The sequence below is a fragment of the Melampsora larici-populina genome, assembly GCF_000204055.1.
Source record: "Melampsora larici-populina 98AG31 unplaced genomic scaffold MELLAscaffold_1, whole genome shotgun sequence".
In the NCBI taxonomy this organism is placed as follows: domain Eukaryota; kingdom Fungi; phylum Basidiomycota; class Pucciniomycetes; order Pucciniales; family Melampsoraceae; genus Melampsora; species Melampsora laricis-populina.
Genome location: NW_006768765.1, coordinates 3,275,050 through 3,338,259, shown reverse-complemented (window position 1 = coordinate 3,338,259; position 63,210 = coordinate 3,275,050). Strand labels below are relative to the sequence as shown.

The window sequence follows — 63,210 nt, the reverse complement described above, 5'->3', positions numbered from 1 at the left end:
ATATTTGGCAAACATATAAGTGCTCGTTTTTAATCATATATCTTGTTTTTCTCAAATATGTACTCGGAACTGAATTTCACTCGGATTTGCTTTGTATGCAAAGTTATCGTGTTCACTTATGAGTAGCAAGGGCAATCATTGGCTCATTTCCATTTTTGAAGCTACATAAGCCGTATCTAAATACAATCATTTGTACCAATGTGACCAGGACAAGATACAACAAACAAATCATTTTTGGCAGATGGGATAGGGAGTGTGGTGAATTTAATTGTTAAAATTTATTGATTGCTAGATCTTGGTTGATTGTTAACATTTGTTCAATTGTTGGATTTCAGTCGATTGGTGAATTTCAATTGATTGTTTCATTGCAATTGATCGTTCTATTTCAATCAATTGTTTGCCTTTGTTCAATTGTTTGATCTAAATTCTGATTCAAAATGATTGTTTTTCTCAAGGTGATTGATCAAATAGAAGGTGAGATGAATTGACAACAAAAGCATTTCTCAAGTCAGAATCAAGTCAACCATGGATGAGATGAATAAGACAATGACTGACACAAACAGTTGGACAGATTGCTGGTCCAGGAGATTGGTGTGAAAACCAAGTTGATTCCTTGAAGTGTTGTATGGCAATGGCAGTCAAAGTTGTCATGTGTAGAGTGAAGAGCAAGAGAAGAGTCACCTGTTAAGAGGTGTTTGTGGCAAGACAGAGGTGAGGTGATGGGGATGGGGGAATGATGGGGGTCTCAAATCGATCAAGAAGGGTCCAGAAGTGACATCCAGAAACATCTTGGAGGTGTCCGAGAAGTTTCTAGATGTCACTTCTTGACACTTCTCGGACCCGTTTCTTGAGTTTTGAATACCATTAATTTTCTGTGAAAGCTTGGCAAAAGAGTTTCACTCAAGAAAGTAGAGAATACGCTTCTCTGCGTATAGAAAGTCTGATTTGTGATCTCGTAGAAACTGTGCCGCTGATGCCATGGTTTGTTGTGTTCTTCCATTCTCTACTGTGTGATATCTATTTAGATATGATGTAGTAATTAGGTATAATTATTTCAAGTGTTATAGATTTCCAATCTATTGCTAAACTAGTAGTCCTAGTCAAACCAAAACTACCCGTACGAGGGAGGTTAAGGCTTCTTGGGGGGTCCCCTCCGCTCAAAAGGGAGCTGAGGGGGGTAGGACCACCAGCACTGTAGATGGGGAAGCTCTGAACGGCGGGCTAGGCAACCCATCTACAACACCAGTAAAACATACAATTTAAACACACAAAAACATACTAAAGAGAAAAAGGGGAGGGGAAAAAACCTGTCCAAATACGTTCATACTGTAAAACACTCTCTTTCTACCCCTTAGCCTTACTCTTGCTTTCTAAAATCCATACCGGGGGAAAAAATACGTCATCTGCAGTCCATGTCTTTGCCGGGTGGCGGGTGGGTTCAAAAAAGTATGAGACTGAGAGAGAATGAGATGAGATGAGGTTTTCCAACTAGTAGCGTGAGATATCCAGAGGAAAGGGAAAAGTGGGTGCGTGGGAAAAAAAATGAAAATTTTCTGGGGTGAAATTTTCAGTCTTTGCGTTCACAATGTTGCGCACAGGAAAATGTTAGCTTTGATAGAAGCATATTTTCCTTGAAACGTCCCGACGCAATATCTCATGCGTATCATGAAAAACGGCGGTACCGTCGTGCCTTTGGGTACCACCAACCATCCATTCTCTACTGTGTGATATCTATTTAGATATGATGTAGTAATTAGGTATAATTATTTCAAGTGTTATAGATTTCCAATCTATTGTTAAACTAGTAGTCCTAGTCAAACCAAAACTACCCGTACGAGGGAGGTTAAGGCTTCTTGGGGGGTCCCCTCCGCTCAAAAGGGAGCTGAGGGGGGTAGGACCACCAGCACTGTAGATGGGGAAGCTCTTCCCCTTGACTCGGGGCATCGTCCTGAGCCTGAGAAAAACCCATCTACGGTGACCAGTGGCAAGCAAAGTAAAAACCAGAGAGTACCATTCAAACAGAAACCCCCAAGCAGACTAGATTGCACAAATTAAACTGAATCTTATATCATAACTTCCAAAGATCAGATATACAGTTCTTTTAAAAGCTTAACCGTCTTCGTGAGTTCTTCGTCATCAAATTCTCGGATGTATAGTTTATAAGCTTTTGACTTCCATCTACCTACGGCAACTATCTCTTCCAATGGCGTGTTCAAATTCCACCTCAAGGAAGCACCTCCAACTCTAAACGAGTGACCTGTAAGCTTAACGCCAACTTTCTCTTTCCAAACGTCGTCAAAGATTCTCTGACACCTCGATTTTGTTAATACGATTTGCTGTCCCTTTGCCGGATAAGAGAATAAAGGTTTGTCTTCCGTCGCTTTGGTGCTACTGATGAGCCTCCTCACTGCACCAACCGGATCTAAAATTGAGGATTGATGCTGACAATGAATTTCTTGAATTTCTCCAACTACAGCCGTTTTAGCTTCTCTAATCCGTATCTTTAGGAACTTGCTATTAGGGTACCAAATTACGTCTTTGACTTTCACTTGATCGACCTTAATTGAAGATTTCAATAACTCGCCCATTCGGGCCATACCCCAGAATGTGATCAAAGCTACAGCGTAAGCTACCTGACACTCTAGATCACCTCCAGCTAAATTTTCTAACAGTATAAACAAATGTTCAATTGTCACTGGATTTTTCGGAACTCAAGGCGCTTTTTTAAGTTCGAGTTTGGCTGCCGTCCTCAGAATACATTCTACTCTCGGCGTTGCTTGGTGTGGGTATTCGTGGTTATGAAATAAATGCCACACTTTGATACCGGATAGGTAAGTCCTAACCGTGGTCGACTTTATCGGAGGAGTGCCTTGCTCGAAATCGCCTTCACACAGCGGCGGGCTCGCCCATGTAACGAATTCGTACAAAATCAGAGGGTCGATTGGTAGTAAAAAATTTTGAGGTATGTGTTTTTCTAGTGCGAAAACCATTAATTTCGAGACCGCTGCATTATAGTGCCTCAAAGTCGTCGCTGACCAACTACCGCTTATTATGTAGGCTTTCACCCGGTCGCTCGACAATGAATCAATTCCATCTTGTCCTCTTAAAAACTCCATCTAAACAGATCGACTGATACAAAGGCTTTCGGGGGTATCGATTTCCGAGTGATGAGGAAGTCAAGACTTGTGAGTTGACAAAGCTTTAGAAATTCACTATAACTTTGAACGTGGTTACAAATAATCTCTCCGGAAACTCAAAACCGATCAGCCTCCATCTGATGCGTAGCATCGGAAACAAAAGGCTATGGCAACTCAAGGCTTGGTGACGTTCCGGTACGCCACGAGACTCAACAACAGAATAAACAAACCAAACCTGAAACTGGCATGAAACGACTGCAAATCTGTGTATCAGATTCATATTTCAAATTATCATTTGTTTTACCGCCAAAACTAGGTCAACAGGAATCTCGATCACAACTTGGTCCACCGCGTCTCTTGCATCCAAACCTCTGGACAATAGATCGGCCATATTATCCCCGGACTTTACTTGTAGCGCGACCAGATCTGCATGTAAGTCCATCAAGAGCTTTTGAATAATTTTCCACTCTCCATTTACTGCTTGGTCTCCTGATCTTCGTTTCTCAACCACGGATTGGGAGGTGGTATTGTCGGTAAGCACAATAAACCTTTTTCCACCGACCTCCCTAAACTGATTCATCATAATCATCCCTAGACGTATTGCGACCGTTTTGGCCCAAGCAATATTCTGTGTAACTTTCCCTTCAACAGACAAGTTCCAACCTTTCTCCAAACTGAATTGAGCCCACTTTTTCCCAATCAGCACGCCTATTCCTGTCAAGAAAGCGTCGCCAACCCACTCCAAATCTATGGGAGTCATATCCGGTATGATTCTTCTACATTCAAATTCCGACAGCGTATTCCTCCATTCGACGAGGTCTTCACAAACATCATCCGGAATATGGCGCTTAGCTGATGGTACCTTCCATTCTTTCTTCCATCTCCACAAACTTGGCATGTAGCACTGCAAATGTGGTACTATATACGTCGTGTGTACCAATCTTCCGGTAAGTTTTTCCACATCTTTCAAATACCATGAAGACCTAGGAACTAAGAAATCTACGACTTGTTGCAGTCTTTCTTGTAACTTCTCATCTGAAAGACAAACCGTTCAATATTTAGCATTCCAAATAAAACCTATATATCTTTGTTCGTCGTCGAAATCGTGGACTTTCTCCGGGTTTGATGCCACACCCATTTCATTGCTCAAGCGCACGATATCCCCTATGGAAGTCGGGTTAGTCCTTTCCTTTACTAGCAAATTATCATCTACCCAACAAAAACCGCATTCTAACTTGAACACCTTCACCACGATCTTCCTCCAAAGGTCAGCGGGCGTTCCAAAAACCCCACATCCAGCTACACCTCCAAATTGCACCCTCGTATCCATCCATAATCTGTTATAAAGGTCGAGGATAAAAAGGTAACGCCATTGTGACGGGTGTGTAGCAATCTGTCTATACGCCTTTTCCCAGTCAAAAAGCGCTAACATCAAGTCTCCTTTGTTATTCTTAAAAAACATTATGACCACCTTGAAGTCGTCCCAATTGGTCTCGAATTCCTTCTTATCGACAAAGCTGTTCACCGATGGGGTCTCTTCATTATCTTGAGGAAAAGATAAATCATTGATAATACGAAATGAACCGTCGTCGTTTATGACGCTACCCATCGGGCTCGAGCGAAAAAATCCTAATTTATCATATACTTCTTTGTGCGTAAAAGGTCCAAAGATCCTTGACGCTTGTCTTTCTTTCTCCAATGTATTCCTGATTTTTTCTTCAGCTAACTCCGCTGACTCGTGGTTCTTGGGAGTAAACCATTTCCTTGAACCCATGGTATGCTGAGGGATTCCTTGGTGGAAACCGTTCTTGCAACCTATCAATACTTCCTGCGCGTCATCCTCAATTTTGAACAAACCAATCAACGACTCCCACTTAGGTATGTTCAGAGCAGACTTCGCCACCTCATCTGGCCACTTTGGGCAATAGTTTCGTCCTGAATTTCGATAGGGAATAACTTTCACCTCTTCACCTCTCTTGCAGAGAGGATCTTCCTCCCAAAAACTCTGTGAGCTGTCTAAGTCACTAAGTACCCCAACCCAAGGAAAAAAGGCACAGTTGAGTCAGAATTCATAAGAGGAACCCACATAGGCACATAAGCTGCATTTCAGAGGACAAGTTATATCTAGAACCTTCAGATCGAAGAAGTTCAAACAAATTCGGTACGGAGTCACAACATAGCAAGAGTGCTCCCAAATGAAAGAGGCAACAAACAAATCAAGAAATTTCGCGACTAGGAAAGGTTTTCCATCATTTTATGAACTAGCATTGACCATATGTTTGCTGACGTTCAGACTGACTCTGAAACACGGGAAAAATAAAAAAACTTTCCAAACTAAAACTTTGAATCGGTATATGGCTTACTTTGCCTTCCCATTACCAGCATAGGGTTTATGACCCTTAGCATAATCACAATCGTCGTTTCTACGGTCATCACGACGTTCGTCTCGGCGCCACGAGCCGCTTCCCTCGCCACGACGGCTGTTATCACTATAACGAGGAGGGGAATTGAGATCTCTACCACCACCTCCACCATTGAACCAAGCGCCCCCTCTTCCTCTACCACGAGTATTGCGACCACTGTTACGTCGGTCTTCAGAAGAACTTTGGTAAGCAACACCTCCTGACCCATTGTATATCATCCCATTAGCATGAGACCACGATCTAGCATTCGGTTTTCCACCGTGTTGGTTGTTCTGATGATGGATCTGATTGCTACCGCCAGTGTTCGAGTAATGCGTCATGGAGGGGGCAGCAAAGGGGTTTCCATTATAGGATATGGGAGCGTTGGTAAGTTCCGTTCCTGTGATGGGGTTGATATGCTCTTTTGGTCCACCGGTTGCATAAGGATTTATGTCAGCATAGGCAGGTAGGAAGTCGCTGTATCTTTCAGTATCTCTGAAGCATTGTCTCTCAATAGTTTTGTTGCGGACAGCTGGGTTTGCAAGATTCCCGTTTGCATTGCAAATCATCATTACCGTCGTCCGGATGGCGATATCATAACGGAAAGCAATAGGCCAATTCATGTTCTCCTTCATAATTTCCAAGACGTTCTGCTTATGCACCACGAACTTATTGGCTAAATCTTCATGAGTGTAATGGCGACAATAAGCAACAAACAAATCGAAAGCGACAACCCATTCTCCGAAAGACATTCTCCATTGTAGCGGTACATTCAATCCCACATAAGAGTCGCTTAACTTCTCTTTGGTCGTAAGTTGGCGGAAGGATTGTTGCAAGAGATCTTGATGAAGGCAGTGTGGATTAAATATGGAAAGAGGGATATAGCCTTTCACTTGTGTCATTTTCGTATTGAAATGCTTGAACAACACTACCAGACCATTTGTATCAATTCCTTCGTCATCACAGATCACTTTAGCATTCTCCGTAGAGGTTTCAGAGGTCTTGGCCGTATTTCCAGCAGGTACGTCAGTGGCATTGTCGATAATACCAACCCACTTTACTGAGGATTTCTTTAGTTCCGCGTTTTTTGAAGTATCTTGATTAGTCGACTTAATAATTCCTGGAATGGCGTTTGGGACTGCTGACGATGTAGTTTGAGATCGAGTGATTGTATAACCATTTGCTGCCAACCAAGAATGAAAACCTTGGGGGGGGCTTATTCCCGTTCCGGTGACCGTATTACGATGAGCAGGCGATCCGTTGGCTAATCAAGCCCACACAAACCAAAAAACATAAACAAAACGCGAATCAGACTTCGATTGTTCAACATTCATCTCTCCGCAAGGCAACATCACAGATGGGGTGGGTCAATCAGTCATTTTCCGCTTACGTGTAACATTAACAGTTATCGAGTCTCTTTCAATCAAACTCTCAGGTTGGTTGACACTTCCAGTTTGCGTTCCAGTGACTTCGGTAGTATCATTCTTGGTGCCATTAGTCGGATTTGTTCCGTTGGTACTTGGGTTGGTAGCACTGCTAGTTGTGGCCGCCGCGAGGTTACGTGCGGCTGCACTAGATCTCGTATTAACTGTTGACTTCTTTCCACGTCCTCTACCCCTTCCTCTGGTAGTTGCTGCACCTCTAGAACTGGTATTACCAAGGTTGGCAGGCGGTAGATCCGGCATCCCAATAGTCAACCTATCTTCCGGGGGAACTGACCCTGCCCGGCCAGCTAGTCTCTCACTAGTTCTTCTCACAGATTCATTGAATCTCTCTAAGTTAGCTTCAATCCTGTTGGTGTCGATGGTGTGTATCCCGATGGATTCTGCCATGTCCAGAGAGATTTACTTGATGTAACAGGATATTGTGAAATAACACTGTTTGATATTTTTGATAGACAACCAGGTTATTGTGGAATAACACTGCGTTTATAAGCTTTTCGAAAAAGTATGAGACTGAGAGAGAATGAGATGAGATGAGGTTTTCCAACTAGTAGCGTGAGATATCCAGAGGAAAGGGAAAAGTGGGTGCGTGGGAAAAAGACTGAAAATTTTCTGGGGTGAAATTTTCAGTCTTTGCGTTCACAATGTTGCGCACAGGAAAATGTTAGCTTTGATAGAAGCATATTTTCCTTGAAACGTCCCGACGCAATATCTCATGCGTATCATGGAAAACGGCGGTACCGTCGTGCCTTTGGGTACCACCAACCATTTACTTAAGTTTAGGCCCAAATTGAGGCTAATTTGATTGGAGTACACACAATCAAATTGAGAACAACAACAACATAGCCAGAAAGACATTAAGGGGTTTCAAGCTAAACCCTTTTGTGTCTTTTTACTCTTCATCAACTCTTCTGAGCTCTTCTGTTGTTGCACTGCCATTTCCAACACCTTGGGTTGAAAAAACCAAGGTACGATCAGAGGCAAATCCTTGAACAGACCTTGTCCAATGGTTTCATACAAGGTATTATTCCCCCGCATTGAGGTTTACCTTGGATTAAAACCTTGGAAGTCTTCTGTCAAAGTTTTAGAATCCAAGAAGACCTTGGAATCTGAGGTACAGATGTTGGTTGTGTTGTAAGAGTATCCACAGTGGTGGGCTCCAAATTGGGGCTATTGCCAAATTTGGTGACTGAGAGCATCTCCAGCTGTGTGCCGTAAACCGTGCCGTAGGTAGATTTGGGGTATTTTTATCCACAGCCGTAACCCCCAAACACATACTTAGCTTGGGCAACTCTCTATGTGCAAGTCGGAATAGGCCAAATATGGTCTTTTTCCGCTCGCACCCCAAATCCCTCTGTACCTCACTTGTCCCATAAAATCCAACTCCTACAATCCGACTCTCCGCAAATCACACACCTTGATGATCAACTAATCCATAATACATCTCTCCTATTACGCTACAAACCGTACTGTAGGGAACCACGGCTGTACATCATTCAAAATTCATACCTCAAACCCTGCCCTAAACAATCTGTGCAGCCCTCCGTATGTTACAGATTTACGGCACGGCTGGGGATGCTCTGAGCCCCAGTTTTTTGTTGCAATGGCAGTCCCCATCACCAATTTTTTTTTGTAGCCAGCTTCAAATCTTGAGCTTTGGGCTACAAATTTGGCAACAAAAAGCCGGGCTCCAAGTTCCCGCACTTGCTCAATCCCATACCTCACACATGTAAGCCCACGCACACCAATCTCAAAGTGTGTGTGAACTAGGGCTGTGACCCGGCCCCAGCCCCGCCTGGCCTACTCTGCCCAACAACTTTCACAAAGCTGACGGTACGCGCCCCGGGGCATTCATATGCAGCTCAATAACGGTTAAATACGGCCCCGTGGGCGCCTCGGGCAGCTTGGGCACCCGACCAGGCCGGGTTACCAGCCCTTTTTTTGCCCAAAAAATGCCTTTACGCTACTCTCCAACCGGCCCTGGTTGGCCCTGAGCAGTTCTCAGAGGCCATTGAGCTCGCTCAGGGCTCCATTTGCCCCCGGGGCCGGCCCTGAACTCACAGGGTTGGGTCACAGCCCTAGTGTGAACACATAGAATGTACACTTTTGAAGCCCAAATGACTGCATCCGGATTGATTTGGGGCCCCACCAAATTTGAATTTGCTCAATTTGGATCCCCAATTTGGAGCCCACTACTGTGGATGCTCTAAATGTATGTAAAAAGAACCTACAAAAGTATAAATTAAGGGGTGGCTGTATGATAAGCTGTAGTAAGTTCAATCCACTTCTTTTCTTCTGAATACTTTGAGCTTGAGAAGGCTCGAAGTTAAGAACATATACATGGGGGCCCAGAATGTGTCACAGATTGTGTTTCTGCCTCTGCACCCTCAAAGGAAGTTGTTTTGTCCAGGTTTGATCTCAATCTCATCTTGACGTTGTCTGGTAAATGATACAAAGCAAAAAAATCAAAGAGTCATCTTCCTCTTATATGTGAATCAATTGCTAGTGATGTGATCTCCATCAGAAGTTCCTCTTTCCATCAAGATAATATATTATTTCAAAGCTAACCTGTTAGATTAGTGCTAATGTGAGCACTCTTCTCTCCACATCCAAGGTTATATGCAGACCTTCAACTGACCTAGATAATGAAATGAAAGAAAAATAGGTAGTAGAGATAAGTTTAGAGAGAATGATAATGAGACAGAATGGATTGGATCTTGTACCTAAAAGTGTGGGAGGTAATAATACTGATGAGAAACAAAAATGAATAAAAGTCTTGAGAAGCTAGTGATGTGATCTCTATTGGAAGTCTTAATATGATGTATGCTGACATCAGTAATGATATATAGTACAGGGATTTCAAGAAACAACTTATTCTCTTTCCATAAAGATGGGAAAGAGAGTGGGAACATGAGCGGGTCTCGCAACATACAATAACTTGAGACTTGCAAACAAAAACACAATGGGGATGATGTGCCATAAGGACATTGGGAAACAAGAAAAACTACGTACTCACAAAGTGATTGATCAAAAAGAAAGAAACAAATCTATCACACACGTGACACTACATCCAACAATACTTGGAATAAAACTATATCAACATGTCAGCTATGTGTGACAGTCAACACCTATTACAAATATCCAGAACTTCGTCCAAAATTGGCCACAAAATTCGAGCGATCTGGTGCCCAAGTTTTGGCAAGCTTTGTGGAGCTGGTTTGAAAATGAGTGTTTCTGGTGTTATTTTCAATATTTTTATCTTCTGTATCCGTGGTTGTCAATCTGGTAGCGTGTCTGGTAGGAAAAGCGAGAAAAGGGCTGATGACGCGGCGCGAGGTTGAATTGTGTCGCTCGCCTCAAGCTAGATTCAGCCCTTGATGCCAACGCTTGAGCGGGCTTGAGCCTGCATGACCTCGATTTCTGATCCCAATCGGGACGAATAACCCAGTGGGCAAAATATCAATTCACCGCGAATATGAAAATCAACCAAAAACAACCCCGGAGGGACATTTACCTATGTTCGAAAGAGCTGTAACATGGTTTGAGGTCTCATCTGTTACTCAGGCACCATAGTCGGTCGGTCGGAGGGATTGATAAGCGGGTCTGGTCAATGGAAATGCTGTGACTGTGAGACCATTAAAGGAAGGTAAACCGAGGAATTGATCGTTTGCAGTTGACCCTTTACCATTCAAAGTCTTGAGTTTGCTTCGATCAACTTCAGCTTGATAACTTGATACTGTCTTCATCCTACTATGAGCAATCTCCACCTTCAATTCGATCGTTATCTCAATCCAGTAGGATCATTCGATGGACTCTGGTAAATCAATTCTTTTCACCGACTTCATTCAAGTAGCTCGAATTATCAACTTACGTTTTCTTTTCTTCCTGACTCTACAGGTTGTTGACTGCCTTTGTCATCCTTGGTATAGCTTACAAGCTTTTCCTTAGACCTCTTCTTTCTCCCCTGTCTAGACTTCCTGGTCCCAAGAACCCTAGTGTTCTATTTGGAAACCTAGCTGTCACAGTGAGTACAGATCTAACAAGCTCTGATAACACTCGTTTTGATATATATGAGGGCTGTTTTCTTTTTGGCAGTTTGGTCTTGAAGGTGGTTTACGCCAATGGCATAAAGACATCGGTCCCACATTGCGATTGCGAGGGTTTTTCGGTGTTAGTGATTTCTCGGGTGGCTTATGTTCCACCAGTAACCAAATCTCACTGAAAACATACTGCACTGGCCGGTGTGCTCACTTCTTCAATCGTATTATTTTGAAAATTTCACAAAAAAAAGAATGTGCGACTAAGCACTATTGATCCTAAAGCTCTCAATCATATCTTGGTATCGCGTGCATATGCTTACCCTAAATCGGAGGCAACTCGTCGAAGTCTTGGTAACTTGCTTGGTCGTGGTTTGTTATTTGCTGAAGGTCTGTCATGATTTAAAAATGGTGTATCATGCTTTCTGTAGCTTCGTCTGAGCAGCAAACTGACATCTTTGGCCTTTAAAAAGGTGAGACTCACAGACGTCAGAAGCGTTTGTTAGGACCAGTGTTTTCTCCAGTACAAATCAGAGAGCTAGCGCCTGTAGTGTACGAGTATGCCTTTTTAGTGAGTACCATACCTGCTGTTCATAGCATCGCTTCACCCTAACTGATTGATCTGTTTCCTTTCACGAACGCTAGCTAAGAGACAAATGGGCTGATTTGATACGTAATTCTCAAAAGCCCTACCTCGTCATCAACGTCCTTCCCTGGTTAAGTCGTGCTACTTTGGACATTGTGAGTCTCTCTCTTCTGATTTTGAACGTCTGCAACATGTGCCGACTGGCCCGCGGTTGTTCATCTCTTTTTGCCTTGTATACAGATCGGTTCAGCTGGATTTGGATATCAGTTCAAGGCTTTAGAGGACAATGAAAATAGTAGTGCAATGGGCAAAGCTTTCCAAGATTTAACGTCAGTCAAAGAAATTGGCACATCGCAAACTTCTTCCCCACGTTAAATTAAAATTAACGTATCCCATGCCATAGATCATTGAGTGGAAAAGGACGTACACCTCTCAAAATTTTGATCGCCAGCATAATTCGGAGTATTCCGCCTTCATTACGACTCTATCAACCGAAATCGATGAAAATCGTTGATATATCTTTACAGACCATGGAAAATGAAAGCAGAGCTCTTCTATCTCACAAGAAGAAGGAGGCTGAGGCTGGAGGTCTTCTTGGTGGGAAGGATCTTATCAGTGTCCTTGTTCGGGCCAATACAATGTCTGAGGAAGGATCGTTAAGCGATGAGGAAGTGATTTCACAGGTATGCAGGCCTATTAGAGCGCATCCCTGAGCGGATTGCTGTCACAAAAATGTGCATTGCTCACCATTTGACTCCCTCACTATGCGAAATCAGATGACCACTTTTCTATTTGCTGGGCATGAGAGTCAGTCATCTGCCTGTGTTTTATACGCTGTTCTTCTCGCTGAACTTTCAAGTGCGGTTCCTTCTTTATCAAGCCACCGCTACTTCGCTCACTTGGATGCTATGGATCCTAGCAAAACATCCTGACGTCCAGGATAAGTTAAGGAAAGAACTTCAAGAGGCAAGTGCTGCAGCAAGTCAAGGTGAAGAACAAATTCCAATAGAACAACTCACGTCCTTAACATACTTGGACGCGGTCTGCGTAAGATTCTCGTCATGTTTTCCCGATGTCTTTGTTTGGCTTGAATTGATTTTTCTTCTCTCAGCGCGAGACACTTCGGTTTTTGCCACCTGTCGCTCAGACCGCTAGGGAAGCATCAATGGCCGATACAATTCCAGTAAGCGGGGATGGAGATCCAATTCATATTGCAGCTGGAGAAGAGATCATTATTTCAATCAGCGCCTTCAATCTATCCAAAGATGTCTTTGGACCAGATGCTGAAGTGTTTCGCCCAGATAGATGGATTGAAAAGGATCCAGTGGGTTCTTTACCTGGCATTTGGTCAGGTTTGTTGACTTTCTTAGGTGGTCCTAGAGCATGCATCGGGTATCGATTTACTCTTATGGAATTGAAAGTGTTGGTCGCTGTGATCATATGTCATTTTCGGTTTGAGGAACGTGATGGATTAGGTTGTGGGCCAGAAATTGAACGTCGAGTCAATATTGTAAGTCAATTCCCTTCTCAGATATCCTTCTGGTGATACTTCTCTTAAAATTGCGGGTTTCTTTAGGTCATGCGACCACAGGTGAAGAATGAAGATATAGGGGTCGCAATGCCTTTGCGTGTTAGTTTAGTTGAAGGACCATGATTGACTATCAGATCATCTGGTGAAATAATTAATTTTAGAGAATATTGTTTGTCCTGAACAGCACGACACTTATGTAGTGGTCATCAGTACTCAGACCTAACATGCTCAGCATCACTCTCATGACCTTTCTTCCTGAGTTTACATTTCTCTCCCATGAATACAATTTGCTTTCTTACTCATCCAAAGTTTAGTTCAAACTAGTTTGTATATAATGCTAATATTGTTGTTTCTATACCATGTTTCTTTCTGCTCTGTGTGCAATATTCATTACATTCTATTACTCATCTGCTCTCAGAAGGTACCATATGTGTTCCTGAGATAGACAAATATTAATAACATGGAATTAGGGTTTCAAAAATCTCGAAATCACGATCAAACCTGTGCACTTCTATCTAACTTGACGAAGTTCCTCCTCCAAGACAAGCAGAAGAGGAACCTTAAGAAAGTCTACTGTTGTTCCGAGTGTCCTGAAGTTGGACTAATGGCTACAGTTTGAATTTTGCTACAAGCTCCGCCGGGTGTTTAAAACTCCTTCCGTTGATGCTCATTTCGAGGGCTCCACACGTTATCGAATTGATGTATGGGTACAAATCCCACTTTTCTATGACCAATGTGGATCTCGTCCCCCTTGAACAATCCACGATCCAATGGAAGAAGCAAAACATCCCCCCTGGGGTAATCGTGGACTCAATCACTCACAGATTTCGAGGAACATTTTGTCCATACAGAAGGAAATGTTTGGCATTGGAGTAGTTGGATCAGGATAATTGAGATTATATCAGGTTGGTTCGAAAGGTGAGGAGTCGACGAGTCTCTTCCGCGGGGGTGCTTGTGTCAAGCCGAGCTGGTCTTCCGAAAGTCGTCATCGATCTGATCATTTTGGATTGATAAACAGTTTGAGACAGAAACGCCGAGCTTGAAAGGTAAACCGAGGAGTTGATGGTGTACTCATGAACTTCAGTCAACTCCAGTTCTATAACTTCATCTTGATTACCCCGACAAAACACTTTCATCATCACACACTATGAGCAACCTGGAGATTCAATTGGATCATCTCGCGAATCGATTCGGACCATTCAATGGAGCTTGGTAAATTGATTCATAGCCTTTGTATCACTCTCTTCGATCAGCTTCGGATTTCTGACTTTTGTTTTTCTATTCATCCTTACCTTCCAGCTTATTTGCCGCTTTGCTCATTCCTGGTATTGTCTACCTGCTCTTCATTAGACCTCTCCTCTCGCCTCTTTCTCGACTGCCGGGGCCTAAGAACGATAGTATTCTATTTGGAAACCTAGGTGTGACAGTGAGTATATAACAAGTCTCCACATATCACTGCTTCAGATCCAAATGAGCACTCTTTTCCTTTGTGTAGTTTGGTCCTGAAGGTGGTGTACGCCAATGGCATAAAGATTTCGGTAACACATTGCGCATGCGAGGGTTTTTTGGTGTCAGTGATTCCTCGGGAATGTTCCTATAACTCATTGTATGTATCTTTAACGATAAACATCCTGCACCGGTGAAATTACGTGCTTTCTTGCATTTTATAATTCTCAAACTTTCGAAACAAAAGCAAGTTCACTTGAGCACTATTGATCCAAAGGCTCTTAATCACATCTTGGTCTCACGCGCATACGCTTACCCTAAATCGGAGCAAACCCGTCGCAGCCTTGGTAGTCTAGTCGGTCATGGCTTGTTATTTGCGGAAGGTGAGTCAATTTTGGTCTTTGTGTACCTTCTTCCGAGAAGAAAATCGCTTGTTATGATTTAGTATTTACTGATGGACTTCGATAGGTGAAACGCATACACGTCAGAAGCGTATCCTAGGACCTGTGTTTTCCCCCGTCCAAATCAAAGAGCTGGCGCCTGTGGTATACGAGTATGCCTATTTGGCGAGTAAAATAACTAATTTTAATATCATATCTTCACTGTAGCTGATTGGCTTGTTTTCTCCTGATGGGGAAATTGGGACGGGGACGCCAATGACTCCAGCTGAGAGACAAATGGACCGATTTGATACGTAGCTCCCAGAAGCCCTACGTCGTCATCAACGTCCTTCCCTGGTTGAGTCGTACCACTTTGGACATTGTGAGTACATCTCCTCTCAATCAGACTCTCTATACATCATGAGTCAACCTTCACTTGCTGGCTGATCTCCTCGTACCTGTCATACAGATTGGTTCAGCTGGTTTTGGATATCAGTTCAAGGCTTTGGAGAACGACGAGAACAGTAGTTCAATGGGCAAAGCTTTCCACAAACTAACGTCAGTGAAAGAAAGTCACGCATCACAATCCTCAGTACAATGAGTATGAACGTATCTATCTCATACCACAGATTATTGAGTTCCGAAGGGCGTACTCCTCTTAAGCTTTGGATTGCCAATATGATTCGGGCCATTCCGCCTTCATTACGACTGTATGAACCGACCCCAATGAAAATGGCTGGTACATGTTTAAAAAACATGGAGCATGAAAGCAGGACTCTTTTCTCTCATAAGAAAAAGGAAGTTGAGGCCGGAGGTATCGTTGGTGGGAAGGATCTCATCAGTGTCCTTGTTCGTGCAAATACAATGTCTGAGGGGAAAGAACGTCTAACCGATGACGAAGTAATCGCACAGGTTTGTAAGATTCATCGGAGCACAAGTCCTAAGCAGAGTACAATCAAAAAAGTGTGCCTGGCTCACCATTTGGCTTCTTCACTTCACCAAATCAGATGACCACCTTTTTATTGGCTGGACACGAGAGTCAGTCCCTTGACTACGTTTTTATGCGCCGTTCTTCCCGCTGATTCTTTGCCTGTTCTTTATCAAGCCACCGCTAATTCTCTCACCTGGATGCTATGGATCCTAGCCAAGCATCCTAACGTCCAGGACAAGCTAAGGAAGGAACTTCAAGAGTCAAGTGTCGCATCAAGTGAAAGCGAGGAAGAAATTCCAATAGAACAACTCAATTCCTTGACATACCTGGACGCGGTCTGCGTAAGACGATCATTTTCATCACATGTACCCACTAGTTTTATTCATATTGATTCGTCTCATTGTTCTAGCGAGAGACGCTTCGTTTTCTTCCACCTGTCAGCCAAACGGCCAGGGAAGCGTCGATGGCCGATACGATTCCAGTGAGCGGGGATGGAGAACCGATTCATATTGAAGCTGGACAATGGATTTTGATTCCTATCATCGCATTCAATTTATCTAAAGCTGCTTTTGGAGCGGATGCTGAAGTCTTTCGTCCAGATAGATGGATTGAAAAGGGTCCAGTGAGCGCTTTACCTGGCATTTGGTCAGGCTTGTTAACCTTTTTAGGTGGACCTAGAGCTTGTATTGGGTATCGGTTTGCTCTTATGGAATTGAAAGTCTTGGTTGCTGTCATCATAAGTCATTTTCGGTTTGACGAACGTGATGGGTTGGGTTGTGGGCCAGAAATCGAACGTCACGTCAGCATTGTAAGTCATTCCCCTTTTGAACCACTTTCGGTATTGTCTCTTACAAATTTAATCCTGGGTATATATAGGTGATGCGACCAAATGTCCAAGGCAAGAATTCGGGCATCTCAATGCCTTTACGTGTTAGTTTAGTTGAATCACCCTGATTATCTGTCATGTTACATCGTGAACTAAGTATTTTGAGAAGAGTTGGTGCATCCCTGATCCAAATGTACTATGTGAAAGGGTTGGAGTCATAAAACATGATGGCTTGAACTCAAAGTACTATTTTTTATCTATCTGAGTTTCTATTTTATGTTGTTATAACTTATCCTTTTCCTCGAAATCCCAAGAGCAAGATTATTCTTATTCTCTCTATGCATACTAGACTTTGAACTTATCTTCTGATCATGTTAGATTTTTCCTTCCAATATAAATGTTTTCATTCACACCTGCAACTGACTGAATGAGGATGTATCCACAAATTTTTGAACCTCATGAGTTTTACAATTATGTTTCTGGTAAATATTTTATGTATTACCACAAAGTGTCAGACTTCTTCTCTTGGCTGATTAGCATATCACAATAGGACAGTATTTGATACAATGCAATTCTTGTTCACTCTATCTATTTCACCAATTTCTATAAGAGTATGGAGATGATTATTTTACAAGGAACTGTGACACTCATGTTAAGGTATGATTGTAAGGGACTATGGCGTTTTATACAACGAGCACATATCACAACAGGTGATCGGATTCCCAATAAACTCCACTCCTTTCAAGTATTTTGTACCTCTACAACCATCTTAGATATTCTTTGCCTGAAAGACCTATGTATGTAGATGACAATGATCCAATGAGAACGTTGGATCAGCTGGGGCCGATATTCTTGAGACTAGAATATGCTTACAGGTTTGATGAGCAGATACATCAATCCATCATCTGAATTAAAACCATTGAATAAAGCTAAACCATCAAGTATCAAAGAAAAGCCTTGACTCTCATCATTACTACAAACTTCTCTAACACCCTTAGATTTCAGACGTCCTCCAGAAATTATATTTTTGTCAAGCTTTGGGACTAGAAGACATTCCTTTAATTCGAAATGTGAACCATCACCGGCCTTCAATCTGACTGTTCCAATTGATTCTATAACCAGGGATGTATTATTACCTGGTAGATTTACTCTAGTGTTTGTGTTGTTGAGAGGTTTAAGACTATCTTGATCAAAGATTTCTTTTGAATTAAACATATGATGTGTTGCACTTGTAACATGAAAAGCCCACATTGAAGGTCTATCTACACCTCTATCGGTGTTTTGAACTCTTGAATGGTTGAAAGATCCATCAATGATAAAGTTATGTCGAGAAGCACGATCACGTAGGTAAGTTATAACACCGTTAAGAGTCAGGGGAACTACAGTTATGTGAATAAATTCTACTATCTCCTTGGATAAGGTAGGAATAGAATTTAAAAGTCTTAAAGCCGCTTCTTTGTCATCCCATCTTCCTCCATATCTAATGTTTTTATAAAATAGGTTTTCAAACTTGTCTAGGTGATTTGTTAATGATTGGTTGGGTTGAAGTTTGATTGTATTAAGAGATTTTAAAACTAATGGTAATAGATTATAATTAATTTGACCATGAAGTTCTTTTAAATAAGACCAAAGACAAAAAGGATCATAAATAATTTGATTACGATTCTTTGGATCTCTTAAATGATCAATAGCCAAAGTATGGTTATTCTTATCAAGAAACCCAAGTAAATAATTTAGTATAAATCTTTTGGTTGTGTATCTTTGGGTTTCTTTGATTTCAAAATCTGTATAATCTTTGGATAACAAATAATGATGTAGTTCTAGAATTTCTAAATTGTTGTAGATTAAGAAACTCCAATTTGGATAAGTGCCGTTTGACAAATTATCTGGAGCTTTTAAATTATTTAAAGTCTCGGTTAGAGATTGTATGTACATAATCTTGATCTTCGGTATTGAAGACTTCATCAGCAATGAGATCGCTGGTAGACATTTTTTTCGAGACCTTGAAACCAAATGATGGATGGGAAGTAGTGGACTCAGTCGAAGATTTGATATCCGACAGAGCGATTGGTGGATCTTCACTTGAAAGATGGATTGATCACTGGATGATACGATTCGATCGATCAATTTCGAATAGAAAGCCTCGATCGTTTTACACTTTTGCCACGATAACAATCATTCATGAAGAAACTTGGTTTGAAAGTGAACAAGAACCTTCAGTAAAACTACAAACCGGCCGAAGCGATAAAAGTAATAAAACTAGCTGAGCTCATAAGAAAGATATGTATACAGAGTCAGAGTCAGCCCAGTAAAAATCCGAAAGAACGAAAGAACCCCTCGTTCCACTAGTCTACATACCAGTACTGGCAGTCGGACAGTCTTTGCCAAAAGCAGAACAGCTTGAAGTTCGCTTAGTACACAATCAAAATTTCTTCTTTCACCTTCTTTGCTGATTTTTTTGACCCTATATTTAACTCTACTCAACGTATTTATTTATCACTTCTTCAACAAACAAGATAGAAGTAAACTCATACAGAAATCAACACCTGGGTATGTAGCACATAGAGTCTTAGACAGGAAGGTAACACTAGGGCAGTTGAGAATAATTAATCACAAAAAGAAGACTGTTCAGCTCAAGGTATCCCTGTTGGCACATTTGAACTAGTCAAACAAACTAGTTTCCCCATGGAGGCTGGAGGAGGTAAGCCAAAGTGACAATGTAATCCTTACTTTAGAAAGGATGGTAAGGAAAGTAGGAAGAGTGAAATTCCTACAAGCTCTTACAAGCTTCACTGATAAATATGAAAGTCATCAGTGAGGCTAGTGGAGCACCTATATCCAACATCCATAAAGAACACGTAGAGGCCCTCTGTTGGAACTCGCAACAGCCATTCCAAAATTTAAAGATTATTGCATCTTTCGAGTTTCTGAACACTAAAAGAACATCATATTTTACATGGAACAAAGACCCAGATAGCTCTGATGATGTTACAATGATTAACACAAACATTGGACCCCAAACAATACATATGATACCAAGTTAACCCAAAAAACATACAAAGAAAAGACGAAACTGTTTTAAGACTGAATCCATCTAATATCTCTCTCCTACTTCAAGACCCTTCTTTACAATCATTACTTTTTAATGATTTTCGCTTGTTCTGATGTGTAGAAGAGTCTTTTAATGAACTCTCTTGATTTTTTTGCCTTCTTCTAACTTTGTTTTCTGATCCAGTCACAACATCTTTTTCTGATTTGATACATTGAGATGGATTTGTCCATTGGATTGGTTCTTGAATTGGTAAGGAACATCGTTTAGAGATAAGATCTTGTTCTTGTTTTTTCATTTGTTGAATTAATTGAGATCTTGCTGAAACACCTAAAAGATAAAGAAAACCAATTGATTAGATTTCTTTAATAAAAAAATAAAGGATAAACAGAGAATTTATCGAACCCATGCTTATAGTGTTAGATTTCTTACGACGGTTATTGATTTTTGGTAGAGGTGCGAATTTGATTGAAGGTAGATTAGGTTGTTTTAAATAAGTTTCTGATTTTCTTTCACCAAGTTTTTTATCTTCACCTAAACTTCTTTTTTGATTTGTTTTAAATTTAGATTTCGAATAACTAGTTTGTCCTAAGATTTAATATTAGAATGTTATTCTGATGATCATCAATTCTTTGAATAAACCTACCATCATTCGGTTTAGGATACAATAAACCAGTTCCATTTAGACGATGCTCACATGGTCTAAAGCTCACCAAAACCTTTTTGAAAGCGCAAGTGAGTTGATCAAATTTACATTGGGTCTTCTTTTCTCTAGAGTTGTCAGAGCAGTTGAAAGTAGAATGAGACTTCAAAAGGATCGAAGGACGAGTGATAGGTTCCATGCTTCTCAAAAAGATTGGTGCAGAAGAAGAGAAGGACATTGGTTGAGTCTGAGAGTCGTTGTGGTTTGATTGATGGTTGTTAAACTCATTAACCATTTCGATTTGATAGGTGTTCGAAAAGTATGTGTAAGGAGGTAGGATTATCAGAAATAGAATAACCGAAAGTGATCAGAAGAAAAAGAAGAAGAAGACTATGTATGTTACTGTAGAAGTTTGGACATGGAATTGTAAAAGATCGAAGAAAAGAGAGAAATTGATCAAGCCTTCACAGTTAACTGGTAAGCTTCATTTAAATAGACCAGCTGACTTCTTTCTCTTGAGCTCTTGACTCTTTGGTAAACTGATTTTCTGTTTTGATCATGTAACAAGTTTAATGAAATTCAAATCATCAATTTATGTAAGTCTTGACATCGGTGGTTTGGTGTCGTTGAAGTCATGAGTTCGATGAGTTCAAGGAGAGTCATGAGACTTGAGACGTCAGAGCGGATTTTAACAGATAGTTAATTGAAATGATGGCTAATTTGGTTAATTCGATCGAACCATTCACATTTCTTTTACATTCAAAATCATCATGATCATGAGCATTATTAAAAAGAAGGGGTTTGACTAACTTTGATTATCTTGGATGAGACGTTTAGACTCTAGAACCGATTTCTAAAAGCTCAAAGTTTCTTTCATGGTGTACTTTACAAAATCTGTTTGGTTCCCTTTAGGCTATGAAGCTTGAGATTACGGGAGAACCAGGCTATGCACAGGTACACAGTCATTTAAGAAAAAGCTTGCGACAAATTCCCCGCCGATTCGCTCGAGTTTTGCGGGTAAGATCCAGCAAGGTTTCCTTAAATCACTGTATATAGTTTTAATTCTTTCAGAGATCGAAAACAGAAAGTTGTGATTAAAAAGAAGGCCAGACCCTTCGAATCTCATGATAGATGCGCACATAATCCTTCCGGATACAGCTGAGCACATATGATATCGACGCACTGGAGAGCCAGTTATGCAGCATTAATGGAAGCTCAAAGCTCTCGGGCTCTTGGCGAGGCTTGCGCGCCGGGAAGATTTCAACGGGATGTGATGTGACGGTAAAATGAGAAACAGAGCGAAATGTCAATGTCGTCGATTCTTACAAATCTTCCATTCACGGTCACCTTCTGAAGTCCAGAGGGAGTTTTGTTCTATTTTGTTAAGTTTGGCGAAATATTGTAAAAATTTGGTAAAAATGACAGAGACCAACAGCTTTTGCTTATCGGCTATTTGCATATAAACAGATTAAACGATTACAAACACACACGGACACTTTTATCTTTGATTGGCTTTCGATTGCTCGAGGGTGCTTAACTCTGACTCTACATACAAGATCAACTCACAGATTGAGTTTGAAATTGAGGCTGTATATCTACATACTTCGGATTGCGGAGGACTCTGAGATTCAGCTTCTAGACGATCAAGACATATGCTCAACTGAGAACCAAAACAACACTTTTCAACGTCAAACTCGAACAGGGAAGACATGCAACAGTCTATGAAAGTCCTTCCCGATCACGCACAAAGCAACGACCGATCCGCTTGCCTTACATCGCCTGTGATACACCGAAACGCATCATGTAAAGGTCGACTCATCGGTCCTGAGGAATTCGGTTGCACAACTCTTTGGGATGCCTTCATCAGGGGATATCTATTAGCAGGGTGTGAGTGCAGACATGCATTTCATCATTCGACAAAATTCCTGACACTCCTCACTAATATATACTTGTCTTGAGGAACGTTTTTAGCATCCGCCAATTGCCTTGGGAGTCGTTTACCCCTCGAGCCTACCGCGCGTTCTTTACCACAAGCCAGCTTTAATTGGCAATCATACGGTAAAGTTTATTCGAAGATCGTGAGTTTATCGAACGGATTCTCCAATCTAGGGATCTGTGGTCAAGCTCCAGGTAGTACGAAAGTGGACGAACCTCGGAACGGATTGAATCAAAATCGAGTAGCGATATGGTGCTCAAACAGACCATTATGGGTACACCTCATCATCATTATTCATGAACTTGATTTTGAAAATTCGTTGCTCACATCAACAATTTGCTGATCGATGTTGGATTGGTTTACTTGAAATGAATAAATAGACTATTTCGGAATACGCATGTTATCGCAGCTCATTGGTCGTGGTTTCAATAGATGACCTAGTTTCCTCAAGATCAGCATCTCAAATTTTGAACCAAACGAAACCAAAGGCCATCATCTTACCTACCGAAAAACTAAACAAATTGATCAAAGTTAGAGCTGCTGAATTTGCTAAACAGAAGAAGAAGCTTATTCGACCTTTGCGATTGTCATCTTTTCCAGCTGGAGAGACCAGTATGAATTCGGAACTCGAAAAAGAGATGGGATTGAATCATGCTATTGACCCATTAGATATAGGAACGATAGGTATTGAGAATGTATACGCAGTAGATGAACATTCTCATGAATTGAGTATGTTGAGTGATACTACTGGATCACATAGCAGATTTCGACAATCTAGTATTCGTTCTTTGAGTGAAACTTCTACTCAAGCTGCTCTCAGGAATCAAGATATACTTCAAGAAGATTTGATTTATATTGTGATTGATGGAGAGAAACTTTCTAAGAAGGTGAAGATGAATTGTATTTCACTTGGTGTAAGGATTTATACATTTGAAGATGTTGAAAAGCAAGGTCGGATTCGATCACAAGAACTCGGTCAATTATGTGCTGGTGAATCTTCGAATCTGAATCTTGAATTAACTGAATTGAAGAATACATTTAAGCCAACACAAGAAACTTGGGCTGCAATCTTATATTCTAGTGGTACCACAGGTTAGCACTCTCCTTTGATATAGAAGCAAGCCGCTTCGTGTGATATTCCATATACTGACTGATGTTCCTCCACATTCAAATTTCATAGGCCCTCCGAAGCCAGCAGTGATCACTCATGGAAATTTCGCTTCGAACTTGGCTGCGCTCCATTACCTAGTAAAAGCTCGAAAGCTTCCGGAAATGACGTGCGCTGATCTTGTCCAGTTTTCTTACCTGCCTTGTCAGTCGACAATGTCTACTCTTTCCCATCTGATGAGGTAATCTTTGAAACTATACGGGTCGGTAAAGTTGACTCATTTAACTGAATCATACGATGATCTTACATTCAGTGACCCATATTTATGAAAAACAATCTCAAGCCTATGTTTTCTATAACGGAGGATCGATTGGATTTTCTTCAATTTTAATTTTAAGATTTCTTGAAGATATTACAATCTTAAAACCTACATTATTAACTACTACACCTAATTTTCTTATTAATCAAATCCTTTCTAATCGATTAAATTCATTAAAAAACTTTGAATCTTATAAAAACTCAGTTGAAAGTTATTTACTTAATAAAGCTATTGAAGAAAAAATTAAAGTTTTGAAAGAAGGTCATGGTGAAAAAGTTTGGCTTTGGGATCGATTCGTACTTGGATATTTGAGGGATAGATTAGGTGGTCGATTGAAATGGTAAGTTTTTCTTTTGGTATACTTATACATCCTTTAAATTTGTATTCATTTTGTGATCTCTTTTACGCTCCCCTTCTCTCATAACTTTCTTTTTCCTCATAAATTCGTTTTATGTTTGTTACAAACTTAGGATAGTCAGTGGGACCTCGGCTTTATCAGCACATGCAACTGAACTTCTTACTGCCAGTCTGAGCGTCAGGATCACCGAGGGGTACGGCTTGACCGAAACCTGTTCATCAGCATGTGTATCACTTTTGGACGATTCCAACATTTTCTCAGTGGGGCACGTTGGGCCTCCCTTGCCTTGTTGTGAAATCAAAGTACGCATGAACCAGATATGAATTAGCTTTCAGAAGCACGCTGACCTCTTCTTTATTTCGATTGAATAGATTGTAGATGTTCCTCCTATCTATAGCAATCAGGATCAACCATTTGCTCGGGGTGAAATTTATATCCGTGGTCATAACGTATTTGCTGGTTACTTTTGTCCAGCAACATATGATGTTAATGAAAGTCTTGATTGTAAAGTAGATCATGAAGGATGGTTTGCAACAGGAGATATTGGATTTTTTGATCAACTTGATAACTTACATATTATTGATCGACTCACTCCTATACAATCTATGGTCAAACAACAAATCCATCATCATTTTCATATACTTAATTTTCAAAAAATCGAATTAAGTCTTTTGAATTCTGTAAAAGAGATTGAACAAATCTTTATTGCTTCTTCTTCTTCATCATCTGGTTTTCAAAAAGATCATCATGAAGATCAAAGTTATGAAAGTCAAGAATCGGTTGGACAGATTGGAGCTTTAACTGGATTTGTTGTAGTAGACGTGCTGGATTTCTTAAGGTGGGCTGAGACACAATCTTTTTTAGGATATCGATTAGAAGGAAGTAAGGAATGTGAATCAGTTACAGATGAAGAAGATGATGATGATGATGATGATATTGAGGCAGGTTGGGAAACAAGAATGGGCTTAGAAGAAGAGGAAGAAGAAGAAGAAGAAGAACTAGAGTTAGATAGATTTGGATTTAAATTACCTATTAATGAAACTGATAGAGAAAGTGTTGCACAACAACTTTGTAAGGATTCAAAGGTTTTGAAGGCTTTTTTGACACGGATCCGTCAAAAAGGAAAAGATGCTGGATTAAAAAGGTGAGTAGTAGATTGATATCAGAAATCTGAAATCCTCCGTTTAGCTGACCAGATTCCATCATTGTTAACTTATCCAATCCGACTGTCATCATTTCGTAGTCATGAATTACCAGTTACGATCCATCTGACAACAGTACGATTTTCAATAACTTCTTCTCAAACATCTAGCTTACCTTTATCAGAAGATTTAGATAAATTATCGAAAAAGAATCCAGAAGAATCAGTGATGACCCTTAAACTGAAATCTCAAGCTTTAATTCATCACTTTTTAAATCATTCATGATCTTACTTTAATATAAGCTTGAAATTTGTATTAGATTCACTTTTGAAAGTTGAGGTTTGTATGACAAGATGCTAGTAATGTAATTTCTTGTATATTTATATGTTGAGGTCTGTTCTTTCTTGAAGGACAGTCTTGTAGGTTGTGTTTTGCTGATTTGTAGATTATCATTGATGAGTTTATGATGCCATTGTAGTACTGGTATCGGGCAAGATTGTTTTTTTGGCTATTTATTGACCATAGGTCGTGCGGATTTGATCCAAACAAAGAAACTTGAGGTTTGCAAAGTTTCAACTTTACATGTGCACTACAACAATGTCTGTGAAACACTTGTTCCTGGAACAGTTTGACTCCTTTACCAAGTTGCATGTGCTGCAGCTTGGGACTCAAGACTTTTGTAAAGTTATAGTTTGACTAAGTCCACGGCTGATCAGGAATTGCAATTTTGCCATAGTTGTTGATGTTTGATGTTTGGCAAACACTTGACAAATCAATGTGCCATGTATCAAGAAGAGTAAAGGAAAGAACAGTTTCAAATATTGATTTTGAAATATCTTCCATTATCATGATTTGTGTGATTTGGAGGACCAAGACTCAGGGAATTTCGTGTCTGAAGGATCAATGAATGATTATGTGTTGAGTTTTGGGGCTTCTCCTTATTTTCAAAATTCTATCATCCCATGATCAGACTTCAGTCACTTAAGAAGGACTGATGGATGATTGAGTGAAAACCACAATTCAAAGAAAGAAAGAATGTAGGAAACAAAAACTATTCTTGAGTTCAATGAAGAGATGAGACAACAAGTTAGGAAGCAGCTGTCTATAAATGCATCATTGAAAACAATTTGTTGCATCATGTTGTTAGAAAGAGAGATCATCTATGATGTGTATAGTTGAACCGCACATGGTGTAAAATCAATCAAAAGGGGGTGTATTTTTTTTAGGCAATTGATAAACCACGCCGACTTCAAAGCTGGTTTGACGCCGGGTTTTTCAAACCGGATTCCTTCAGAAGATGTACAGCTGCTATACTGAGGTACAGACTGGTACAGAGCTGTACCACTTCTACTGCCTTCAGAGTTTTTCTAGGTTTTTCTGCAGCCGGGGTTTTGTTTTGCTTCTGACGCCGGCTTTTGATTCGGATAAAGATGTTTGAAGTTTGGACAAAAATAACTGAAGCCGCTGCCTACCTTTAAGAATTAGGAGCCGCGAGTAGATAGAAACAATCATGAGGTTTGCAATTGGTTTGCTTCTTCACAATGGAAACCTCAAAACAGAGCATGCTATCACAATAATCGGTGATTTCTAGTAGTGTCAAAGAAGTCGATGAACGATGAGTCAAAGACAGAGATATGCCGCATTTTGATGTATATCATGTTTCTTGTGATTGGTCCAAGCTTTGTTCAATCGTCCAACATTGCAAATGGAAACATTTTCAATAGCCCTTCATCTCAGACAAGTAGAAACTCTCAATGTTTACTACAACTACCGAAATTGAGTATGTAGAACATGAATTTCTCTAGTCACCTTCTCAGAAACAAGAATTAGGATTGATCAATCGGTGAACACAATCCAAAAACTTTCAAAAGGAATAACGCCGAGTCTGTCAAAACCCGGCGTCAGAAATAGGTTGAAGAGGTTTGAAGGCTGTAGAAGTGGTACAGCTCTGTACCTCAGTATAGCAGCTGTACATCTTCTAAAGGAATCCGGTTTGAAAAAACCGGCGTCAAACCAGCTTTGAAGTCGGCGTGGTTTATCAATCGCCTTTTTTTATCTTACACCAAGTTGTTTTTTTACTGAGTGTAAAGAAAGTTGGTGTAAAATCGGTGGTGTAAAGATCTTGAAGCCCAACTTTGAGTAAAATTAAAAAATGCACCCCCTTTTATTTAATTTTGCATCATGTGTGGTTTACACCGGATTTGTTGGTGTAAAGTGGGTCAGGCAGTGTAAAATTCTAGCTTCCCATACATAACTCAATTATGATGCTTGAGAAATTGCTTTGAGATAATGGAAGGCTGCTTAGGCTTTGGGGATGGCCGTTTTTTAAAAGGTGCCTATGGCTATGTTCCACAAGACACATTGGGTTCTACTGCTCACAAAATTGAGTTTGAAAACAAATATTGGCGAGAACAGAGCCTATGTACTCAAGTATTATCCAATCATGAGGCTCCAAACTCCAGAGGCACCAACAGCATGTTCCAATGCAGCGGTAGACACCACCTGGCTTTACCCGGAAAAGACCTAAACCTATACTGACCTTGCAAAGATCAGTGTCTGACTGTGGGACTTAGTTAAGTTGATAAATCTATGGTTTCAAGTGTGCCAGGTTCTAATGAAGTTACTCCCTGCTATTGTCAATTGTCCACTTGGACCGTGTCAACACTAACGCCAATTTATCAGTAGACCCATGAACCCTGGTGTGGGCATGAAGACCTGATGCTGTATAAGTATCACTGGTTTAAAGGTTTGTCGCACAAAATCTTTGAGGTCCAGAGGGCCCAGGGGCTAGCATAATCAAGTAGAAGGAAACACAACATTGCACACATTATGTGTGATATATATTACATGTACGCTGATATCAGAGAGATATGTCAGATGGCGTGTACCAGAATGAAGACAAAACAACTGCTGCAAAACAAAACACAAAAATGATGTGTTGGAAATAGACTTGATCGCCTTTAAGGACCCCATGTAGCTTTCTAATGGTCTTCAATCTCAGGAGTTGGAGAAAGATGAATACGCTCAAAGATAGAGCTCAATTCTGAGTTCCCACCTAGCTTCTCTAATTCTTGCTTTGCGGTTTTCTCCAATTTACAAAGAACATCAAAAGTATGATCCAATGATTTGGTTTGATCTTTCATATATCTTAAGGCCTTCATTTTCGTGGCCTCATCTTTTGGACGTAACCGTAAGATGTCTAATTGAGAGAATGATTGTTAGCTTTTGATAAAGTTGAGAAAAGGAATGAATTTGAGAAGATATGAGCCTCTTACCCATCAATAGACTGTTTGAGCTATCAGCCTTTACTGAATGAATGATTGGAAAGCTAAATTTTCCCTCGGAAAAGTCTTCGCAAAAACCTTTATCTTTTGTAAACTATCACAGCAGGTTCAAAGTCAACGATGATTGATAATCAATGCAAAGGGCGATAAATGCAATGTTGAAACTGACATCGGCAGATAAGCTCAAGAGATCATTCCGAATTTGAACGAGGATTCCAACGATATTCACCAGCGGAAAGCAGTCACTGTTTCCATATTAAAGATGTCAGAATCCTTCGCATTGTCCGATAATCATTTCACTAACGGTACCGAGTCGACTGGAGATAGGGCTTGCAACAACCTCATTGGCAATCGAAATATGGCTCCCGTCTCTGGACAGAAGACGAGCACCAATCAGCATCGATAGGAAAGGAAAACGAAAGAAGTAATAGACTCAACTATTGTGTATCATGCGGAGATACTCTTCCTCTGTGGGGCATATCAAGGAGTCCCGCCAGTACAAATCTATCCATTGACCGCGATGAAGTGCCGCAATCTCATCTGAACTCCAGCACCAAAATCAGTACGTCGGATTTTCAACTTTGGAAAAGGCTCAGGTTATTGCTTACCGTTGATAATGCTCCACAAATCAATGGTCTCGGGCGATTTTAAAAATGGTCTCAATTCTGATATCTTGTGGTACGCATCAAAGCACACGTAACTGAGAAGTAGAGTAGTCACACTGTCAGAAAGGCTTCACGGGCCATTGCAAGGTAGAAAAGCCGCTTGTCACACGTACGTGGCTGTGTTTATGGTCTGCGCCACGCCGTATACTTTATGAGCCACTGAAGCAGAGACAATTCTCATCAGCGAGATCAACAAGGATTAGGACTCGCAACATACCTGGGTTCCCTCCTCTCAAATCGGAATCATCTTGGATGTCGTCGATTCTATAGAGGTAGATATTGATCAAGGTCAGATCACTCATCTAAAAAAATGTAACCAAATCACAAGTCACGAACAATAGACATGCAGCATGTATCGGTCCGACGATCTGCAAGACGATATCGAGCGCAGGCTGTGGTACTTGATACCAATGATTGAGAGCTTTGGTGACCATCGATGGAAGCTCCTTAGCAGTGTTGATGCCAAGGTACGTGTAGGGCTCGAGCATGATCTCAAAGAAACAAAAGATAAGTCTTAAGCTGAAAGCTTACATGAAACAAAGATGTGAACCAGTATACCTTTTGGTCAGAATCACTCCACTCGTCAATCGTAGGGAATTGTTTCAAAATGTCATCATAGATACTCATGCTGAAAGTTAGTAAGATGGAAAGGATTCGATGATACTGATGAGCTCAAGACTTTCTGCAATGATATTTGGGAGTATGCTCGAGACTCAGCCCGTCTATATATAGTAAAGCCTCGTCACCCCGGTCTCGGAGGGGGTTTGCCAAGTCATCGTACACTGCCACGGATTCAAAGCAATGGCGGATGGCCTGCCGTATGGGTCCTGTGAAACCTGTTCAAATATTTATCAATTTCGACATTCGAACCCGCCACTGTACAGTCCCACTCCCCTCCATGTGATTTATGTACTTACGTAGTCATGCACAATGCACATCCTCAGACATACTCCTATCGATCACGGCTATGTAGAAAAGGGCTGAACACTGCCGTTAGCGATAGGAACCCCTTGTCAGCCCTTGTCTTTCTTTTTATCCCTATCAGGCGAGGTTTTCCCGCGAAGTTTTTTTTTTTAGAAAAAGTGCATTTCATATTTGCATACAACACTATCAAACAATTAAAAACAAAAGACTACTTTGCCTGGACGGCCCTTTAGTCGGAGCGGTGTGTCTATTGACTGGAGAATGCATATCTTTACTCCATTTTTTTAGAAAAAGTTTTGTTTTCCTTGTTGGATAAGCAACATCTGTTCAAAAGTATCATCAGAGGGAAGGGACAGCCAACCTCGGCTTGAGGTACATGTCTCGTTAATTCATGCCCGAGGTAATCGCATATCACCACTGCCAAACAGATCGGTACTTTTGCCATGCCGAATGAACCGGCATACGTACGAATGAACCGGCATATATATCATACGTACGAATGAACCGGCATATATATACGTACCACTTGTCATCATGCTCGTCCGACGTCTCCACATCCAACTTCACACGTCAACCCACCCTTCAACCACCCGTGAACACTTGATTGTGCTACTCAAAGAACCTATACAGTTATACGATGGTGCCACTGTCACTGCAAGGAGAATTGTGTCACTCGAGTGTGAGTATGTAGTGTATTACTCACACTCTCAGGGTACATATGTAAGGGCTCGAGTCTAGGGTCTGGTCAAGCATAGCTCAACTTTAAGGCACGTATAGACTTTTTAGAGTGACAAAAACTACGTTAATAATTCGATAAAGAGAAAGTAAAAACCATATACACATAACACATATTATATACACATATTAACATCTATTCCTTCTATAAACATCTATCCTAACAACTATCTTCTACTATCCTGTAACCTAACAAGTTTTATCTTTTATTTGTTATGTATCCTAGTCAACATTTGTTATTTCTTTCTTTGATATTACAAATCATTACAATAATAATCACCATCTACCTCATAATTCCCCCAACGCTGCCTGATAACCCATTGAAAACCTAGAATCTAATAAAGAATTTGGAACTGGAAACTGAGGAAATTTTGCGTGAAAATTTAAGATGAAAAGATCCAAGTCTGAAGATATATCTGAAAGCGCTACCCAAGTATCATCTGATACTGATCTTCCTAACCACCTTATCAAGTATTCGGGTTGTGCTTTGCCTCTTTTTCTATAATCTAAAATTGCTGAGATATGTCTCCAATCATGAATTTTTGGTGTTTCAGAGATCTCTTGAGCATTCTTTTGCATTGTCGAGTTTCTTCCCCCTACTGATGGATGAACAAACGGAGAAATGAGGGAAATATTAAACACAGGATGCAATCTGGAATATGTACGTCCCAGATTTAATCGAACCGCGTTGGCTCCGACCATTTCTACCACTGGAAACGGGCCAATCCTTCGATAATCCAATTTTGAAGAAGGTCTCGTAGTCGATATGTTTTGACGAGACAACCACACAAGATCCCCTGGAGAGTAAACGGGACCTATACGTCGATGTTTGTTATGAGCTGTTGCTTGAGCTTGTTTTGCGTGTTTTAATGAAATTAAGAGATTCAACTGTGTGGCTTCCAAATGTTCTATGAATTTGTCAGCATGCGGTACTCGAGAGAATTCAGTAAAACTGTTTGCTCTCGGATGAAATCCTTGCCATGCAAAAAATGGAGTCAATTTTGTGGAAGAGGAAACAGAATTATTAAAACAAAACTCTGCCATTGGCAAGAGATCAACCCAGTCATCCTGGCGGTAACTGATAAAATGCCGAAGATATGCTTCCAGAGTCTGATTTGTCCTCTCCGTCTGGCCATTCGTTTGTGGATGAAATGCCGTTGACGGAGCAGGTGAAATACGGAGTTGCTTCTGAACCGAGGTCCAAAATGCTGACACAAAAGTAGAACCCCGATCTGAAATGATTTTATCGGGATACCCATGATAACGAAAGAAATGAGAAATGAAAAGAGAGGCCAATTCAGGTGCATTCATTGATTCCTTACAAGGAATAAAATGAGCGCCCTTTCTAAAATAATCCGTGATTACAAGAATGGAATCACAGCCTGACAAAACTGGGAGTTTGACGATGAAATCAATTCCAATAACACTCCACGGTCGGTCAGGATTTGAGGAGGGAATAAGTTGTCCTTGAGGCGCACGAGTTGACCTTTTGGACCGCTGACAAGACTCGCAACTCCTAACAAAATTTATAACATCCTTTCGAATGGAAGGCCATCCGAATGTCCTGGTAATTGCACTAATCATATGCGCAATTCCTGGATGTCCCATGGACGTGGAATCATGAAAAGCTGACAGAATTTGTTGTCGAAGAGGTAAAGGGACGAATAAACGATCCCTAAACCACCACAGACCCCCTCTAAACGTAAAAAATGGAGGTGGGGAAATTGAACCATCAAGTCCTTCATAGTCTTTATATGAATTGACTAGAAGCGTACGAGTTGCATCCGACGGAATGATGAAAGATGTATCAATAGAACAAACGGATACGCCCTCTTTGATCATATAAGGTTTAAGCAAAGTCATTCTATTCGAATCCTTGTCAAAACCCTTGAAATCAGGACGTCTCGACAAAGGATCGGCAGGATTAATTTTTCCCGGTGTATGTAAGATTTGAAAATGAAACGAACTGAGATAAGAAGCCCATCGTGCTTGTCTCGGGGTTAACTTCTGAGATGTCATGAAGTACCGAAGATTTGCATGATCTGAAAAAACTGTAACAGGAGTAGGCGTACCAGTTAACCATGCCCGCCATTCCTCAAAAGATTCAACAATGATACCAAGTTCCTGGTCATGAACTTGCCAGTTCTTTTCCGCAGGAGTCAATTTGCGAGAAAAGAATGAGACCGGAAGCAAATTTCCTTCGTTATCCGGTTGTGATAAAATAGCTGCCATGGCAAACCCGGAGCAATCCACTTGCAAAGCTTGAGGTTTGTCAAAATCGAAATGTGAAAGTAAAGGTGCAGTAGTAAAAGCGGACAGAAGAGCTTTAAAAGAGGAAACACACGCCTGACTTGTCAACCCTTCCACAACATCCACGTCTTTCTGCGTTAACGAAGTCAGCGGCGCAGCAAGTGAAGAAAATCGATGTATAAACCGACGATAGAAATTTGTGAAACCGAGAAAGCGGTAAAGCTGTTTTGAATTTACTGGATATGGCCAATCAAGAATAGTGCTTAGTTTTTTTGGATCCATACGTGAACCATCTTGTGAAATGACAAAACCCAAGAATGTAACCTCAGAAGCGTAAAATTGGCATTTGTCAGGTGAAACTTTCAGATTATGATCTTGTAATTTTTTCAAAACTTCTGTAATATGCTGCTCGTGTTCCTGTCTAGTTCTGGAAAAAATAAGGATGTCATCAATATAAACAAAACAGGAAATACCCAAATGCTCTGACAGAACTGATTGAATAAATCTCTGAAAGCACGCCGGACCATTCGCCAAACCAAATGGCATTACTAAACATTCAAATAACCCCCACGGAGTTCTAAAAGCCGTTTTCCACTCCTCTCCTTCTTTGATACGAATGAAATTAAAAGCTGATTTAAGATCTAACTTAGTAAAGAATTTACAACCTGAAACACGAGTCAAAAGATCACCTAATAAAGGAATAGGGAAACTATCTCTAATAGTCATGGAGTTTAATGAGCAATAATCTACACACGGACGATTCTTTTTACCTGGGACTTTTACAAAAAAAATAGGAGAGGCAGCAGATGACGAAGAGGGCCTTATGTTTCCCTTCTCTAACTGCCCATTCAGCCATGACTTTAATTCGACTTCCTCCAACCTTGATAACAAATAAGATCCCCCATAGGTAGGCACAGCTCCTTCTTTCAACCGAATAGCCATGTCAAAAGCATCCCGATGAGGAGGTAAACAATAAGAGTCCTGTGATGCAAAGACATCAGCAAACTTCTCAAACTCCTTAGGTAAAGGAGAGATTAAAGAAACTGAAGGAGTGATAGATTTTGCCGAAGACGAAAGAATCGAAGAAAATTGAGATTTGAAAAGAGGCGAATATTCACCAGATTCTTTGGAAAAAGCTGAAACTTGAGGCAAATCCAAACGCAACGAAGGACCTGAACCTCCAACCCATCCTTGATGGAGTCGCAACCAATCCATTCCTAGGATCGCATCATAACCACCCAAAGTTGTAACGTCAAGTGAAACATTCGATTTGAAAAGTTGATTAGTGTCGTCCAAAATTGAAAGACCACCACACCAATAATGAGTTACAAGACTGTCTTTCCCAGCTGAACCATCAAACGTTACACATTTCAAAGGAAAAGAACGCTGCAGTAAAGGAAATGAATGCTTTTGAACAAAAGATTTATCTAAAAAACTACCAGAAGCTCCTGAATCAACCAATGCCTTTGCCATGAAAACCTTATTGTCAGAGACTAATTGAATGGATAAAATAAGACAAGGATCATTGGTCGAAGAATTTTTAAAATTTATTGCTGAAACCTTCGCCTCCACCACATCATCAACAATACCATCGTCCGTTGGATCGAACATTGGGGTGTGATCTAATTGATTAGTTCCTGAATGATCATAATAAGTAGGTTGGTCGATATTTTGGTATTCGGAGAATAATGCCAAAACTTGTTGAACCGGGTCCGTTATCCCCACCGCCGCTGGAATACCCATAGCTGCAGGTAATCCCGGATGTTGCAGAGGATGATGAAATTGCGACGTCAATGCGAATTGGTAAGGGTGATAAAGCGGTAAGTGAGGTGGCAACTGATAACCCGTCGGAACTTGCCGAAATCCAGCTTGTACATCCGGTACATTGGTCAGATTTGGAATCATAAATTGAACCGGTGGACGCTGAGCCTGAGATCGAACAGTTTGAGGAGAAGAATCCACCGCCGCAACCATAGTCTGAGAAGAATGAGGATTTGAAGCTGGAGCTCGATGTTTTTGCATAAACATTTCGATCTCTTGAGTAGTACGAGGTGGCAAATTTGGACATCCAATGCCTTTACCATCAGGACCTTTATGCGTGGAATCATAAGGTTTAAGACAACAATGACACATTTTCCGATTATGACAGAATTTCACAAAAGAGCCAAAAGAAACACCAACTGGCAGAGGAGGAAAAGGATGTTTAGAGGCGACTGCATTTACATCAACATCCATTGCGTTCGGGTCGCGAGGAACTTGAACCGCCGGAGGCATTGCGATAGCTCGATGTGCCGAATGAGATTGAACAAGCAAATGATTATTTGCGCTGACGTGCATAATTTGCTCAGAAGCCATCATTGCAACCGCCTGCCGTTCTTCAATAGTCGAGCATTTGAACCAATCAGGATGCTTAAGAGCGCGATCCTTTACCTCAGGTCGTAAACCAGCCGTGAACAAATTTTTTAAAACTACATTTGAAAGTTGCATTTGAAAGGCCATTGAGTTAAATCGAGAAATAAATTGAGAAACTGGGAGTTTGCCTTGTTTGAAAGATTGAAGTTCTAAAAATAATCTCTCTTCAGCGAATTTATCTCCAAATTTTTCCAAGAATTCTTTAAAAAAAGCAGACAAAGTTTTTAAAGGACCAATAACGAAAGGAGTAGGATTAATGGAAAACTCATCCGACTCTTTAACACCATTCTCCCTATCATTAAGTTTCAACAAGCTCATCCACCAGTCGTGAGGACCTGAAGCCAAAGGGAAGTGCTTCAAAACCCAATTGATTTTTTGATCATCACCAGAAAAACAGACAGAATTCGCAAAAAGAGAATCACGAATAACACTGATAAAACCAGGTACCTTGCGAGCGTCCGTTCCATCGAAGGTTAAGCCAGCAATGACTGGAGGTTCTGGATTAGCCGCTGCCGCTGTTGAAGTCGGAAAAGTGCGACGAAAATTGGTAAGTTCTTCATCCAAAACGTCCAGACAAGCCTTCTTCGTAGTAGCGAACCCGTCATTCAAACCGGCATTGATTTTATCTTCATCAGTCTTGAAGTGACCATTAAACTCGCCACGAAGTACATTCATAACATCAGTTTTCGCCTGGGAAATAGAAGAATTGACAATATTTATGACATCATTTTTTGCTTGATTAATTGATGAAGTAAGTAACTTTTCTATAGCCGCCGAAGCATTCGAATTGCGCTCATCAATCACACCATTTACTGAATTATGAAAGGACTCCAGACGAGGCTCTACATATCTAGCCACGAACTGTTGCTCTGAATTCGATAAAACATAGAGCAAAGATGCTGGGTTTGCCGTGTTCGAAGACTGAGGTGAAGACATAATTAAAAGATGTAAAAGAAATATTGAAGTATAAGAGAAGATTTTTCTCAGAGTGATGAAGGATTGAATAAAAAATTTTAGATAATTATCCGACAGACTTTGGAGCGAAAAACTGTAGTAAAAGAAGTAGAATAACAAGAAATGTAATAAATCCATAATCCACCATAGGCACGAAAATACAATGATGACGTAGTAACTTCCCCAAATAGTATAAGGAACTACCACTTCCAACATAAAATATATGACCATCCGTAATTTACCCATATCAGGAAAAAGTATAAACAGAAATAAAAAAATCAAAATTAAGAATTTCAAAATTTCCGATAAAGTAATATCTGAAACTCTATAAAAGGCTACGATGAAGAAGGAAATAAATGTTATAAAAAAATAAAGCATAATGTAACTAAAAAGCGGAAAGATTTTTGTAAAGATCGAATTATACTGTAAGGGCTCGAGTCTAGGGTCTGGTCAAGCATAGCTCAACTTTAAGGCACGTATAGACTTTTTAGAGTGACAAAAACTACGTTAATAATTCGATAAAGAGAAAGTAAAAACCATATACACATAACACATATTATATACACATATTAACATCTATTCCTTCTATAAACATCTATCCTAACAACTATCTTCTACTATCCTGTAACCTAACAAGTTTTATCTTTTATTTGTTATGTATCCTAGTCAACATTTGTTATGTCTTTCTTTGATATTACAAATCATTACAACATACTCAAAATATGAGTGACAATTTGTCACATCGCTGACGTGTGAGTTTAAAGCACATTAAGGGCCCTCAAGTCATGGGTTTTGGCTCCTCGGACTAAACTGTCTTACGTGAGCTCTGTCATACACACATATGAAAAGCTTACCAACATACACATATACGTCCTGCTACTTATGCTGGGATTTTACAGAATTTTACCTCGAATTAAACATACGCTTCTGCATGGCTAAAAGTATGATAGGTGGCTGGCTTAGGTCCCTTGGTGGGCCACCGACATGTATACACAACAGGCCGCACTGGCATGCCCCGACCCGTGGTAGAAAATCACATGAGGCCCTGGGCCTGACCCGTAGGATCCGTCAAAACTCCACTTGTCACTGCTGAAATCAGTTGACCAAAAACACAGGTCTGTCAAACTGTAGTTTGAGACGTTCTCGTTCTTTTTGCAGCTGAGTACAAACTACAGTTTTGTTTTCTTGGCTGTTGAACAGCAACTGTAGTTTTGACCCTTCGCAATTTCGTAATCTCATAAAGATTCATCATCCCTTTAAAAAGCTATGTTTCGGATCGTTTTTTGCAGTTAAGCACAAACTGCAGTTTGTGTGATTGTTTTCTTTGCCGCTGAACGCAAACTGTAGTTTGAGCTCTTCGCAAATTGTGTAATCTCACAAAAACTCATCCTGTTGGGCACATGAACAGACACAGAAAAAATTGTTCCACGTCTTCCAATGATGGTGGACTACGCAAAGAGTTGCAATAATTGAAACAATCAAATTGCACATCAACCAGCCAAGAAAAGAGATATAGGAATCAAAGAAAATACATTTTTTTTAAGTTTTCGAGTTTTTTTGTGGAAGTACAACGAGAAGACTTTTGTATTGTTGAATACAAGTCTAGGAAAATATTTTTTTGGTTTACAAGTTTTTTAATCAAAGCACAGCACGGACCATTTTTTTGGTTTTGGACAATTTTTGCAGAGATAAACAACACAGATCAAGAGGTAAAAAGGAAAATATAAGAAAAAACACAAACAACCTATAACTCCTCATCACTGTCGGAACCATCAAAGAGGGAGTCATGCTCCATCATGAACTCTGATTCTTCCATCGCCGCTGATCGTTGTACATTTGCTGAGCTTCCAGGGGTAGGTTGTTGTGCGTTTGCTGAGCTTCCGGGGGTAGGCTGTTCTGCGTTTGCTGACCTAGGAGGCATATTGAAGAGTGGATGATTTACAAAGTCATACTGAGGACATTCTGGAAAAGTTCTGCCAGTCATAAATGGAGCGAGTGGGAAGTTCAAAAGATGTGGAGGGATACATGCTTCTCCAGATTTATCATACAAGGTGACGTCCGAAATCGATGGGAATATACTCATGAAATTCCCAGAAGGAGGGAACATTCGAGGTCCCATCTCTAAATCCAGGATGTCTTCGTATGTTATGAGAGCTAAGTATTCAGGGTTGTACCAATCTTCGGGAAGACCAGGCGGTGGTTTAACATCGTAGTCCACAACAGGTGGGTTACGACGGCGACGTGGGCGAGCCTTATTACCACGCTTGGGTCTCCCCTTGAAGCCAGGAGTAACAGACTTGGTGGTTGATCGATGATTTTCAATAAAGTCGATAAACTGAGTTGCGATAGGAGATTGCCAAAAAGGTACCTTGGCATATTCAATTTCGTATTGTGGGAAGGTTGCATCGGGCTCAACTTCGCAGTCAGAGTTTACGTATCGATTTTCAAATGTATCAACATAGCATGGCAGAGTACCCATGGCCATGAGATATCGTTGGTGATCCTCGGTTTTCTAAATAAATGCATAGAAATAGATGATATATAAGTTGCTGTTATAGATGAAGTGGAAAAGTGATAGAAAAAATAGATACATACACGTAGTAAAGCCACACTGAGAGAGTTTCGCGCTTGTTCTTCGATTAGCGCATTATCGTTGAGTACAAGCTTCTTGTATTGAGTACGAAGGTACTTATAATGCCTGACGTAGATAGCTGCGAGGATCTTGTCGTTCATCTCAAGTCGCTCAGCTTCCTTTTTGGCAGCTGGCGGAAATCTAAAACTATTCAACCCCCACTTCCAAACTTTCACAAAGAACTGAATCATGATTTGATTGAACTGATCGTCAATGTGAGCACCCCAGTCCATAGTGAAAAAGTAAATGTGACAAGTTGCCATGGCTCCCTTTATGTAGTCAATATAGTCACGGTCCAGTTTATGTTTATGATTGCTGATTCCACGTATTTTGGTAGTTTGAAGGGCCGGTGCTTCAGAACCTTCGGGGTCCGGGTTGAGTCCGATAAATCGTTGAAGTGAGCAATTATAGAACTGATCTGGTGGTGGCGGAAATGGAGATTTTGCGTCGGTTTGTCCCATCAGGGCCATGGTTAAAACATAGCATGATCTCTAAGGCAAGATGTCATGGTACGTCAGAATGTGCTGCAGTTGTTCAATTTAAAGGAAAAGATCTCACCAGGAAGACAAGGTCAATTTCTTCGTACATATCACGTGGTTGCCTTTTCTTCTTGGCTTCTCGAGGTTTGTAGACTTTGCGTTTTGGTGGACTGGGAGTACTAGCCGGCGTGTTATTGAGGGACAAAGATTGCCATCGGGCTTGAAGCTGTCGCATGTCGCCATAAGGATCATTTGGAGCTGACTGAGGCAATTGAGTGTTGGGTGGAGGGCGAGAAGGAGTTGAAGTGGTGTTTGGAGAGGGATCAGACATTGAAACTTATTGAATTGGAAAAGGTAAATTGAGAAGACTCGATTGGATCAAAAAAGGTAATGGAAAGGTGGTTCGGCTTTAGTTAGGGATGGACAGACTATGGGACAGGATAAATTGATGTGTTTGAAAGAGCTGAGGAGACAGATGGGAGCTGAGGATGGACAAACTACAGAAAAAGGTTAGTTGCTTTTATATCAAGATTCGGAGTAAGAATATGAAGGGATAGGTGATGAAAACTTGTGATAGAAAATGAAAGTTTTAATATGAAATTAATTTGAAAGTGGGTCGACTGTGTATATCGGAGGGAACGCTTCTCTGCTTTGGGTCATGAGAATGAAATACGTAGACGGAAACGAGTCAAATACAAATAGCCGGATGGGAGTCAAAAACAAAATGAAATTGCCGGATGAGTCACATAAAAAATGACATGATAGTTGAGTAGAAAATGAAATGAAAGAGTTGAAATAAGAGTTGAAATAAAAAATGAAAATGAAATTTTGGCCTCATGACCAAGTATGGCGGCCTCGGGATAATGATTTGATTGCAATTGTAGACGATTGGATTCCAAAGGTTCCAGAGGCGTAAGTGTAAGAGGCGGTGGGATAGAATACTTGTTTGAGAGCTATAACCTCAGGAATCATATTGCAATTTAATCCAAGGTCTTTTTTGATTTGATCATTTGTCGGATGTGCATAGAATAAGTCAAATTTTAACTGATCCCAATCCTTGAATGGATTTCGATGTTGATCATCTTCATCTAATGCTTTGAACGGGAGAACCGAAATGAATGTGTCCTGGATGTCTTTGCCAGTTGTTGTACAGTTGCGAACATGATGAAAAATGTTCAAGATTTGTCCCATCTTTGGGCTTGATTTGTTACTGGTGAGGTCGACCGGAATGTATTCTATAATCCCATTTCTATGATTGACTGTGTAAGATGAAAGTGAAAGCCCTTTCCAGACAATTCGTGTAGCAAACTTGACTCGCGATGATACACAGCTGGTACTTGAATCCGATGTAGCCAGTTGATGCATGTTTGAGATGTCCATAAGCTTAAGTCTCTCCAGTAGTGCTGCATAGGTGAAGGCGCAGAGCACGTCTGGCATATGCTGGATTTTGGAGTTTGATGAATCTTGATCGATGTCGGTGGGAATTTCCCCAACTTTAGACGATAATTTTTTACCACCTTTCAGGAGTTCACTTACTTCCTTCACGCAATCTGGGGTGTCCGGAGAATCTAATAAAATAGCAAGATTGGAAGCTCGGCAGATCTGTCAAAGCATTGTTAGATCCAGTTCCCCTGTGTAATAGGGAAAAAATCAGCATAAAACTCAGTATCTTCATTATTGAAAAGGTGAATGAAAACAAACTTACATATCCTGCGATTGTTTGGAATTTTTTGTAATATTCCATTGTATTGTTCGAACTGCCAGGCAGCTAGATATGCTGATGGGCCATAATTATAGAATTGAAATGGCACATGGAATGCCATGTGTTGATTAGGCGTGGGTTTCAAATCCGAGCGTCGTTTCTGTAGACCAGATCAATAAGCGACTAGATGATCAAAGTAATCTCTGATATTGATGTCACTTGTTTGATAATTCATCACGATCTCAGTCAAGCTACAAAGATGAAGAACGTTTGTGACGACATCAGGATCGATTTTTGAGGCTTGAAGTAGTGCAAACATTGCCACCGGGAGATGGATCGTGAATAATATTATCCAATCAGACGATCGCAGTTTTCTGTGTGAAGCGCTTCCAAGATTGGCAGGTGGTGGATACATCCATGATGGAATGGATGTAGTCGAGATTGTCGATCTTATCTTCTTAAGCCCACCCGTATCAAGCAGGTCTTTTTGTTCTACATCAGGTGAAGAATTATTAAGCTGCAGAAAGAGTTCATTTCCATCTTCATCATAGAGAATATCCTCATCTTCGTTTTGAAGTCCTTCTTCCAATGAGTTCAGAGCACATGGATTGAATGCAAATCCATGGTCACGTTGATTGAATGATGACATACTAGAAGTGATGTTGGAACCCATTGCATGGTCCAGATCGAGCTGAATAGGCTGCCAATCGTCTGTCATGTTGATGTCTGAATTGTCGGTGATGTCTAAGTTGGTGGACATTGCTTCTTGTAAGAGAGCTGATGTTGAATCCTTCTTCTTTTCAAGTGATTTTCCTAATTTGTCAAGGTTCCAAACACGCCTGAAGTGATATTCAAGAATACCACTGATGCAGTGCATTGTATCAACAACAACCATCTTTGTGGGATCCCAGTATTCCAGTTCGTTTAAGCAAGACCATCGAACACCGCATGTCTCAAAGATTTGATCACGAGCCTTATGAGTTTTCGCGTCTCTCCAGGCCTTGGCCTGTTGATTATGATCTGAATGACATCGGAGAGTCCAGCTTTGATAGTCGAGTGAGTGATTTGAGTCTTGTGTGAGATAACAGAATGAACAGAAATGGCGGGCACTATGTGATGCATACCCAATCAATTTACGCACTGCCGGTAGATCACAAACTGCAACAATAAGTGCTACTCGTATCAATCAACCTTCTGGGTGTTTTGCAGTGGTGATTTTGATTCCATGGTGCCATAAGTGTTTGAGCTCAGCTACAAGATCATCAATAACATTGTTCATCTGAAGAACTGTTGGCTCGTTCGGTCCTGGGGTGATTCCAACAACACAGATATTTTCGAGTTTGTAGCGGATTTTGGGTGGAAGTGAAAGACAAAAAAGGATGATAGCTCCAACGGAGGATTTTTTACCTGCAATCTTATTGCCAAATGGGTTGAACCAATCAACGTAGATACCAAAAGCTAGATTACCAGGTTTTTGAGTGAATGTCGATTGTGATTGAGGATCTTGAAAACTTCTCCACATAGCGCCGTCCCAAATATCTACTGCAGGTGATCGAGGAGGTGACTGATGTACTAAGACAGACTGGTCCAATAGATCTTCGATAGTAGGCCTTTTGACAAAGCGTGTGAGCCAAGGAATGAATGGCTGAGTGGAGTAAAAGCGGAATGGGACATTGTTTTTTTGAAAAAGAGGTTCGTTGCATGCCTTGCTACGGTCGGTTTCTTTACGGGTGCATAACTGAGGGATTGATGGTTCGTCCGCCGAAGGATATCGATATCTTTTGAAGCACTTTGGACAGCAGACACTGCGCTCAAGATCCGCTTCAATATCTAACCACTTCATTGCTGTACTAAATTCAAGTGGAAATGTTTTGAGAAGATATTGATCGTGTTCATGGAGAACCATTCCTTTGGTGAACCGTGTGAATGCAAGGTGTAAGATTCGAAGTGTAGTATTAACAGCCTTCAAGCTGACTCCTGCAATCACATGGAGATAAGTGACCAGAGAAACACATAGAAATAGCCAGCTTCCATCGGTCGCACCTGCTAAAAAGGCAGTATAATATGTCAGTTTCGCATATCAGCTGAGGACTGATAGTTCTTACCTGGAGATTGTATACCTTTGCTATCCAACTTTTGGGTGCTATCAATGAGGTTATTGAGAACTGGAGGCGAGGAAGTAATCTTGAGGTTTGACAAACCGATCTTGAGCATATCATCCTGAGCTGAGGATACCAGTGTGTCGGAACAGCTTCGCAAAGAAGGCAAGACCGGTGGTGCAGGGTTTGATGACGGTGTCGGTGGCTGAGGAGAAACTGGCTGAGATTCAGGCTGGGAGGTGACCGGACGTGGTCCATTCCTCTCGTGATGCCTTCGAATAGTCAGTGAAGATACTGTTGGGCCACCTGATCCGTGTTTTGTCCAGCACTTGCGGCAGTCGCATGGACGGTTCATGTTTAAGGGTGACTTGTTGAGTTGAAGGTGACTTGTGGAGGATGTTGATACTGTTCAAGTGGGTGTTTGAGATGAGATTGGTCGATTGGATTGCCCTGACTCCTGGGTTCAAGGGCATACTGCCAAACTGCAGTTTGTGTTTAGCTGCAAACAACAAGGTTGCAAACTGCAGTTTGATAGACAGTTTGGATTGCCCTGTGGGCAGTTTGTCTTCTGCTGCAACACAAACTAACTGCAGTTTGACCACTGACTGGATTACACACGGTGTCCGGGGGCAAGCTGTCAAACTGCAGTTTGTGTGACCTGTGCAAACTCCTGAGCACGGGTCAGGCCCAGGGCCTCATGTGATTTTCTACCACGGGTCGGGGCATGCCAGTGCGGCCTGTTGTGTATACATGTCGGTGGCCCACCGAGGGACCTAAGCCAGCCACCTATCATACTTTTAGCCATGCAGAAGCGTATGTTTAATTCGAGGTAAAATTCTGTAAAATCCCAGCATAAGTAGCAGGACGTATATGTGTATGTTGGTAAGCTTTTCATACGTGTGTATGACAGAGCTCACATAAGACAGTTTAGTCCGAGGAGCCAAAACCCATGACTCGAGGGCCCTTAATGTGCTTTAAACTCACACGTCAGCGATGTGACAAATTGTCACTCATATTTTGAGTATGTACCCTGAGAGTGTGAGTAATACACTACATACTCACACTCGAGTGACACAATTCTCCTTGCAGTGTGTGAGATGATTTATCCGCGCTTGACTTGTCTCGATATGGCTGATAGACGAAGTGGGTCTTGGGGGACTGAATTGAGGGTTTTGTAGCGACGTCATCATAGTAGCATGACGCGTACTGCTGAATAGACCGGATTTGTAGGTGTAAAGTGGGTGGTGTAAAATTCTGCCACCCGGTCATGCATCAAAGGGATTTGTGTGAATCTCTGGTATTCAAGAAAGGCCAAGATGGGATCGAAAGCAATGCTAAGCAAATAATAACACAACCTTGAATCAGGTAGAGGATTTGATTTATTCGACTTTCCTTCAACCATCCAAGGGGACACGATTGATTACAAATTTGGAGATAGATATAATCAAAAAAATGTAAATATTATGAAGAGCGGAGAAGTGTGCTTATTCGCGTAATCAATGTGAGAAATCCTGCCCCAATCTTGAAAAACAAAACAAAAATAAGGTAACATGAAAAGCAGGAAGCAAATGATGTGTGCAAGAGTCTAGATCACGGAAATTAAACAGAGTATACACACACCAATAATCATATGGATCAGAATTAAAAAGAAAGTATGATGGTTGCAAATATGTGGAAAAAATGCTTATGTCGTCTCCTTGAAACCTAGATGCATGTGGAGCGCAAAGTTGGTGGGACCAAGTTGACCTCTGTCCTTGATGACTTCATTGCAGTCGCAAAGAGGGATCAATATTGGTTGAACAACACAGATTGAGTTTATAATATTGTACATGGCTTGCCTAGACTTTTCCCCTTCAAAATTTGCCTTCATCTGAGTAGTACCAGATTGCTGAGTCAATCTCTGCCTTAATGAGTTGCCGTACCAGGTCTACCACTACCTCATCTACATTGATCCCTGTCTTAGTGCTAGTCTCATACTTAGGCACTCCTCCCCACTTGTGTGAAAGGTTTACAGCCCAGCTTCACTCTACCATATGGTCTTCCCAATCAAATTTGTTGCCACAAAGCACCATTGGGATTGTCTTTCCAATTCCTTCTGCCTCTTGCAGAAGCAATATGGGCTCACACAGGGCTTCTACTTTGTGCATGGGTTTGATGTTGTTGAGAGCAAAAACAAGAATGAATCCATGGCCAGATTTGACCTAGACTGAAGGTAAAACCAAAAATGTAAGTGATCAATTGACAAACATGTGAGCTTTCTGAAAGTTGAACATTCAGATTAGCAAGAGGTCAAGAAAAAAGCCACATCTAATATTCTTATTCTCCAAAAGGACTTCCGCTCCCATTGAGTAAATTGAATGTACTTGTTTGGTACCTGCAGTGTCCAAAATATCCACGGTGATTTGGTTTCCGTTGATGGTGGAATTTTTCTTATAAAAATCTTTGATCTAACAATTTTTGAGATTATTAGTGAACAATCTTTACTGAATCCTATATCATCTACACCAGAGCTACCCACAAGGTTATCTATTTATCTCCAATTCATTTTCACCACCTTATCAACATCACCAGTTTTACACCAAGTCCTAACATTTGAATGCCTCTGGCCTTATCACTGTTGATCATTCATACCTTCTGTTATGACCAGGCTAGTGAGCAGAGAGAGAAAGGACAAGTGCTATGATAATAGGATTGCAACATGAGGAAAGGCTGTACACGTGAGTCCAGAACAAGAGCTAGCATCAGAGGAAGATACAGTACAAGCATATATGACAAGTATGCTAATAGGCTCATAACACCACTCCCCCTCCACACCTCAACCCCCTCTTGACAGGTTAGATGTCTTTCCACGGGCTAGCATTAAAACCCTGTGGGACAAAAAGCTTTGCCCTCTCTCACTTTCTCCATGACCTAAAGTATTTCTTTTCTGCATCTGGGGATCTCTCATTAGATGTCTTGACTTTTTCTTCAGCATTGGTTAAGTTCTTCTCAGGTTCCTACAAGTCGTGATTTGCTCCATACCCCTTCCAACTAATGGAGTATTCTAATTTTCCTCTACGCTTTCTTTTGTTTAAAACTTCTTCAACTTCATCTTCTTCATTCCCTTGAATATTGACCAGAGGTGGTGGTTTATTGATTTGACCTCGTATTTCTGTTTCCTTGAACTTTTGTAGGAGGTTCACGTGGAAAAACGGATGTATGTCCTGCATTTCTCTGGGCAACATTAATTTGTAAGCATTGGTAGATATTCTCTTTTCAATTTGGAAAGGTCCCAGCCATCTGTGCAAGAATTTAGTGGTGGGTCTTGTTGTTGACACATGTTTGCTACTAAGCCAAACTTGATCTCCTTCTTCCCATGTTGGTGATTTGAGCACTTTTTGATCGTGATGTTTCTTCATTACTTCTTGAGCTTCATTCATTGCATCTTTGAGCTTGTCTTGAACTTTGTTGATGATTTTCAAGTGTTCTTCAATTACTGGTAAGCATTGTTCATTACTAAGGATTCCTGTGAAGTTGACATCAAAACCGTAGTTAGCTTTAAATGGCTACATTCCTATTGAAACATGAAGATTATTGTTGTACAAAAACTCCACCATTGGTAGGAGTTCTCGCCAATAGTCTTGTTTATATGATACAAAATGTTGTAGATATTGTTCTACTGCCTTGTTAGTAATCTCTGATTGACCATATGTTTGCGGATGGTACACTGTTGATGCTTGTGTTTTGATTCCTAAAACTTTGTTCATTTCTCTTGTGATCTTTGAGATAAATATGTTTCCTCTATCTGACATGATTGTGTTTGGTGTTCCATGGAGTGTCCACACTTCTTGTATCATCAATCTTGCTAACTCTTCAGAATTCATTGTTTTCTGGCACGGTATGAAATGGGCCATCTTGCTGAAGCGGTCTACTACAGTCAAGATGCTGTCATATCCTTCTGAATATGGGAGGTCAGTGATCAAATCATAACACACATCTACCCATGGGCCTTGAGGAACAGGTAATGGTTGCAAACTTCCATACGGTTTTGTGTTCCTTGATTTCACTCTCTGGCACAATTGACAACCTTCCACGTATTTATTGACAAACACCTTCATTGACTGCCAGTGAAAATTTCTCTTGACCATCATTAGAGTCCTCATTCTACCCGGGTGACCCACCATTTTGCTATCGTGTCTTGATTTCAAAATCTGAAGCTTGATATTATTGTTACTTGGTACGACTATCTTTTCTCTAAAGTATAGGATACTATCGTCAACCAAGTAGTCCGCCGTGTGTTTTTAGTTTGGTAAATCTTTACAGAACCTCATGATTTCAGCTATCTTTTCATCTTTCATCAAGAGTTTTCTGATCTCATGAATGACCATTCTATCATTCCCTATTTCATCTGCTGGTGTTATTGCATTGATTTCAACTTCCATCATCCCCTCTTCAAAGAACCAGTCCTCAAATGCATCTAGCTCATCAATGAAAGTGTTGGTGGGTAAGTTTTCCGGCTTGAGCAATTGGCCAAAAGAGAGTTTGTTGCTATCACTTGGTTTCAAATCCGGCCTTCTTGATAGAGCATCAGGTTTTGCAGAGTGCTTTCCTGGACAGAATCGTATCTTGAAGTTGAAACTACCTAATATCTCAGCCCACCTTGCTTGCCTATGAGTCAATTCTTTAGTTGTCATAAGGGATTCTAAATTCTTGTGGTCTGTCTACACTACAACATTAAGCCTGTTGGGATTACCTTCAAGGTGATGCCTCCACTCCTTGAACGCCAAAATTACTGCAAGAAGTTCCTTATCAAAGACTTTGTAATTACGTTCTGCTTTGATCAAAGAGCGGGACAGGAACACTACTGGGTGTAATTCGCCATCCGCCTCCGAGACCTGTGAGAGGACTGCTCCTAATGCAAAATCGGAGCAGTCGCACTCCGGTAAAATGGCCGATACGGATCTGCTATTGTTCAGACCGGAGCTGACGTGAATGCATGCTTCAGAGTTTCAAAGGCTTCATTTCTCTCTTTTGTCCATTCAAATTTCACATTGTCTTGGGATAATTTGTGTAATGGTCTTGCGATCGTTGAAAAGTGATTGATAAATCTTCTGTAAAAGTTTGAGAATCCTAAAAAGGTTAATACCTCTGATAGGTTTTTTGGTACTGGCCAGTCTCGTACCAACACCCAAATCGGGAACACCCGGCCTTCGGGAGCGCTCTGACAGTACTGTCAGAGCTCTGACAGTGTCATATTTCACCTAGCTGTAAACCCTCACGTGAAAACCACTCCCACCTGACGCAGCACTTTCCCTTCCTTAACAGCGCATCTGACACCCACCATCCACCTTTCCAGCATCTCAACATCGTACCTAACACCTCCGGTCCCCTTCCTGTCTCATTCCGGTACCCTTGCTTCCGGGTGCGCCCATTTTTTCTCACCACCGCCTCCATCCCATATATCCTCTAACCCTCTCCTTTCCATCAAGCATACTGTACCAATGGGTGTTTACATCGACACGTCTTATCAACGGATAAACCCCTCATTGCCAGTGCCGCCTCCCACTAAGGACGGCCTCGTTGGGTTGGCATGCCCCATCTGTTTATCAAACGGCCGGACCACTCCGATGAAGTACATCAATTATCTTCCGTCTGGAGCTTACAAAGTCGCTGTGAGTCTTCTTTCCCACTTCAACCGAGAGAATCACCTGACTGACCGCTTACGCATGATCAGTGCGGCATCAAGCCACGTCGAGGAACGCTTGGTCATTACTATCGCACTTGGAGTGGTGCGCAACTCAGACACGAGGTCGCATCCATCAACGCCGGCCATTGGCCCCCATTGGCTTACTGTCCTCCCAAGGCCCCCGCGTTACCAATTTCTAATGGACCAACCACATCCAATTCCACCCCAAATGCCAGCCAGGAACTTTTCCAACAGCTTTTCCAACCTACCGGCTCGCATACGCACCCGCTCACACCCAAGGTCAAGGACAGCATCATCTGTTGTGGAGTTGGAGGCCAGACCGGGGCCAGCCACAAAACGCGTGATGGGCGTAAAGGCAACAAGAAGTGCCTATACCAAGCCTGCGCTTCGGTAAGAGTCTCCTCCACCACTGAAGCATCACACCACTAACCCACATCATACCTCTCACTTATCGTCCAACAGTGCTGCATCTCATTAGGTCAACCAAGTCGCCCATGCCCTGCCAAGGGTCACTCAAAAAAGGAAGAGGCACCCATGCAGGCCTTCACCGGGGGTGCCCCTGCCATCCATCCTCCATTCAAGCCCTCGTCGTCATCCAATTCAATTTTCCCACCAAATCCCTCATTGTCATCCAATAATCCAGCAGCAGCAGAGACAAGTGCAAATGGCTCCCACCCAGCCTCGCTACCAACACACAAACGCATCCCGCTTCAAAGTGCACCAACCGGTGGAACACTGGCTCAAGAATTTAGTGACATACAGCTCGCTGCTTTCTTTGAATTGCGAGAGGCACGGCTTCAAAGCATTTCTCGTACTCAACAAGTCGAAGCCAACGAGTCCAAGACAGTCAGTGTCATTGCATGGCTCAAGGTCAGAGTGGAGAGCTACTATATCAGTATAGAAATCCCTGGACGTACATTAACAAAATCATCTTTGTAGCCGAATGAAGAACCCGATATGTTCACCTTTGTTGCCACGAAGTGGCCAAGCTTCTCACTCCAGCAATGTCAATTCCTAGTCAACGAGGCCGCCCTTGTCGAAGGTCACTCCAACAGCACCTGGTGCCGTGCTCTTTCCGTCTGGAAACACAATTTGAATGTATGGGTATGTACACTACCACTGAACCGATTTTAAACAGACTATAGAAGATGACAACTGACCAATTGATACAGTGCACCACCCCAATAGACGTACCAGCCCGACATCCCATTTTCCCGCGCACAATACTTGTAAAAGCAAAGAACCTTCTACATGAGCAATGTACCCGATTTGACTGGATGAGTAGGACTACCTACGAGACTGCTGGTCCGGATTACACTCCTATGTTGCCCGAAACACCAAAGCCAACACCGAGTGTGACCCACGATGAAGACGATGATGATGTGATTCTTGTTTGCGAGAAACATGTCACCACTCCCACGCTAGATGTAGAACTGGAACAAGGCGTTCCAACATCAGGAGTCAGTCATTTACTTGTCGTATATAAATGCCACAACCCAACTTCTCATTTCATACTATTACAGGTATCTCCCTCAGAAACAGCGGACAATTCCACCCCTGCAAAAGAGCACTGGCCGACTTACAAAGTTCTATCAAGTGACCTACTCCAGTGGATCCAATTGATCCCCCAGATGTTGTCACGGTTGAAAGCGTGGGATCGCGTTTTCAAAACTCGATACCAAGGGAACGATCATACCAAATATCGATACACCCAATGGCTCAACGGTGTTACCGTTTTGAGATTCAGTGAATGGCATGAACAGCAGCTCAGTCTTTCCAACCCGGTTACCCTCGCTGCAGCTCGGCAGAACTTCCTTGCGGAGTTCATTGCCGCTGGTTGCCCGCCACCAGAGAACAGTACCAGCGTGCCTCAGTTAGGCCCGTCGCAAGGTATGCGCAAACGCAAATTGGGCGAAGATTGAAATCTTCCGTTATGACCATGTCTATTTTGCTTTGGCTTTGGGTTATTCCTATCTGTGTTGGAACTGACTCAAACTCCATTCCTTGTTTCCTTGTGTGAATGATTTGTGCCGCTTGTCCTCTCAACCAAACAACCTGCCATCTGTCTGTCACATGTTCCAAAAACAACCAATGTCCAACTGCCCCAATATCTTTTCTCGCAAGATAACCAACCAAAGAGACACTCTCACCAGACCAATAGCCCACCAGCCAATTACGTCGGCTCATCCAACATCGTAGATCCAAAACCAATAATAGTCGCATACCAAAGCACCAGTAGTTATCCGAGGGAGGACTCAACTAGTACTTTGGATCATAAAGAACACATTCAGTGAGCAGCAAGTATTTTTGTTGGTATCACTGCGTAATGTCCCGTGAAAACTCGATCATTTGCACAGCCTGTTTTGGTTTAGGTTTAACATGGAGCACACATACATTCTCTTTACCTTTTCGTGAGTCACCCCTTATTTTCGAGTGTGTGTGTCAGGGTTAGTCATATTCAGAACCATTTTTTTGTTTTTTGGAAAAAAACAGTCCCTGGTTGAAAATTTTCAACCAATTTTCAACCAATTCTCAACTCTACCTCAAAATTTCGGCCATGACAACTGCCCTCAAGCACTCCCTCCCTTTCCACTACTGACATGGCAGACCCGATAGCCGCGGCGGCCAATAGACCAACCACACTCGCCATTGAACCAGAACCAATCATTACTTTGCATTCGCTGTGTGGATTTAGTGAGTACTTTGATTCTTTATTTTGTTTTTGGCTTTTGTTTTTTCACTTGCTGACCACAATGATTTCTTAGAGAATGCACTTTTCAAAGGACCTCGCTTCATCGACACGCAAAACGATTTTGGTTATCGCTCACACCGTGTGGACGTGCCAAGACTCACCACGCGTGGCAACAATGTGATAATGTTTGCAATTACTTACGATCCCTCTCAGCACCCTATGGAGTGGGGATTTGACCAGCGTTCTGCGTCCATCCAAATCACGGAAGAGTTTATACACGGGTGGGACTTCCGTTCGACCTTCAAAGCTTTGCTGTCTCGTTCCGGCATGCAAGTGCCACCTGGAGTGCGGTTGTTTGACTATGAATCACGAAGCCTTCGCACTCATTTGGCTATTGCCCAAATGAATTTCCATGTTGCATACCAACTGGCACGATTTTGCGACAACCTCATTGCCAACTTACACCCCGCGGATGCCACTGTGGAAGAATGGCAAGTCCTTAAACAGTTGCGCGTAAGTCTTATCTGATTGATGGTACACAGCGTTGAACGTTATATTAATCTCTCTTTGATATTCAGTTGCAGGAGAACATGGTTGGGCAAATGCACGACCCCGTTACCCTTCCCACTGCAAAAGGGGTTGTCCACACTTTTAATGCCAAAGAGCACATACCAGGCCGTCGCAAAGTCTACAGTCTGGACACGTCTTTCGGACCGTGTGTCCCTTCGGAACAACACCACCCTCTTGCCGCCAGCATGCGCCTGGTGCTCAACACATTCTCGCATTGGACGTACGATGTCAGTGGTGAGGAGACGTTCATATGTGGCTTCCAAGGTGTTGGACCAGTTGTTACCGAGGCAGTTGTGCATGACAAGACGTGCGTTGGAATATTTACCTCCCTTCGAGTTCTCAATGCTGACATTTGGTATAGATGGGGGAGCCGGATCCACAGCAATCTTGGTGGCTCGGCCGTCCGAAGATTTCCGGAAGAACATGAGTGTTGTAAATTCTGTGTTAAAGCGTGATGTTTTCGCTCGTTATAACTCAAACCTGAAAAAACCTGATACCGGTTCAACATTACAAAATAGTAGCAAACTATACTGAGAATTACATGTTGTGACTGAAATGAAAATTCACAGTCACAGTCAAAATCACTTGCTCCACTTTCCTCTTTGCCCCTATATAAAATGGTTCGTTGTTCAATCCTTGACTGATTCATTGAATTGAATCAGTCAATCTATTCTTTTTGTAATCAAGGGAATCAACTTCGTTTGAGGTGTGATGAGACAAGAAAGATGAATGACAATGTAATGTCAAGGTTTTATCATCAAAATAATCAAGATATTGCATTACATGGACCCTATTGTTGCATTACATAGACCCTATTGTATAATACACATATTGCAATTCCAAAACCGATAGTTGTCGCATATTACAATGATTTAATGAAAGGGAAAGTTGCCTATGAAAGAGATGTTTTCACGTCTAGAAAGCCGCCTGATGAGCCAATCATTGCGCCGTTCTATCATATCCCACATCATGAAATTGAATCGGATTGGATGCATATTTCTGGCAAGTGATGCATACCCGCCATACCACACATTGGTGCACTCCCCTGCCGAAGCATCGAAAAACCAACCGTTGGCGTCTCGGAGTTCGGGGAACAGTTTAGGGTCAGTGTAATACTGACAGAACTCGTCACTTTCCTTGTGTGAGCGGAAGTGGAACGGGTCAACAGGAAAAACAGTGTTCAAAAAGGGGGTGGAGTCGCCGCCCCCATGGTAGATATGATCCACCAGCTTGCAGGTGTTGTCGTAGAAACAGACCTGTGGCATTTGGCGCGGGAAAGTGCGAAGTATAAACTCCTATGTTTGAAAGTCATTTTCAGAGATAGTCAGCAACTATGACAAGTCACGTCTTGGTAGCAACTTACCCGAACAGCACTGACGCTTTCTGCATGAAAGAACGTCTCTCTTGCAAGAACTATCCCACAGGTTCCAACTATTAGCTGGTCATTGTGTGTCTTGCTTCGGGAGAGTGAGATGCGACAGGGGGCAGCGTCACTACCCATCCAACCCTGTTCATGCAAGCGATCGCCTTCATCGCCTTGTTTGACGTTTTCGAGACCAATCAGTTCAGCAGTGTCCCAGTGCTGGTGGACTGTCGGATCCGAAGGGCGATTTGAACCAGGCCGGTTAAGCATTGAAGTGAGAGAAAAGTTGGAAGAGACATGTGCTTTGAATTTAGCATACGCGTCAACATGTTCTTGGAGGTCGCAGGTCGCTGTTCCGTTGGTGGCGTCGCGTTTGCACGGCTGCGCCACACAGCGTTTTCCGAGTCGATTGTGGTGCTCTGGACAAAATCGATCAGACACACTTGCGAGGGGGGTGGTACAAGGCCCATTAGGGGCAGGCTGGCCGTCTACATTTGCAAGTTCACGCAACTGCTCGGAGGTGGCAGTACATCGCCAGTGCCCTATTGTTATGCCATCTGTAACCACAGCACGGATGTCTAACAGTCAACACAGAATCAGATTTAGAGTGATCGAACGTGCTGTAAGTACGAAGGTAGGCCAGACGTACATCCGAGTTTGGCACGGCCGTCTGCCGTAGGTAATGGGATTACTCGTACACATGCAGAGCATGCGTGATTGTGATGCTTCGACCCTTCCAAAGCGATCCATTCTACCACTGCCTTCATGGCTTTGTGATAGCGATGTTCAGGAGCAACAGACGTATCGACCCTCAGACACGCGCCGGCGGACTCCAATTTTTGCAAGAGAGAATTGATGTCGAGAGCATCTCTGCACGTAACTTCGGAAAGCTTGGGTCGTACCTTGGGTGCGCCGGCAAGGGGCGGAAGGGGAACGTCATCGACGTAACACCGATTGAACAGATTGGCCAAGTTGAAGTTTGAAATGCTAGCAGAGAGAATATAAAACACACTATCATCAATATCTTATTGTGGCTGGTGATCAAGCAACAAGGAGGAACCTACTGGGCGAGCATTTGTCCCTCTCGAAAAAACTCCGCCAGTCGATGTGTCATGAAGAAATGACAACTGACCTGGTAGATATCCGCATTGCGCCCGTTCGCAGATGAGAAGTAGGTGCGAATTTTTTTTTTGAATGATAGCTCGGGCGGTAGTGGGTCGAGCATCCTATGAGTCAGTCATTTGGGTTGGATATTCAATTCAGTGTCAGATATGTTGGTGTGTCATTATTGGTGTGACCGCAAAGCTGCGCTGACCTGAGCATTTCAGAGTTACAATGCTGGCAGTATGGACGCCGTCCACGTCGTACAGATATCTGTCCATGCGAGAGCGAAGCTGCAAAATGTGAGGCTTTGCGCAGACTAAGCATTGCTTGACCGGGGAGACCAGAGTGTATTCAGGGATCTTCGTTGTCAGGTCGGGTGAGTAGCCGTGCTGTTGGATTAAGTGGCCAGGTTGAATATGCATTGTATTGAAATTGGGCTGAGTCGTATGCCATAGTTGGTAGCACAATTCCTTGGGCAGAGAAAGGTGTAATGCGTTGCGTAGGAAGGGAATAATGGAATCCGCTTCGTTGCTGATCGTTCCTTTGGAACGGAAAACCACCTCCGACGCTAAGGTAGCAAAGCGTGTGAAGTCGTGGACTGTGAGGGTCGAGTGGAGGTCCGGGAAGTATTGCGCAAGGTTATCGACGAACTTGTGCAAGAGCATGTTGTGGCAGGTGATAGTGATGGTGCAGAAGGGGAACTGTGTGTGAGGTGGTGGTGAGCGGCAGATCCCGCTTTGCGGGTTTTCTGAGGGACGAGGGCGCGCGGGTAGAAGGTGAAATGAGTTATAAGATTTCACCAACCTGTGATGAGTATGTTCAGCACATGGCAATTAAATCAGGACAGGTAGGCGGTCAAATTTCATTGAAAGGTGATATCCCATGTATTCATGGGATGATGCAGGTCTGACAGTCGCGGCCCTCCCAAAGGCCGCAATCTCTGCCCAAATCGGACCGCAGCGTAGTGGACTACGGTCCATACAACGGTGCAGTACGGTGAATCTTCAATTGTACACCGTCTTCGTAGTGAAGTCAAGGTTATCACTACCTAGGTTTCATACTACGGTGCGGTGACACCGTAGTTAGTCGCGCCGTAGCCACCGTAGCCACCGTAGGCTATGCGTACACAGCGCTTACTCAAAAACAAAAAAAAACGAATTACAGTGAAAGTAGATATAAGCAGAAAGAGAAAGTACAAGCCATATTAAATGAGGTAATGAAAAAAAGACAAGCATTAAAAGAATGGAAAAAATCGAGAGACAGAATGAAATGATTGGGCGAGAACTTAAATTTCCTTGCTCTTCTTTTTTCCTTTGCGTAATTCATGATCCAAAAGGTATGTCACTGCCTCCTGAAACTTACCAGAAGGCACTGCCTTATTCTTCAACCATTCTCGGCAACCAACAGCCTCCGATATTGTTGAGGGCTTCATCAATCCTTGACTTGAGACAGCCAACACTGCAACCGCTCCGCAACGCTATGGAATTTGGTCCCTCTCCATTGCGATGCGGAGCCTGCGCTATAAATCGCTCCGCAATGGGATCACTATATATCAATTTTTTTCCCTTCAAGGCTTGCGGAGCGATTGAAACGCTATATTTTCGCTGTATAGCGCGCTATAGTGGAAATCACTACATAGTGCGCTATAAGCAAATTGCTGCGTGATATTGCTATATTGTGGCATTTCATGATCAACTCCTCTGGAGTATATGTATAATGCAAGTTGAAAAATAAGAAATCAAACAGGAGATTCAAACAAAAAAGCTTACATTGAAGTTTTGAACCTGAATAAGATCCAAAGTAAATTGGTGAATGAAGTAAATCGGGTGTCATAAAAAATGGTGATTCAAACAAAAGAAATCCAAAGATGAGTCTTGATTGATAGATTATAAGATGAGTTTCTGTTGATTGAATTTGAATTGAAGGTTATTGTAAAAGATGATGATTGATTTGATAAGTTTGAATTGTTTGAGGGTATGAGGTTAATTTGTTCTTAAACGATTTTAATTTGATTGCCGCTTTTGATGTTGAGAAATCTTCTTCAGCTATTGAAAAGATCTTGATTAACCTGAATCAAAGGTAATAAACGATTGGTAAACTTTCATCAACAGATGATCTATGTAGCATTGCCTTCATCTCCACTCACAAATATTGTAATCAACTTCTTTCAAATCTTGATCGGTTCTGCATATTCTAATCAAACCAATGATCTATATTGAGTTTTAGATGTATAATTTAATCCTACAATCACTATATTCACGTCTTTTGGTTGAGAGTCTTCAGGTAAAGAAGTTGAACCTACTGCAGTTTCTTTATCTTTAATCAAATTCAAGTTCCTTTTTGAATAGTTGCTTGATCTTCATTGGAAGAAAAACAAGGAGGATTGGCAATTGATTCGAACCTAAGACCAGGCAGTGTTAACTAGGAACAAAAACAACAGCCTCTTTAGAAGCGCCACTATATAGCGGGGCAAACCCAGCCCCTTACCATTGCGGAGCGGGTTCGCCGCTATGGAATTTTTCACCTAGGCATTGCGGAGCGCAGTCACCGCTATAAACAGCGGTGGTATAGCGGCTCTCAAAAGCGCTCCGCAATCGCTCCGCAACCGCAATTGAAAGCGGAGCGGTTGCGGTATTGAGACAGCAATATCCGCAGCTGAAGAGAACGTGCGTTCAACAGAGCACAAAGTTCCCGGCCAAGTAATCTTGAGCCATTGTGGCCAATATTGGGAAAGTTGTTGCATTACTCTACCATGCAGACAATTTACAAATAAGCGGAGAGTAAGAAAAAGGTGAAGTCGAGCTAAAAAAGGGACTCACAGCCCACCAGTTGAGGGCACTGGTCCCTTTGCCAATGGGATTAGCACCCTCAAGATAGCATCTTAGTTCAATTTGAATATCCTGAGTTCCCTCAGTCGCTGGTGCGGCTGGAAACAAATTGTCCTCTTCATTGTCACTCACATCAGCTTGATTCACCGCAACAACTTCTACCGACAAGGCTCGTGGTGGTGGCATGTTTTCAGCATATCGAGCAAAAACAGTATCTAAAGAGGTTTGCGCATTGATTTCGACATCTGGACAAAACTTGCTAATGTAGTTTAATTGTTGACGTGGGTTGAGGATGGTGGCAATCTGTACAACCTCGGTTTGGGTGGCTTTGTCAGCGTAAACTTGAAGATGTTTGAGCATCTCCTTGATCATCACGTCAAGGCTAGGAAATGAACTGTTCTGTTGGAGAACTAGAAGTTCATTTTGGACCTTTCAATACTCAGACAAAACCTTGCATCCTGAGGGGAAATCCCCCTCCGTGCGTTTTGTTGCATGCTCAAATACCTAGACAGACATTGATCAATCAATTGTATCTCATGAAATTATATAGAACAGACGCACCTCAAGAACACTGTTCACTGAACGAACAGTGTTCCATTACTCTTCTGATATGCTTAACCAAGGTTGAAATCACTTCACTATGCACAGCTATATGACAGGTCCTCAGTAGTGATGTGGTGTACCACTATTTTAAGGAACCAATACACACCACTATTTGCAGACACCTGCTATTTATTGTATGTAGTGGTGTGTGTTAGTCACTAAAACTCTCTGTGATATTGTATCACTAGCACTATAATAGTGCACATGTTTTTTGAATATGAAAAAAGAAATTCATCAAAAGGCATGTAGTGCACTACGTAGAAAATGCGTACAAAGAACCATTAAACTTGAGTTATGGATTACTTGAGCCGGTCAAGGAAAAGAAGAGAGATTGAAAATGAACCAAGTTTCAAAGAGAGTTGTGAAGCAAGGGGAAGGGAGTGAGGCGAGAAAAGAATAAGATAAGATAGCCAAGCTTTGTATTAGAGAAAGTTGTTAACTTGAAGAATAAGATAAGTTGAATGAGGAACAAGTTTATAGGGAAATGCCAAAGAAACAAGATGTAGGAATATTGACAATGAAGTATTACTTCATTTTTTTCCATATACACAACCAATTCAAAGGCCTTAGAAAATGCTCCGGGAACATTGAGACCTGCCTTCATCCCTTTGTACAATGAAGTAAGTTCTTCAAAGGTTGCACTTTCCAATGCCTTTTGATCAAACCCGCAGACATTGGCTGCTCCAGAAAACACCCTCTCACACAAGTACAGGTGGTTGCAGAACAGCACAGGAAATCCTGAGCCATCTCTGCAAGAACAGGAAAAGAACATGAGTTGTCCTACATCACACAAAGTAGTGAGAAACCATAGTATTGATAAGAAGAATGAAAGAAAAATTTATCTTCCACCATGAATGCATCAAGCCACCAATCAGCCCTCCATTTCATGACTAACATCATTGTCAGGAGAAGGCATTGAAGCAAACACATTGTACTTGTTGTCTGTAACAGTGGCATATTGCTGATTGGATACCTTCAGAATGACAGGATGAGATGAAGTAAAAGAAAATTAAGATGAAAGATAAGAAATTGATCATAAATAAACTGGATAATGGTTGAAATTAGAAAGTACATTTGTTGGAGGGTGATTGAGTGATATGCAAAGTATTTTTGTTGGGAGGATGCTGTTTAAATCCATTGTTTTGATAATCAATCTAGATTTATAAGTCACAATCAATGCTCAGCAAGGGAATTAAAGCATGTTATTTCATACTTTTCAGTTGAAACTCACTTTTTTGATCATGATTTTGATGGGGTGCACTGGTAGGGTAGATGTGGTGGGGGAAAGCCAATGAAAGAAGGTCACAAGGTAGAAAAGTGGGGCAAAGTAGTACAGAGGTGAATTTAAGTATGTGTATACCTTGTGTCCTAAAGGAAAGATAAAGAAGGGTCCTGACAAAGAGCAGGACTTTTGATTATTTGGGTGCAGAGCCCAATGAAATTTCAATAAATTATATATCAGTGCACACTACAGTACACTATGTGGACCACTATATGTGTGGACACACTACCAAAACTTGTGAGTAGTGGACATACCACTACAGAAATTTTGGACTTTTGTATAGGGCTGTGCATCAACCACTATCACAAAAACTAACTTTTCAAAGTGTAGTGCCACAGCACTTTCACAACACTACCACTATCCATTGTGTAGTGATTTTGACCTTGCGCCCAGCCATCACTCAGGGATCTTTCTTGTAGCGGGTGAAAACGCCCCACCACCGCCCTATCCCGGATGCTGGGGTTGTAGCGGGCTTTCAAATTGACAGGGCAAGCAGAACTTACGCCCCACAGCCCTTGGTCAGAGCGGTATGCAGCAACTTGATCAGAATATCAAATTCAACAGTCGACATCACTCTCAAAACAACCCTTCATGCCTGCAACCCAACATGGCTACATCGGACCAGCATGAAAAGCCTCCAAAATTGTGCTACCTAAGAGATCCGCCACTTTTGAGGACCCAAATATTTACAAACACCCCATCTCAATGTCCTGGCACTTTCAAACCATCCAAATACTACCTGGTAAGCATTTTTATACGCTTGATCTCATGTTCACAGACCAAACTGACGTATTCAACCCCACTTTTTTCATGCATCCCTTCCATCAGTGTCTCTGGTCTTTTGCAGCAACTTTATAGGGTACTTTTTATAAGCAGAGTAAGAGTATACCATCAAGTCTCATCACAAACAGAATGTTGCGATGTTCAACTATCAATATCATATCACATCTAATTCAATGCCATTCTACTTGGAAATCTACATCAATCTCATCAAACACAAGTTCCCGGCTTGAAGAACTATCGGATGAATCAAGCAAGGGTCAATGAAGTTTCAAATCGTACAAGAAATCAATCAAAAACCATAACAAGATAGTCTCAACTATCTGCTATCTTGCGAACTCAAATATTCAAATCTTTGATTTGAGGAATCAGCTCAGGAGTTGTTACTGTCAATATAGCTTTCGAAATGAACTGGTGATAATCATTCTCAACACTGAAACTAACTGACATATGTGATACTCATGTCTCTCATATCTTGACTCCTTCTCACTATTTTCAAGTACTATTTCATATGTTTTGTTACATTTCCTCTGATCATCATTCATCTCATATCAAAATTTCAAGTCACTGCTTATGCTGTATCTTTTTATTCATTTTGTGTACATACTATCACCTTCCTTGTTGAAAATAAAAAATGTGAATCTCCTTGATATTGCCTCGTCTTGCTCGCTCGACTTTGAAAAGCATGAAGCGGGGCGAGAGCAGGTCCAACAGGCGCGCTGCTGCCCAACTAATGTAGCGGGTCTTGACTCAAAGCGGGGCAAGAGCGCCCCCTCATGTAGCGGAACAACGCTTCGCTGCAAAAAAACGCTCAAAAGTGGGACACAGCGGAGCGCTTCAACCGTTGTCTGTCACTCTGAGGTTTAGCCACAAAAGCCCTGCAGGCACGCCGGCGGCCCTGCCCGCTCGGGTGCCCGTTGTTTTTTTGGTTGATAAACAAACAAGATACTCTTTTTTCTTCAACAATGTAGGTCATTAGGGGGGCTCAAGTCAAAATATTTTACTACTTTTATCATAAAAAACTTTTCCCAATTGCATAAAATTTCAGCAAAATTTTATGCAATTGGGAAAAGTTAAACAACATCCCAAATTTTTTTGAGCAGCAAATTTACGCAAATTTGTGTAAATCTGCTGCTCAGAAGGAGATCCAAATAAAGTTTTACGGCCCTTTCACTACACCAAATGTCATCTTTACCGGGCGGTAAAGAAAACTACTGACATAGAAAAGTCCTGAGGCAACAGGAAGAGAGCTAAAAATCTGAAAAAATATGCACCTTGTTCCTAGATGTTGGGGCGTCATGATGAGTATTTTTTTGTATTTTACACGCAGAAATTGGTTTATGTACTAACAATAAATGCTGAAAATCAACAAAAACTCACATGTAACAATACCTGAAATTTGGGTCATGAGTATGAGGACAATATTTTGTGGTCTAAAAACTTCAATAACTTTTGCAATTCTGCTCCAAATAACTCGATTTGTGGTTCATTCAAAAGCTGAACTATTCTCCTTCACACTTCATAATGTTAGTAAGGTGCTATCTAGTCATTTAAACACTCTACATATGTTCAAACAGTTCTGCATGAATAGCTCTGTAGGATCTTTTTTAGACCAGCTACAGATGTGATGTCTCAATGAAAAATGTAGAGGAAAGGCTCACCTTTTTCATGAACTTCACATCGAGTGATTTGATTCAGGACTGCAAAAGTTATTGATGTTTGAAGATTCCAAAATCCTGTCTTCAAAGTCAAGGGCCAAATTTCAGGTATTGTTACAGGTGGGTTTTTGATGATTCTCAGCCTTTATTGTTAGTACATTAACCAATATCTGTGTGTAAAATACAAAAAAATACTTGTCATGACGCCCCAACATCTAGGAACAAGGTGCATGTTTTTTCAGATTTTTAGCTCTCTTCCTGTTGCCTCAGGACTTTTCTATGTCAGTAGTTTTCTTTACCGCCCAGTAAAGATGACATTTTGTGTAGTGTTTTTTACAAATTGGGAAAGGTTTTTACAGCACGGTGTAGTATTTACAGCTCAACAAGAGCTTTACAACACCTAAGAAGGGATAATCTACTATGTGTAATATAGTGGAAGTTGCCTAAAGACTGCCTTCTTCAAAGAAACCAGCACCAGGGCACTTGCTGACCACTTTGTGATAACAGAGAAAAAGATAAAGGCACCAGAGAAATAAAGCAATACTGTTGTGAAGTATTATTCCCAGATTTTCAGTGCAAAAATTCCACAAACTATGTTATTACTAACAATACTGTTGTTAAGTATTATCCCCAAAGAGACTTATAGTCTTTAACACACGTAAATAAATTTCTCCTTGCTTTGAAGGGGCGGATGTAGTGATCTTAGTACAAATATAGTATATAAATGATGATTTATAACACTACAACAAAGGTATATGATGCAGAAAGGGGAACAATAATCCCAAAATCATCAAGGAGTACTTATATCCACATGTAACTACCTCTACAATAGTCAACAGCCTCAAAAACCAGCCAAATCCGCCTAAAGAACCCTAAAAACCATGTAATGACGCAATGTAATGATCTTGTTAATAATTTATGATGTAGTTTTCACAGCCAAAAGTGATCAATGACGCAATGATTTAATGTGCAGCCCTTCTTAAGATGAATACAGGTGATTTTTTCCTTGTAAACTAGCTGCAAACCAACTTTTGAGATTACAAATTTTTTCAGATGAGGTCCAATTTTTAATCTACTATAGTGCATCTCATAGCCCTCGTGATACTGATCATTTATGACACCCATATGACCTATTTCTGATGAGTGATGAGTAAGATATTGAGTTGTGAAGTTAAGGTTTTTGGTGTTACATGTTGACTTGTGACTGTAAATTTGAGATTCACACCAATCTCTTA

General features: G+C 41.5%; 14 protein-coding genes across 14 annotated transcripts; 5 read left to right on the top strand and 9 right to left on the bottom strand.

Moving 5' to 3' along the window:
- Positions 1–5,496: 5,496 nt before the first annotated feature.
- MELLADRAFT_87146 (uncharacterized protein) lies at positions 5,497–7,371 on the bottom strand (the record flags this gene model as incomplete). Its single annotated transcript, XM_007403719.1, has 2 exons — positions 5,497–6,803; positions 6,930–7,371. 2 exons carry the CDS (start codon positions 7,369–7,371, stop codon positions 5,497–5,499), a joined length of 1,749 nt encoding a protein of 582 aa, XP_007403781.1.
- A 3,202-nt stretch (positions 7,372–10,573) lies between these two features.
- On the top strand, positions 10,574–13,541 carry MELLADRAFT_73879 (cytochrome P450 monooxygenase; the record flags this gene model as incomplete). Its single annotated transcript, XM_007403843.1, has 12 exons — positions 10,574–10,798; positions 10,879–11,005; positions 11,077–11,151; positions 11,273–11,408; positions 11,492–11,589; positions 11,664–11,759; positions 11,845–11,933; positions 12,008–12,287; positions 12,381–12,411; positions 12,485–12,651; positions 12,716–13,114; positions 13,181–13,541. 12 exons carry the CDS (start codon positions 10,734–10,736, stop codon positions 13,256–13,258), a joined length of 1,641 nt encoding a protein of 546 aa, XP_007403905.1.
- A 696-nt stretch (positions 13,542–14,237) lies between these two features.
- MELLADRAFT_76380 (cytochrome P450 monooxygenase) lies at positions 14,238–17,308 on the top strand (the record flags this gene model as incomplete). The annotated part of the gene is made up of 11 exons (XM_007403844.1): positions 14,238–14,347; positions 14,435–14,561; positions 14,631–14,705; positions 14,829–14,964; positions 15,050–15,147; positions 15,248–15,343; positions 15,431–15,519; positions 15,591–15,877; positions 16,067–16,233; positions 16,302–16,700; positions 16,769–17,308. 11 exons carry the CDS (start codon positions 14,283–14,285, stop codon positions 16,844–16,846), a joined length of 1,617 nt encoding a protein of 538 aa, XP_007403906.1.
- A 2,303-nt stretch (positions 17,309–19,611) lies between these two features.
- MELLADRAFT_70533 (uncharacterized protein) lies at positions 19,612–20,945 on the bottom strand (the record flags this gene model as incomplete). The annotated part of the gene is made up of 3 exons (XM_007403718.1): positions 19,612–20,097; positions 20,173–20,355; positions 20,414–20,945. 3 exons carry the CDS (start codon positions 20,703–20,705, stop codon positions 19,832–19,834), a joined length of 741 nt encoding a protein of 246 aa, XP_007403780.1.
- Positions 20,946–22,119: 1,174 nt separating this feature from the next.
- MELLADRAFT_76379 (uncharacterized protein) lies at positions 22,120–25,912 on the top strand (the record flags this gene model as incomplete). The annotated part of the gene is made up of 8 exons (XM_007403845.1): positions 22,120–22,297; positions 22,382–22,488; positions 22,727–23,438; positions 23,527–23,658; positions 23,768–24,113; positions 24,244–24,433; positions 24,503–25,275; positions 25,375–25,912. The coding sequence occupies 8 exons, from the start codon at positions 22,120–22,122 to the stop codon at positions 25,556–25,558; spliced, it is 2,622 nt and encodes an 873-aa protein (XP_007403907.1).
- Positions 25,913–28,254: 2,342 nt separating this feature from the next.
- Positions 28,255–29,849, bottom strand: MELLADRAFT_87140 (uncharacterized protein; the record flags this gene model as incomplete). The annotated part of the gene is made up of 10 exons (XM_007403717.1): positions 28,255–28,472; positions 28,549–28,651; positions 28,727–28,802; positions 28,862–28,928; positions 28,996–29,097; positions 29,166–29,278; positions 29,336–29,381; positions 29,440–29,486; positions 29,559–29,713; positions 29,781–29,849. The coding sequence occupies 10 exons, from the start codon at positions 29,847–29,849 to the stop codon at positions 28,255–28,257; spliced, it is 996 nt and encodes a 331-aa protein (XP_007403779.1).
- Positions 29,850–34,671: 4,822 nt separating this feature from the next.
- MELLADRAFT_101411 (uncharacterized protein) lies at positions 34,672–35,630 on the bottom strand (the record flags this gene model as incomplete). The annotated part of the gene is made up of 2 exons (XM_007403716.1): positions 34,672–34,697; positions 34,721–35,630. The coding sequence occupies 2 exons, from the start codon at positions 35,628–35,630 to the stop codon at positions 34,672–34,674; spliced, it is 936 nt and encodes a 311-aa protein (XP_007403778.1).
- A 2,611-nt stretch (positions 35,631–38,241) lies between these two features.
- MELLADRAFT_58735 (uncharacterized protein) lies at positions 38,242–39,939 on the bottom strand (the record flags this gene model as incomplete). Its single annotated transcript, XM_007403715.1, has 3 exons — positions 38,242–39,009; positions 39,093–39,620; positions 39,688–39,939. 3 exons carry the CDS (start codon positions 39,937–39,939, stop codon positions 38,242–38,244), a joined length of 1,548 nt encoding a protein of 515 aa, XP_007403777.1.
- A 503-nt stretch (positions 39,940–40,442) lies between these two features.
- Positions 40,443–41,352, bottom strand: MELLADRAFT_58734 (uncharacterized protein; the record flags this gene model as incomplete). The annotated part of the gene is made up of 2 exons (XM_007403714.1): positions 40,443–41,210; positions 41,314–41,352. The coding sequence occupies 2 exons, from the start codon at positions 41,350–41,352 to the stop codon at positions 40,443–40,445; spliced, it is 807 nt and encodes a 268-aa protein (XP_007403776.1).
- Positions 41,353–41,482: 130 nt separating this feature from the next.
- On the bottom strand, positions 41,483–43,764 carry MELLADRAFT_101408 (uncharacterized protein; the record flags this gene model as incomplete). Its single annotated transcript, XM_007403713.1, has 3 exons — positions 41,483–42,330; positions 43,039–43,353; positions 43,416–43,764. The coding sequence occupies 3 exons, from the start codon at positions 43,762–43,764 to the stop codon at positions 41,483–41,485; spliced, it is 1,512 nt and encodes a 503-aa protein (XP_007403775.1).
- Positions 43,765–45,262: 1,498 nt separating this feature from the next.
- On the bottom strand, positions 45,263–45,556 carry MELLADRAFT_87137 (uncharacterized protein; the record flags this gene model as incomplete). The annotated part of the gene is made up of 2 exons (XM_007403712.1): positions 45,263–45,385; positions 45,440–45,556. 2 exons carry the CDS (start codon positions 45,554–45,556, stop codon positions 45,263–45,265), a joined length of 240 nt encoding a protein of 79 aa, XP_007403774.1.
- Positions 45,557–48,889: 3,333 nt separating this feature from the next.
- Positions 48,890–50,453, top strand: MELLADRAFT_76378 (uncharacterized protein; the record flags this gene model as incomplete). Its single annotated transcript, XM_007403846.1, has 5 exons — positions 48,890–49,060; positions 49,123–49,485; positions 49,558–49,965; positions 50,035–50,199; positions 50,268–50,453. Coding segments are annotated over 5 exons (1,293 nt in total), but the record flags the coding sequence as incomplete, so codon positions are not given.
- Positions 50,454–51,115: 662 nt separating this feature from the next.
- Positions 51,116–52,940, top strand: MELLADRAFT_70532 (uncharacterized protein; the record flags this gene model as incomplete). The annotated part of the gene is made up of 5 exons (XM_007403847.1): positions 51,116–51,506; positions 51,589–51,789; positions 51,861–52,300; positions 52,366–52,664; positions 52,719–52,940. 4 exons carry the CDS (start codon positions 51,696–51,698, stop codon positions 52,810–52,812), a joined length of 927 nt encoding a protein of 308 aa, XP_007403909.1.
- A 982-nt stretch (positions 52,941–53,922) lies between these two features.
- MELLADRAFT_87134 (uncharacterized protein) lies at positions 53,923–55,489 on the bottom strand (the record flags this gene model as incomplete). The annotated part of the gene is made up of 6 exons (XM_007403711.1): positions 53,923–53,947; positions 54,040–54,298; positions 54,370–54,744; positions 54,785–54,801; positions 54,853–54,946; positions 55,036–55,489. 6 exons carry the CDS (start codon positions 55,487–55,489, stop codon positions 53,923–53,925), a joined length of 1,224 nt encoding a protein of 407 aa, XP_007403773.1.
- Between the last annotated feature and the right edge of the window lie 7,721 nt (positions 55,490–63,210).